The sequence below is a fragment of the Diadema antillarum genome, unplaced genomic scaffold (genome assembly GCF_040938485.1).
Source record: "Diadema antillarum isolate AM-2024a unplaced genomic scaffold, OU_Dant_1.0 scf00000014, whole genome shotgun sequence".
In the NCBI taxonomy this organism is placed as follows: Eukaryota; Metazoa; Echinodermata; class Echinoidea; order Diadematoida; family Diadematidae; genus Diadema; species Diadema antillarum.
In genome coordinates this window covers 3109759-3181847 of record NW_027270903.1, presented here as the reverse complement: position 1 = coordinate 3181847, position 72089 = coordinate 3109759, and the positions used below count along the sequence as shown (strand labels likewise).

Genomic DNA, 72089 nt, shown 5'->3' with positions numbered 1-72089 from the left:
AGAGGGTCAAATTATTGAAATCATTATACCGAAATGATTGTAATTATCCTTTCAGGCACCACACAATTATTGATACATCATAGTGTTAGTTATGTAATAGAAAGTAACACGAAATTTCAGTTTGAAAACACGTTAATGTTTTTTGTTATTACAGAATATACTTATTGCCCTCACTCATGACCCACCTCCCCCCCCCCAGAAAAGAGAGAGAGAGAGAGAGAGAGAGAGAGAAAGAAAGAAAAGAGGAAACAAAGCCACACACTTAAAGAAACTGCGAACGTGTTTCTTCCAAGTTGTGGGATGGAAATAGATTAATTTGAAAATGAACACATTTCATATTTCATACTGTTTTTGAGACCCGTGAAAATATTTCGGTATGGGGGGGGGGGGGGGTAGCGCAGAAAAAGAAAATCCCTGCGCTTTGCAAGACTAGTGATGCAGTCAAGCGAACATAGTAATGACAGTATTAGCCTGTATTGTAATCTCTTATCATTTGCACTCACAACAACATGCTTATTGTGAATGAGAGGTCCAAAAGTCTGTTGACAATCTCCTCGTGTGATGAGACAAGTGCTATCTAGGGACTGAAGGGAAATCTAGCTCTCATCATCTATCTTGTGGACGTTCGTAGCCTCGAAACAATAACGTCACACATTATTTACTCCATTCTTTATGTGGTGGTGATTTCGAGGACTTGTTAATCAATATCGATTCTGCCAGGACATGCAGGAGACCTCCCAGTACAGCTAGTCTTACGACTGGTAAATTAAAGGATCACGATGATTTCGTTTTGTCATCATCTGCGTATCAGGTAGGTCGCCTACATGGAGCGAGAGCCGCCCATCCCAGCGACGCCTAGCTACATATTACCTAATCCTTTTTTTTTGTCACTTCATCACTCACATCAGCAGACAGGAAGACAGTGACACCGATTGCAAACCACTATCGATATGACTACATTGTGAGGGAGATGTTGATCGCTGTCTGCAAGAGTTCGCGCGTGAGTAGCATGCAAACAGATACAAAGCGAGCGGAAAACAATCAGTGGTAAGCTGAAACAAAGGCTAGAGCAAATAACACAACAGATGTCGGGAATCGAAGATCGTCTTCGTCAATATGACATGCCGGGTGGTGCAGTGTACAAGATATGTCTGCTCGGTGCTATGCTCGATTCACTCTTCGCCCTCTTTGGCTTCGTAGCCATTATCACGGGGATGTTTGCCACTTGGGCGCTGAGCTATGCGGCCACGAACGGGTAAGCTTCACTACTAACATGCGATGCGGTGTCTCGTCTTTTTCGGCGTATTCTATTCATATGCCTCAGTAAATTTACCGAAGTCTCTTCCTACAAACTGCGTCCAATTATTGTCGGAGTTCCGAGGTTCCCGCGCCCTTCCCAATTCTCTCGTGCTCTTTCTCAAGTTTAACGCCGCGCCTACAAGGGAGAGTAGTCTCTGGTGAAGAGAGACTGACCTCCGTGGACTTTCAAACTCAACAGTTGTCAAAAGGGTTAAAATGAGCAGATCTGACATCGCGACATTCAAGCTCTTTCCTCCCGTATAGCTCAGATTCAAGTTGTTTTGGCACAGTTTAATTTGATTATGACTACCAACTACCTATACATCTTCTCCATGTGGCTCCTATATATCATGCTCCTTTATCATACAAGGAGGTGAATCACCTTCCTGGTGTTATCATGGAGCTATACTAATGTTTAGTAGCTCCATGGTATTATAAGGCGTGCATGTGTGGGGGTAGGGTGAGGGATAAATCTGCTTTTTAATATTGGAATTAGCGGTTTCACAGAGATAAAATCTCAATGATGTCAATACCTGTTTGTTTCAAGTCTTAATTCACATGTCTATACTAGCTAGGCCACTCATGACATAACCAGCGCCCATGTTCCGAGGAAAGAGCGTGACATAGGCCTACAGCAAACACAGCGTATAACGTATACAAATGTACTACACTTACATGCATTTATAATTAAGACAACACGGTTGCAGCAGCTGTTACAGTTTGTGAGTTGGAGACAATAAAGTTCGCCAAGGTTGGGCTGCCCTCTGATTTACCTCGAATTTCGAAAAAAGGGTGTTTGCGTTTTAGGGGTTGACATCATGTAAATGTGATGTAGTTCTATTTAAAGGATGAAACAGTTGAGCAGTTTTAGCAGGGCTATTTTTTAGCGAATGCCATGATTCTTTTTGCACTATCCCTTTTCTTCCACCGTCTGTCTGCTATGGGTGTATATTTTAGTCCCAAACTTCACGGCAGGCTGGTGAACAGACTTAAAATTGAAAGTGTTTTCTTTTTCTTTAAAGTGATCGCAATGGATATTTGCTGGGATGAATGTAAACCAGATTCGACGGAGAATGCATTTAGAGTTTGAATTTAGACCGCCCTCGTCTTTTGAAGTGATCGCCATGGATATTCGATGCGATTCAATTAATAAAAACAGAAATAGCTGAAAAACTCTCCTCGAATTTTAGCATATACATTAGATCAATCTTGTCAAATTGTATGTAGTCCTACTCTTCGCAAACCCTAATACAACCTGTATTTTGGTCACGAAATTTTTATCTGAAAGAGAAATATTCCCCACTATGTTTACATTGTTTATTATGCCTCCGCTGTGGATCCATCTTGACGTCCGATTGACCCTACAAAGTCCATTGTCAGCCTTAGAAGGTGGAATGTTTCTCCAAAGTTGCAAGACAATGACCCTTACTTGTTTTTTTAACTTTAGTGTGATAGGTACCGAGACAGTTTGTTTTAAACGTTGGTTCAAAAAGACTTTCAAGCATGCATGTTTTATTCGGTAACTGATTATGAAAACGCTTATTTTTTTCCTACTGAGGAGGTATGATCCCGAACAATGGCGTCTCACGGAAGATATTTCGACTTAATATCGCATCAATAAAATGATCAGGGGATACTTTGTTTGTCTACGGGAATGTTATATAAGGAGAAACGTCCTTTACACGAAATGTCAGAAAATTTGAACGGAGGATTACGTAATTCGCGACCATTGTACAGCTATCCATTTCATTATAATTATATGTGCTAGGACAGTGAAGCTGATTAATCTAGACTAAACAGCAGTATACGAACTGTGAGCATATTTCCTGGCCCGTGCTTTATCAGCACTTCGGAATGTAGTTTGAAGCTCATTGGTTTATGATTATTAGTACTAATGTTTTACCATAATTTCAAATGACGAGTGTAGAGTCTATGTCTCGTGCTTGTCAGTGGATTTGTTGAAAGGAGAGTTTGCAAATCTCTGTTATGCTTCCCGCAGATTTGAAGCTGTAGAGATCCTTCCCTCGCATAATGATGACGAGATTTAAGTGTTTTAGGGTGCATCTATGGCATAAGCCAGTGCTGAGTAACTCAGGAATGGCGTTGCTGAGGTAATATAGTTATTGACTCTTCCAGATAATGATCTTGTCTTTAACGGCTCGTTTCTCAAACCAGGGGTGCTTTCAGTACTGGTTAAGGCAAATTAACATTCATGACGTCATAAATAATGATCACGACGTGTTCGAACTACCTGTTTCCTGTGATGTGTAGATGGTGTTCAAACACATCAAGCAAAATAAATCTTCATGGTGGAATTATATATTATGTATGGCGTTATGTTAATTTGGTTGAACCACGTAGCTCGCCCAGTACCTCCATGGTTGAACACAAGACGATGGACTATTTATGGTTGCAATGATATTCAGTGCCTGTCAAAGCAAAATATTACCCTGGAATGTTCTCATCTCGGCATTGTTTTACTGCTTCCCGAAGTCGAGTCATGCTTGTATTTTGTTGAAATGTCGAATTCTCAGGGAGTATAAATAAATATTTGTGCGGTCAGGTCAGAGACTTGCAGCTCTAATAGATTCTCTTCGATCTCTGTTACTGGGAAGACAATTTCAATGTCACATGTCACAAAATATTTACATCTTTGGCAACACGCATGAGTCATCTGATAAAGATAACCTTCGACAGAATACATGTATCTCACCCGTTTCTTTGTGACACTTTGCGCAATGAAGCTTACAGAAGATCAATTATAGAAACCGAAGATGATTATTACTGTCGAATCTCAAAAAACGAACAATAATCACAGGGGGAACAGATATTTGAAACCACAGTGGACAAATGAAAATTCACAGCGTCGAAAGAATGAAGTATAGACTGTTTGTCTTGCCCAGGGATAATATTAATAACGAACTCGTGATGAGATAAGCGAGATGCCTTTTCATTGCGACGAATGTTGAGTGTTTATCATAAGTGGAAAATAATCAGCAAGCAAACGAGGTTGCATGGGTGAGTTTTTGAGTGGAATTGCTACTCATGACATGCTATATAAGGTGGTAAGATAAGATTCCGCAATGACATCTATGAGGTGTAAGCGTGGAGGCTTGAACAGAACCCGGACTCATGAAAACTGATCATGTGTGTGTCGGAAGCACCAACACGTCATTTGATACTGGAATATTATCATTCGCCTCAAGGGGTTGGTTGAACTTTAACCACACGTCTGAAGGGGTGGGGATTCATTCAAGATTTGACGTAAATTTTAAACTGTAAATGAAATTAAGACTTTTAGCTAGATTTGATTCTGATAGCAAACTCCACCTTCTGACAAAATTTCGCTCTGTATAATTAGAGACTTGCAAAGATGGATTCCATGCTCCAAAGACACGATTGTTGTGCAACCTATTGTTTATCTGGAAAGTGTCCTTTAAATTCCTTGGGGTTCTGTTTACTTCTGCGTAGCTGTATTGTAAAGTATGTGCCATCTTTAGTCATAAAATGCTGAACAAAAACAACACGAAGTTTAGCTTTTTGAGCTTGAGCTTGGAAGCTTGAGATGCCCCTCAAACTCTTAAGACTGCATCAATGGAAGCTGGCGTATTTAGCTCCCGATCGTGTGGCTCCTTGTCGCAACCAAATCATTCATGTCTTTTCTGTTTAATTGGATGAAAACTGCATCTCTCATGCAGCAACCGTATGAAGACGCGGAAGAGAGAAATGTAACTGATATTGACGGGAGGGCAGGGGGTCTTCTGTCTGGGACCACGCTCATATTTCATAGCGGAGGAAGGCCTTATGACCCATGATTGTAGATCGACCCTAACATATTCATTTTATTTTCTCCCCCAAATCGAAGTTGCAAACAGCTGCACACCTCAACGTCTTCTCGCATCACGAAGACTCCACAATACATTGTTTGTCGTATGTGAAGTTCAACATTCATGTATCACTTGGATACTGGAGCATTCCATCACGTCATCTTACTGGCACTGATATTCTTTCGCGTGCTGATTTGGTGAATATGCTTGCAAACCCATAGGTTTCAGTGGTCATAGCTTCGTACAGTATAGGCCTACTTCCCAACTCGTAGAGCAAGAATTTACCCCAAACTTGGACGGTGAGTCCGAAGCCATGAGGTGAATATTTTGTGATTTAGTGCTAGTGAACTTTACGAATTCCGCGATATGATTCACCGAGCACGGGGGAGTGCCTCGGGTATACTCTCCCCAACCAACAACAAACATACAATGAACACTGATTGGTGTATACAAAGAGGACTGGTATTCTTATTCTTATTTTGATGAATGAAACACTTGACTGTGCTTTGACTTGTCATGTAGGTTATAATATCATGTGATCAACTCTGAAAATGAGACTATTACAATCATAGCGATAGCCAAGGCCTCCTTTAGATTATAGGAAGAATGGCGTGGAAAAGACGGTTTACAACAAGTACCAGGGAGGTTTCTTCTCACCTCCGTGCCAGCACTAAAAGACCGCGCTTAGTATATGTTATGCTTTCGCCTTTGTTCATCTTTTCAGATCATTCACATTTTTGACAGGTTTAACAGACACGTCAACAGTGTTGATGGTTTACATTTTGCAATGCGTTATGTTGATTAATTATGACAAATCTGAGGCAGGAGTGCCCCAATTATAACCTCTGAGTTTGATATGAATGAAAATGAGCAAAGAAAATGGGACTCCAACCGGATTCGAATCAGAGACCTCCGAAATGCTAAACCGGCTGGCTCCAACTGACTGAGCTATTGAAGTCTCTACTATATAATAAGTTTACGGTGATCGTCCCTGAAACCCCTGGTTTGTATATCGCTCACGGTCAGAAGCAGTAATAAACTTAACATAAACTCGAAGGATAGAAATCAACTTGGAGATATAACTGCGAGGGATCACCAAAACGATCCAGCTTTTGTATATGAATTTTAATGTATTGCTTTCAGTCTTTATGGTTATGACAGTTAGATATGAATGTTAGTGCTGCTGTGTCATCATTTTTTAGAAAGAGATGCGTCCATTGGCGGGATTTTGAAAGTAGTGTGGGTGTGAGTTCTTGACAGATTCAAAGAGAACACTGAATTCCAGAGAAGAGAAGAGAAGAGAGGAGAAAAAAGAAAGAAGGATATTCAAGGAAGCGTCTTTTCTGGTAGGAAGTGTGAAATGAAAGTCCTCGAATTATCTTGCATAGTTAGATAAGACAAGAGGTTGGGGGTTGGTGTGGCAGAAGATATGGAAGCATTATGGGAATGATGAATGATATATCTTGTTGGTCAAAAGTCAGCAGCGTAAACCATTTGTAATGGTTTGTGGCGTACGAGGGATGTGGATCTTTCCGTCTTCCAGGGCACAGCGTGCGAGGGTCACTATAACGAACGAGTGTTGGGCCTTTTAAAGGCAAGTTTTAGTCTTGAAAAGAATATATGATCCAAGCATATTATAGGGGCTTGACGTTATCGGGGTTGTTGATTCTCCGGAGTCATAGGAGTGACGCTAAACTGGCGGAGTCTCACAGAGCATGAATACAATCACCAATCACTGATGCCATCGAACCACCATTCCTACATCGAGAAATGGATTTGAAATGCTTTTTACTTTGAGAGCAACGAACTCTTTAAATTGCTCAGTAAAGGGAGTGCGTGTACTTTGAATGCAATTCTTAACGACAAATACTCCAGATTCTGCCATCAAACTTGTTTTCATCTCCAAACAGCTGGGATCATTATCCCCCCTTGTATTTTCGGCTCCATGTTTACGTTTTTTTCTTTTATATACATTGAACGTGTAGACTGGCATTTATGTGTTATTCCGTTTTTATGAAACTAAGTTACTCCTTTCAATATCCTGTCCTTTATGTGTATTCTGGTTTAATCCCTCGCTGTGCCCCATAGTTAAAGGTCCTGTTTGCCTTCGGGAGCAGTGATTTAAAAAATGTTCAAGATATCACTTTTGATGCATACGTGTATAATAGGTCAGTTGTATCACAAAACATCCTACCATTTTTTTTTTTTGCAATAAAGCCTAAAATGTAAGGAGATATCACTATTTTTCTCATTAAACCATAACTGTAGACGGTTTAGTCTGGGAACATTTTTGTTATAACTATTGTTCAAATTTGTATATTTAACAATACTTAACATCGATTATACTTGTTCAAAATTTTAAATTGGTTGTCTTTATCCCTAACTCACATTTTAGAACTATTTTAAAGCACTATAATACTGGGCTTTTGTTTCATCTGCAAATAGATGCTGTATATAGAACGCGGGTTATGGATATATTAAGGCTGGATACCACTGTGAGAGAATGTGTTACATTGACATCGTTACATTATATTTGAATTGGGGGGGGGGGGCACTTTTATTATTATCAAAAATGCTGATATTGTTTCCTATTCATGACGGCAAGGTATTATATACTTAAAGGAGACCTCCGGATGATTTTCAGATTTTTACATTTGAACAACTATAAATTAGTTATACTGAGGGCAGAGTTTAAGAATTTGTGATAATTGGGATGAAGAATAAGAATATTTTCAAAATTTAGAACAAATTGCAATGAACAAGGATGATGACATGGCGGAGTCACTATAAGAATGCATGAGTTGGGGCTCGAGGAAACAGAACAAAAGAAGAAGGCATGCGTAGATTATTTACAGGTGAACTCGCAAGCAAGCTGTATTGTAATGGAATTACACTGCTATATTTCTGAAATATGTGAACCTCCTATGTCATCATCCTTGTTCAGTGTAATTTGTTTAAGGATTTTCAAAGTATTGTTTCTCTGCTCAAGAACCACAATAAATTCCACAAATCTATACATGGAGTTGTCGATTTATGTGCTACATGATGTGAAATTATGAAAATCGTCTGGAATGTCCCTTTAAAGGACAAGTTCACCTTCATAGACATGTGGGTTGAGTGAATGCAGCAATATTAGTAGAGCACATCATTTAGAGTTTGAGGAAAATCGGACAATCCGTACAAAAGTTATGAATTTTTGAAGTTTCTGCTCACTGAAGGCTGGATGAGAAGACTACTATAGCTTGTGATGTCACATGAGTACAACGATATAAAGAAAGAGTAAAGAAAATTCGACATATTCTCACTTTTCTCGCATAACAAAAGAACACTTGACTTCTCTCTTTCAGAAGGCAGGGGGAATAATATCACCCCTAACATTATGTCAGTAACGAGTTGATGAAATGTGCACTTAATTCAAAAAGTAAAGTTTTGTGAAATTCTCTTTTTATTTTCTTTATATGGTTGTACGCATATGACATCATACACTATAGTAGTCTTCTCATCCAGCAGTGACTACGCAGATACTTTAAAAATTCATAACTTTTGAACAGATTGTCCGATTTTCCCCAAACTTTCACTGATGTGTTCTACTAATATTGCTGCATTCACTCAATCCACATGTATATGAAGGTGGACTTGTCCTTTAAAAATGGAGGAAAGGAACAAAATGTTGTCTCTGTTAGGGATTCATATTTCTCCAGTGGAATGGAGTGTAACCTTAGCTATACCATGGTATGCTTCGTTTCGGTGTCGGATAGAATTTCGATATACAGTGACATCTTGATGCTTTACATATTTGTTTGCCGAAGGGACAATAGTCTGAATTGTGTGGACCAACAGCATATGAAAGCAAAATTCCAAAGCCTTCCCTAGAGAAAGGTTGATCTTGGAAAATACGAACTCGGAGATGGATACTATGTGGGAATAAAACTATAATATTAATAATTTCATTTTTATGGGGGTAAAAGGGGTAGATGTGAATCGCACCTCTCATTGAAGCGACAAAGTTTGGTCGTGAAGGAATACTTTACGACGATCATCTCAAGGAGTCTTGATTTATGTGCATTTTAATGACCGTGATATCCCAACACTGCTTGGGAGTAGACATTCGGATTTATGCAGAATTCGCAGCATGTTGATTGAAAATAAAATAGAACATGCCCCCCCCCTCTCTCTCTCTCTCTCTCTCTCTTTCTCTGGTTCCCGTTTTACTCAATTATAAGAACGCTGATTGTAAGGGACAGAACTTAGCATGACGTTGACGCACCAACAATGTGCATGTCGAAATTGGCAAAATCAAAATTGTCGCAGCGGTTTTCAATTATAGCTGCAAAAGGGTAGAGGGGCCTATGAAATATCAACATAATAACCACAAGTGCATGACTGCCTTTATAGAAGTTCCCATACATATTCCAAGTAACGTGGTTGTTCATATAACTTATCACATGCAAGCAAGTAAGATCAGATGTTATGCGCAATCTTTGCAAGCTCTTTCCAACTTGTTAACAAAAATTTTTGCAGATAGTCAGCGTAACTACAAAGTGGAATGCTTTGTGTGGCTTAACTAGTATGGTGGTACAGCTGTCACACTGATATTCTATATGTACCATGTTTTAAGGGGTGTTTCTTGAAGTCATCACACCACAGACCGTGTCACAACACACGCAGATCATCCATTTTTATCGCATATATCAATCACTGAAGAGTCATTTTCAATCAATATTGACCAAAATCTGTTTACTCTTAAAGTACTAGTATTATAGCCGTGCTAGAGTTTGCCTTTGATGAATCTCAATGTCTTTGAAAGATGGACGGCATTCAAGTATAAATCAATTTACTCATATTTTGTTTTTCAATTTGGACATTATTTTATAGGTTAACTCAGTTGCCACTAAATTTTAAATCCCCACAGAACTGGGACCAAACCTATCGTGTTTCCGGAGGAAATTGATTAAGTTGGAAGATAAGTCAACCTCGCCTAAAAAGTCATATCCAAAGGGACCCGTGAATATTATTCGACTTACGTGAATTTCGACTTACACGATATAACTAACATATGTTATATCCATCCGGGATTAGAATTTTTGTTCGACTTAGCCAATGTCTTGATCAAAGGCCGATTTGCGATATATCAAGTGGCTTTGAGAAGTTTATTAACATCGCCTTTGCACTCGATTTAGAAATAGGCACTCGCTTCTAAACGGGTCAATATTGAAACTCCACTCCATATTCGAGTTGACTTCACTAAATCTTCTCTTTTTGAAAGCGAATTCTCAAGAAGAATTATCTACACCCTCGTCTTCAAATCACTGTAAGTTGTAATTACTCAGCAATGAAGTACCAAAGTATGATGTCATAGCCCTTCATCACCATGGAAACTGGTTCTAAGCAACCTCGCCTGGGCCAAGTGTTTATGCTCGCACCTGGTTCCAACCCCAGCTATAACAAAAGACTTCGACATCATCACCTATTGAGGAGGAAGTAAAGAAGCAAAATCATCCCCCAAAAGATGATTTTTATATCTTGTTGCAGCCTTCTTATGGCGCCATTTTAGGGATTTTCCTGCGAATTAGCCACTTTGTGACATGGAACTCCAGACGTGTTAACAATGCAAGATTGTCAGCTGCTTGAACCAATTATTTGCCGTCATAGTGTTAATGGCATTCCTTGACGTCTGCAGACTTGATTTATCGTCGTGTATGGTCTTCTTTTAAACTTTGCTTGATTCCCGAGCGATTCCTCGTGACTGTCTCATATTTGCACGAGAAGAATGATATGTTTTTCAGCCATTTGTAATCAACAAACTTGCCCGTATACAGTTTCACACGTGAAAGGTAACCTCACGTTAAAGGGATGGTATAGTTTTAGTTGAGATGAGAAAGCCATGGAATTTTACAATAATGCAAATTACATTATAATGATGATGTCGTATTACTAGTCTTCCATGCCATGCATCCAAAATGATATCAACTCCATTTCTTTCTTGACGAAAAGCTCTCATTGTGTGTTATTCATTCTTTGTACAAACAAGTAACGTCTCCTCATTTCATGATTTTGTATGCCTTCAAAAACAAAAACACGTTATGATTGCAACAGTTAACTGATATTATCGTTTCTCAAACACAAATGTTAACCCTTTTTGTGTTATAAGTGTCGAATAAAAGGGCACAGAAAACCTTATAGCATTATACACACTGTACAAAGTACCTGGCACAGAAAGTGTTAAACATTAAAACACCATACCTTTCCTATATTATTTTGTCCCGAGTTAAAGAAAACGTTACTCTCCTTTTCGTCAGATTTCATTCTTTCCATTAGAGCCAGCTTGAATCTGAGTGGAACTTACCTTTCGAGAAACAATGTGACCTAAATAATTAACGAGTGAGCTCACGACTTGCGCCCAGCTAAGGTTTGACCGGGTGGGGTTCCCGTGTTACTAAATCTAACTTTGTAGAATGGAATGCGAAGTACGCGATTAGTAGATGTAAATATAGGTCTTATTAGGGTTTGTTAATCATTAACCCATTGCTAAGCTGCCACGGGAGGCGAGTTGACGAGTGCTGTGCTGTATTCCAACCACCTGGACGCAGTGGCCTGGACAACGATGAACTCCTAAAGTTAACCTCTCAAAGTCCATCAAAGACGTTTACTTTGAAATCAATGTATTGAATGTCAAGGCCCTTGCTTTGATTTCAAAGACACTGATCATTTCGTCAAAATGATGAGTTTGCCCACTCAATATACTAAGCCCTTGTAAACTGATTTTTTAAAGATATATTTTTAAAATTTCTGTAAATCCGTTTTCAGAGAGTTTGCATAAAACTCTAAATGGCACCCATACCGCCAAGGAGGAAAATGGATTCAGTTTGTGATAATAGGCCCAACGTGATTCAATTAATGATTTCTCAATTTGGTTTGTTTCAAAGAGGTAAAAATTTTCAACTGTGTGTCAGTAATGCGCATAGCAAGCTACAGTACTTCTACTGGTTGGAATACTTCCGAGATTTACGAGTGTCCATCCTTGGTTATTTCAAACAAAACAATACGAAAATGTCACGCCAACAAAGTATATACCCATCGAATAGGAATTACAAACCATCCATCAAGTTACCTGCCCAGCGAATTGACAAATGGGTCCTAAATGATCTGACAACTACCTCCCAGACGGTTGCTACGTAAGGCGAATCAGAAGTTAAAGAGTCGAGATGTAAACTGTCTGTACAAGTCATTTTAATACCAGCGAAGAACATTATCTAAATGTGACGAGAATTGCAGCTATGTTGAAGCCAGCATGGGCGATGAGTCGGCGACTGGGGATGCTTCGGGCTGGAAAGGCGACATCGAGTCCGATGATGGGGAAACCGAAGAAGAAGGGAGATCCACCATGGAAAACTTTGCGACTTGGTTGCTGATCGTCAGTAATTTGTTTCCCAGTCTCGTTGTCGGCGTCGTGTACGATCGACTATCAGGACTGCGTGAGATTGGCGGAGAGGAAAATGAGGAAGAGGCGGGCAAGTGGGTATAATCCTACTCTTATGGTTTACTATAATGATGATTCTAAATCCTGTACTAAAGATGAGGTGGATAATAATCTGATATGAAGTTTGTTAGATGGGATTCATATGGTATATATACATGTAAGAATATATTCTCTTCGAGGTCATGACATAGTGCTCATATATTATTATAATTTTATGTACAATAATTTGATATAAGGTAGTATGGCTATTGAATCGGCATTTTGGAAACATAATATATATCCAAACTGTACTGAAACTATATCAAAGTCAATTCTGACACTTTAAGGAGGCATGAATAAATTGAGGTAAAAGGTATGACGGATTACAGTACCATCACGCAGTAACCTGTGTGAAACCATAGAATTGTGTGACGGCCAACAATGAAATGGTATCATGATCCTTTTTGTCAACCCTCAACTCAGCTCAGATTTACATTTTAATTCGTCAGGTGGCTTTTATTATACTGCTTGATTTCACAAAATGTAGAGTTTTGTAGCCGCGTTTGACTCAAAAAGGTGTTAAGATTCTTTAAAAAGTTTGATATACATAGATATGAATTTTAATAGATAGAGTGTCCAACTAAAATTATTGCCAAGGAGCATTGTCGTGGTACCCCTTTCTGTACCAGGGACTTTTGACAGCGTGTAACAACGTCATGAGGTTTTCTATGCTAATCGGCACCAAAGCACACGAGGGGTTACTTAAAGCAGTCCCAGTGAGGTTTTGGTTAAAATTTCACCGTTATCGCTATAGGGTATGTGGACTCCTATAGTTTATCGTAATGAGCGGAACTTTACAAGTTTCCCCACATCACTCACGTTTTCTATTGTGAAGGAATGAAAAACCAATCTCACTTTAATATGAAGTAATTCTTTGTCTGCACGAGCTACTCCATTGAAACACGCAGGCTGACTCATAACAAAACGTTTCTGCGAGGACCAATCTTCCAATTCTTGCCTTGCATTACTTCGGGTCACTGCATTTTCAAAATGCTCTTATTTTCTTTGGCACATTTTTCTTTGTTGCAGCAGAAGGGGGAATTTCGCAGCACACGTATAAATGCTAGAATGGTCTATGTAATAAGTACAAGCGACACCAATAAAATTGGGTTTATTTTTCCCCGATTAGATTCAGTTCTATTCGGTTTAATTTCTAATACAAAGGATGTAAACTTTAGGACTTAATTTGCTAATTTTACTTAGTGGCAGATTGATATTCATGTTTTATAAAACCATATAAAACATTATCATTTTAGATTCGATTTTGCTGAAACCTCGACCATTCTGTTCGTTTGATTTTACTCTAATTATCAAAACCGAAATCAATGTGAATTAAAATCGCACTGGAATCCCAAGAGAACCTAAACGCCAGGCCGACATCAGGGGGCATTTCATGATGCATTTTGTCCGAAAAAATTGTCGGACCAATTTGCTCTAAGCCAATCAGATGCAAGGATTTCAGTAGCTTTTAACAGTTTGTCAGAAAAATATCCGACCAAACTGCTTCATGAAATGTCCCCCTGGTCTGCCAGTAGGCATAGATGGAAATCAGTGCACAGTAACATTCTGCTGTATTTATTATACTCAACCTCCCTCCTTACCTGTATTGATACACCACTATACCGTGGAAAACAGTATTTTGACTATAAATCACAAATTTACTTTGGAAATCGTTGATCTTATGAATGAACTGATAAAAACAATTCGGTACATATAGAGTGAAGGTATATTCGATATCGAATGAAAGTTTGTTGAATTCATTGAATATTTTACAAATGCGAATGCTATGCAGTGGTAAATGTAGTTTTCTGATGCAGCCTGTCACGATTCAATTTTAAGTAGGCACTAGGCGTCAAAAGTAGCACAGCTCTTTGTATCGCCATCGGATATAGGCCTACATCTACTTTATCCTTGGATTTGATCAACTTTTCTAACTCATAATTTCTCAAATAAAATCAGATACTCGATATAATTTATTACCCCAAAATGACAATAATTGACTAAAATAATGATGTACATGATATGAAGGGAACTCATCAAACTATGAAAAGCCCACTTTTGCTTCAGGAATCAATTTTTGTTTTGTTTTGATTTGTTTTGTTTTGTTTTGTTTTGTTTTGTTTTGTTTTGTTTAACAAACCAGGGTACGCCCGCTCTTCGTGATACATTTTAAGTCTCCCTCCGTAATTATTTACAATTTTCTGGAGCCTGAAATGAGTCTATCATCGTTGAGCAGGTTCAAGGCGATTATGAAATAATTGGCAAACATCGATCGTTTGCTACACTGTGTGCAACATTGCACTACACAGCGCTCTGTGAAGAGATCGTCTTTCTTCACAGTAGAGTGAGCCGCAGGTTTTCAGCAGCAGATTTCCTTATGTGTGTTTGCTTGGTATTGTCCAGTCTCGTGAGGTTTTTGTTGTGATTTTACGTTCAGAATGGATCGTCCAGTTAGGCCTAATCCTTTCTTTCTATTTGAGCTTTCATGCAGCAGCTCCGCAGAAGTGAATTGAAAGTGAATATTGTGAGTCGTATAGCTAAGCTTATGAGGACCTAGTATCTCGGCAGTATTGTCTGTTGCTCAAATATAACTGTGCAATTTACTGCAAGATACAAGACAGCTGCTTGATCCGGTGTTTATCTTCTTTATGCGCCATTATCAAGGAATTAATACGTCTTGAGAGCTACGATAACAATAGCTGTCTAATTGGCAGGCTACAGCATCATAAAAGTTTTGGTGAGTACCAACATGCAGCTCACAAGCTACCGTGTATCACCCAAACATACGTTATTGCATGGGGACGTGTGTTTTAATACCAAACTATAATCATCATGCTATAGCTGCTGCTCAGCTCAAACATATTTCTAGAGTCATGAGCGAAAAAGAAAGACGATCAAGTCCGTTTCAGGCGTCTTTTTCGACTGGCAAGACTTTTTCTCACTCCAACCCGTGCTCATGCTTCCGCCAACTGTCAAGATTCCCCCATTACAGCTCACGTGTTTCTATTCACGCCATCGGAACCAGGGTTCTAAAAAGAGAAAAGAGAACAACCTATAAACCGGCGGGAATACATTGCTTATTTATTATGTTCTCCATTTATTCTCATTTTAATTCTTCACTAATTCATGTGGTTCGGTCACGGGAGCCACCATTTCTGGTATTGTGATGAAGAGCCCATTGCGATTCAATTGTCTTCCTTAACCAGTACGCCAGTGTATAATTATTATAATCATAGTCACTGCATGGCTTTTACGATTTCGCATTCTGTTTTGATTTGTACCTGTAAATAGCGGAAATGCTGTTTGTAAGAAACACACCTTTATTTGACGTTCTGAGTTTGTGTTTTATAGTATATCGAAATCTGCGGTTTATCGCTTTATGAAAATGTCAATACAGGCATTTCTGGTTGCTGGATAAGAGGAAATAGATACAACTCATGTGACCCAAAGAATGCACTCTAACCCTGAACAGCAAATACCAAAGGTCTGTTAGGCAGAAAGAACGCGCCATAACTCACTGACTCCCTCTGTTATTAGCGCATAATAGGCTACACAGGGCAAACTTCTTTACCACTAACGTACTATGCTTGAGTCAGGCCAAAGGACACCTACGCCATTTTTTCTTGGTTGCAAACAAAGAGGTATATAGGCATTGCAATTGTTCTGTGCATATTAGGATATAGCACCACGATATTGTTGTCCTACATTATACAGGAGAACTCGTCATAGTTCAATGCCACAATTAAATATGCGGGAAATATTGCACTTACACACACACACACACACACACACACACACAATGTTGTAGTTATCTATTCATACATACGCATATGATAAGGTTTTCAGCCCTCAAATCCGATTTAAACAGCAAATTTCAGTTCAGAAGTATGGATCCTATGTCTATCTTGAAATGACGCACATTTTTATATGCGGTATTATAGCCTTTTAGGTGATAAAAACAATAAAGGCGCTGATACATGTCGTTTATAGAGGTGTGTGCCAAATACATGTACATGTAAAAGGCTTTTGTATAGATACCAGAAACTTCATTGTTTTCAGTCATGAAGTATATATACCAAGTATGTTTTATGCTGACATAAATGACGAAATATGAATACAATCAGAAGTATTAGCGTCAGGACGTGTTTGTTTACTTCAGTGCTTGAAACTGATGTGTATTGTTCATTTAAAAAACTTGCTTTGTCTTGTTTTGAACTGCATTATTGGTATTATGAACTGCAGCATAATGAAGAAAATACTGTGCCATTAATTCAGTATTTTCGTCTTGAATAGATTCAATTCTGACTTAATCAATGTCACTCGTTTGACTGAGGATAAACTTGATAGTACCTCAAAAAGAAAATGACACAATTCAATTCGTAAAGGTGATCAATGCAAGACGCTAAATTTAATGGTTGCCTACTTCAAAATTTCAATAACGATTTAAATGTTTTGAAGTGTTGTTAATTCAGATTATTGAGAGACACTTGATTGCGATTTATACTCAGTTGTTTCCGAATCAATGCTGCTGGTTACCTCGAACTTTGAGCAAATGTCACTTTAACGTTTTTGTTAATCGTGCGAACGTGTGCACGCTTTGAAACAGGTCTGTGTACGTGTAGAACTGTAATGTCAAAGCAGTCCAGGCTATTATGTACCTCGAACAAACAGCCCCTTATCACTCTTACTATGTGTATGATAATGAGGACAAGTCCAAAGTCCTCTACCCGTGCTGGTACAATTTGGAGGCTTGGAAATAGCGGAACGCGAGCCATATAATAGTGCTATACCATCCATCTTTTTGTACAACAAGCAGATACAACCGACGAGAAGATATAGTGGGTGTGTTGCACCATTTTGTAAGCACGAACGAATAGCCGCCACTCTATTGTTAAAGACTGCTTGCCTTGTCTAACGTTGCTGCATTATTCTTCGCTCCGCAGCGATCTGAGTATGATTTAGAATATCTACCTGAAAGTAGAGTATGTACAAAACATCGTTTTCATTATTCGTATCTTGTACAATTCAATTCATGCGCACATGCAAAAAAATACGTGAATCGCTTAATACCTATTAATTGAGTCAATCAAATAAAAGGTGCCTATCTAATGTAATGTTTTGGAAATAACACTTACAGAAAGTAAAGTCTTCATTATTTGTATCATAATAAGATATTTTTTGAGTGTTTCAGTTATTTTCATTGACTTTCAAGAATGATGACTATAAAGTATTAAAAAAAAGTTGACCTTACTTTTGTTTTGATCAACGTGATCTACATGTGCATTGTATACAATATTCTTCCGCAGTGGTAATTATTTCCTTTGGTCATTTTTGTCTTTCAAAATTCACAGAAACGGCGAGTCAGACGAGGACGAATTCGGCACCGACATCGACAATCCTGGGAAGTCGATGTCCAGAGGTCAACGATCTCTCGACACCTTACAGGAGCAACCCCATGTACCCAGCCACAAAGATCTCAGTAAGCCGGAGGATGAGAACGCAAACGAGCAGAGGGAACAACTCTTTGTGGATGCCAGCACGCCCGGTGGGAGCGAGAGTGAGGGTAGCTGTGACGAATATGCAGATGTAAGCGAAACCTTGCCACACGCGTCTGACGGAGAGTCCGCCGGTGAAAGTTGTTCTGTCAAGAATGAAAGCCGTGGTGAAGAGCGAATATATCAGGATTTGGCCCGTGAGATTGTCAACTGCGCCATCGACAGTGCCGTTGTAGATTACACGACGAAAATGTCCGACCCGCGAGAAGAAAGATCGCCGTCACCGAAGAGATTGGGCGAGGTCGACCAGGATCGCCATGACCCCTCACCAATGTCTGAAGGTGACACAGACATCAAACAAGATAATATAAAACCTTCTGCAGAGCAGAACGACGAAAGAAACGGTGTGCCTTTTGGTGACAGTATAAAGGATGATGAAGATGGTATGCAAACACAAGATTCATCACAAGAAAACGTTGATACGAATGACACTGATATGACACACGAACAAATAGTTAGTGAAATCTCAACCCCTGAAGAATCATCCGTACCATCTGCAGGAGAGAGTGAATTATTCGGTAGTGACGGCACTAGTGTAACCACCTTAAGCACATCATACGGGATTGTACAATCTGAAGACGTTCCAAATGCTCCCATGGTAAATAATGCAGTGGACGATGATATTGCCGACGTCGACGAGGAGTCAGACGGGGCTACGACGTCGAGCGAGGCCGACACCGTCAAAGATGCCGGTAAAGACATCGCAGCTAGAGAGGCATTGCTAGAGAAACCAGACTCCACAGAATCCCCGGATGACGTAGATGTAGCTGAAAATGAAAGCTTTAGGAGCCAGTACAGTGACGACGATGGCAAGGACGAAACATCTAACACCGAGCGACAACAGACTGACTTTGCTGATTCTGATGTCAGTGATATTACAGATGGCATGCAAGTAAACAAAGTAGCTATCCCAGAAATTAAGATAGATACAGTAGAAGACAGAGTTGAGTCAGATGATGAAGAGGAACTGGTCGCACCAACAGATAAACAGAGCTATGAACCAAGTGAAATAAATGCTCCAGATCCTAGTTCATCTGGTCTCGCTGACACATCCGAAAATGCTGAACATCCAGCTGATAGCCAAAGAGCTGACCCAGATATCATTGTGCCTTCCAAGGCGTCAACCATGAATCCAAGGGACCTGTCTGAAGTATTGACATCTCTGATAGGGGAAGATATACCAGTTGTTTCTGGTGAGGAGAACCATTCGTCCGTTGATGCCAAAGATGGCTTATTGGAATGCATGACTGCTTTGGAGGATCTCAATGTGGCAAGTGTTGATGAAGAGCCCGCTGTACGGGATCAAAGTGATCAGATAAGTGAGGATGTCATCACAGTCACGGTCGCAAAGGCAGATGAAAGTAGCAGAATTCCTCTTTCTTCTCTGTTCGCACCAGAAAATGAAAACACTGATGTAGATGTAAACATTTCAACGACTGACCAAGATGCAGAAGACGATTTTGCTGCCGAAATTGTTGACAGCAAAGAAGAACGCCGAGAAACAATTGCATCTGAAGACGAAGTAGATATCCTAGTCACATCAAAAGATGATGCCCATAAAACTGAGAATTCTAGCAATATTCTAAATAATGATGCAGCTGACGAGTCTTTTACACCTGCCTTTTGCCAAGAGGAGGAATCGGGATATGAAGCAGTTAGTCCAGCCCATGACGATGAAAGTGATATGGCAATAAGTCAAGGAGATACATCTCGGTTACAAGACAATCTCTCCAACACCGAGAAAGATGATCATGTAATCTGTCTTGCTGGAGGAGCTGAAGCCACGTTACCAAATGACCAGCCATTGCTTGACCATCATGCGGAAGAGGATGTACTTGAATTGAATGGTCAAGAAAAACAGACTGTGAAAGCTTGTTATGATGAATATGTTGATGATTCAAGTGAAGTTAAGGCATCTGATTTTGCTAACATTAACGAAAATACTGAGTATCCAACTGATAGCCAAACAGCTGACCCAGAAATCATCGTTCCACTCAAGGCATCAACCATGAATACAAGGGACCTCTCTGAAGTATTAACATTTCTGACTGGCGAGGATATACCAGTTGTTTCTGGTGAGGAGAACCATTCGTCCGTTGATGCCAAAGATGGCTTACTCAAATGTATGACTGCTTTGGAGGATCTCAATGTGGCAAGTGTTGATGAAGAGAACGACGTATCAAGGGATAAAAATGATCAGATAATTGAGGATGTCATCGCACCCATGGCCGTGAAAGCAGATGAAAGTAGCAGAATTTCATTTTCTTGTCTGTTGGCGCCAGAAAATAAGACCTTGTTTGATGCAGACGACGTTTGTGGAGCTGAGACTTTAGATACCGTGGAAGAATACCAAAGAAAGTTTGCATCTGAAGATGAAGTAGATGCCCCAGTTGCATCTACAGAGGATTCAAAGAAAACACCAGCTTTTGATGATACAGACCACGGAGAGGAAAGCATAGAAGTTAATAGAACTTCGCCAAATGCACCGGAAGCGCCACCTTGCGATGACAAATCCCGTAACTACCTAGAGGATGATATAGTGCGCATAGATGCTGGGAAGGGAATAAATCACCAAATCAGTGTCAGAGAACTCTTACAATCACTGGATGGCGAAACGCCACTTGAAGACGGTATCAGCAAAGTCGATGACAACAAACCTTGGCCAGGCAAGAGGGTGATCACTGATGAAATGGTGAGAGAAGCTATTGCATTCTTAATGACGAAACCGTTCTATTATTCCTACGGCATGTACGACAGTCGGGACAATATCTTCTACACCTATGTTGACTATGATGATGATTCGGCTTTCAAAGGTGAAAGAACTTTTGCTCTTGTTAGAACCCCATCTGACCGTACGAAAGAAGTAAAGTCAACAGTCTCTGCTCTTTTGCCGCCTTCTCGCTTAAAAAATTACAATTCATTAGATATTAACCATGTCGATGAGGTCGTCCAAAAAGAACACAAAAACCCCAAGGATGCCACGACCAACCTCCATGACCTGTTTGCTGTGCTGGACGACAAAGCAACAAACGCCAGTGACCCATCTCAACCTGTTACCGAAGTGCACTTTGATGTTTCGAGTGCCGCTGTTGAGGAGGCAGTACCTGAGATAATGGAGCCAGATCACATCACACACTCAGATGATGATTCTTCCACAGCATCAAGTTCACAAACCTCAGGTAGATAAAGTATCAATGTTACAACGTGTGATTGTATACTCTATAAATCCCAGAACTATCTGTGATGTCCTCCCTAAAAATTCCCTATTTTTGATGTCACCATTTTAGACTTTTACTGGTTTTGAACGAATTCTGGAATTGTCGAAATTGCAATAATCCTTTCTATCTAGCGTTCAATAATTTCTAAAAGTAGTAAAAAAAAGCCGTAAACTTGTTTCTTTCTATTGCGCAATCAATTCTGAAAGTTGTCAGAATCGTTTTAACTTGTTTCTGTATGGGGGTACTGATGATGGAGCCTTGGATCATGGCATGGATCTTTGTTACCGAAACGGACATGTATTCTGAAATTGACTCCAGCCTAAAAAGTGAACAAAATTTAACGAATCTTGAAAAATACATACAGTGCATAATCAAAAATTAGAGAGAACTTCGTATGTCCTGAATGTACGAGAAGAATATAATTTTCTCACCTGGTGATCTCACTGCCGTGATAGCAACGACCGTGCAATCATGTACATGTACAATGTTTGATGAGTCAGTCAAACAAGATGGTAATTCAAGTATATTCCACCCTACCTTAACAACGACTGATATAACCAGAAATTTTTTATGTGACATGAATGGATCAAGAAATATTTATTCATCGTCACTCGATGACCACATCATTATTAGAATGACTCTTTAACTACTCCTCTTTTTATACTAACAAAATATGTAATGTTCTCAACTCCTTTCGCACAAATGAAATGATATATTTTTATGCTAATACCGTCATCAATCGAAATTACATGGAAACATTTTATTAAAGCTTAATCACCATTGGAATAAATTATGTCACATGTTTGGTGTTGTGACAGTAACTATAATCAACGTCACAAAGACTCAAATTGAAAAGGAGGGTGGACTCTAAAGCAAATAAAATGCACTCAGAACAAAATGAAATGTGTCTGCAAACTATTAGGAGCATCATATTCTGGTAAATTTGCCGGTTTTAGAGTATCTCTTGTCTGAAATATTGATATACACGTGTACGAATACACGTAGTTAGTATTACCAAAATTAATACAGAGAAACTTGTCGAGGTACAATGTACATGTAATACTCCAGTTACGCATAAGCTTTTTACCTGCGTCGTAATCGGCAACTGTGAAAAACAAACTATGAAAATCCATGGAATGTCAAAATGTAGGAAATAGCACAAGTGGAAGTGGCGACAACGATGATATGCCGCAGCAACAGTACGGCTATCAAAAATTCCCGCTCTTTTTTTCACATGGTCGATTTTTTTTGCCAGAAAAAGGGAAGGTACGATAGCTCACCCATTCCATAATAGCCTACTTTCAGAAGAATAACAGCCACAAATGCGCTGGCCACCCCAAACAAGCCCCCTGCGCTTTATAGTGTAGTATTCAAGACTAATTCCAGTGCTAAATGATTTGTTTATTTATTTATTTATCTATTTATATATACATTTCATTTATTTATTTATTTATTTATTTATTTTTGCTCGCATAGATATAAAAGTCAATATTCAAAATCAACCAACCATGCATTTTCTTTCCTTCTTGTCAAGGTACCTACATCCTCGACAATGGCATCATCGAAGAAGAAGAGGACATTTCGCAAACCGAAGAGGTGCCCAATGCAGAAAGGCAGAATGAATTTTCAAAAACGTCTTCTGACGATCACGAACCGAGACTGACTACCAGACGTTATCGATCTCCGTCTCCAGATAAGTACGAAACTCGTCAGAGGGAGCCTGACCGGGAGCCTGACCGGGAGCCTGACCGGGAGCAACCCAAGGCCGGTCGTGTCTTCTTCATCACCAGTGCCATGCTGGCCCAGCTAAGCGAACAGCAATCTGAGCCAGAACAAGAGAACGGTTTCCACAGACCACAGAGTCGCTCGGCTTCATCTGAGTCCGGTTCTAGCGACAGTGATCGTGAGTACCCTCCAGGTTATAGGCCAATGAACGATCCAGCTTTTCCGCAAGAGCCCCGGATGGTTGAAACCACTCGACAGCAAGAGGAAGCGTCCCGTGGTGGTTACCCTCAGAACACTTTAAGTGCCGACTATGACTCAGAGGAAGGCCCAATGAGGTTCAGACCGATTCCTAACCACGACTCTTTGGTAGAGCCGAGAGAGCGATCTCCATTTTCTTCGCCACAAGGAAACCAGCAGATCGTTAATCTCCCACCGAATGACCAGGCAGTGAGTGATTACGACTCGACTCCAGAGCTACTTGAGATCGAAAATCGCAAGCACAAAGAGATGCCTCCTTCATCTTATTATAATGAGCCTAACCAGAAGACAAACAATGGCTTAGGGGACTATGACGGTAACGATAAACACTTGCGAGATAACTTCCGTCCGGGTATGAAGCCAACCGCAAACCAAAGTGCTGATGTGGCCAATAAACCTACCGCATCTCCCGTTCGACAAGCGACTGAATCGCGTTCCCACGCGGTGTTTAGCATAAGGGGAAGGATAGGTGACGCAGCACATTCTGAAGCCGAGCTTGTGCCTGGAACAAATGGTGCCTATAACCTAGATGATACCCACGACATTCATGGAGATTACATAGTGCCTGAAAATGAGTCAGAAGCATTTGCTTCACCAAGTGACATTATCAACCAGGAACCGCACCATCAAAGTGAGGACAATACTTTGTCTCACTCGGACTATCTTGGTTCGGCATCGTCCTCAGACAATGAATACGAGGTCGGTGAAGGAAACGAGTCGTTCACTTCCGGAGAGCGCGTGTTTGCTGTGGTTGGTACCCCAGGTGACACTACCGCAATGACTGTGATCGGTGCAATCGAAGTGTATCGCTCTGAGGAAGATATGGAAACGCAGAAAAGTCTGTTTTCCTACGAAATCAGCAGAGGTCGTGCCGGTCCTGATGGTAAGATCAAAAGACTCTTGGAACAGTCAATTACATTTGAACATCGGTCAGATGAACCAGGGGTCACCGAGGCAGACGGCCAAGTGCAGGAAGAACCAACTAGAGCTGGCTACTCGACAGAGGATTCCTTTGCCGCTGCTGACCTTCAGCTAGAGCTTCCTTGCGATTCCATGGGCGAAGAACTCTCCGACAGAGAAGGTCTCCAGCGCCAAGTCAACGCTCTGGACAACCTGCTGTCCGAGAAGACCCTGGAGCTACAAAGCTTCAAGGATCATTACCCGTGGCTGGACCGGTTACTGGCGAATCCGAAGGAGACGCTGCCGGGATACAGCGAAGCGGAGATCGTTGGTCTCATGCAGGTGTACAAGCAGCTGGAGGAAGAGGTCCTAGAGTACATGAACATTTACAAGGAAACCAAAACACAACTTACCGAACTGATAGCAATGCAAAGATCATGATACTTTACTCAATTTCCTGCTGTTTGCGACTTACTCTCTGACAGCGTCGTAGAGTGACGAAAGTTACACAAGAAGCCTTGCAAGTATAGAATTACATGCCTTTTCATTATTTTCATAATGTATCAGTTTGAAAAGAGTGGTCTTGCAACTTCTCGTCTTTGTACCTGAGTATGTTGGGTGCTCACCTGAACCAAAGGCTCATTCGGGCGACATATTGCGATCCGCTAGCTCAGTGCTTCGAGTGAAGAAAGTACCCGGAAGGTATTCCTCGAATCCTGCCAGGAAAGTTATTCCAAAACACAATACAACATGTACTTATTCTTCCGATTCAGTACTGATGGGACGAAGATGAACAGGATGTACCTGCATTGGTCGATGAAGAATGATGATCTTGATTCTAGCGTTTCTAGCGTTTTCTTATGTATTCCCTTTGAGGGGGTCAAAGTGAAAGTGAGAATATGCGTGTCTTCTAATTTTCCTGAAAAAGTACAAGCATAAATGATGTGTATCAAATTGTCAACCACGGATTAATAAGACCTCATGCGTGTTGTTCAAGTTTATAATGTGGCAAGAACAAAACGTTGTAAAGGGGTCCTCTTCCACAAATTCCTACGACGTTCTAATTGTTTGTTATCGTGCATTAAAAATGAAAATGATTTACGCTGTGGCCTTGGCAGTCTAACTGTGCCCATGGAATAATAACTTTTCAAATCAGTGGCAATCTGGCCCCGAGACCGAAAAGATGAGCCCGCAATCAATATTCCATTTTTTTTTCCAGATTACTTGATGGGGTCCAGATTGTGTGTTATGTGAGTTCGCTTATCGTGTGTTTCTTTGTGCTAATGATGTTGTTACTGTTCGAAAGTTATTATAATGTATTTTGTTTGGTATGCACTGTTTTGGTCATTTGAAATAGTTTCATTTCCAGAAAGTTTATTTTTAATATTTATATAGCTTTAAAAGTAGAAAAAGAAGAAGAACTTAGAATGATCATCATTTAATGTGATATATCTTTTAACTTTGTAGATATATGCCATAATTAACAGTCTTCCCTGTTAACAATTATTTATTAGTAGTACAGCTGAACGAGCCTTAGTTTATTCAGGCAACCCTCCCGTTTGCCAGAATTTTATGTCATTGTGTATGTTTAGAACAGGATGTTGCTCTTCATGGCAAACTATTGTGGGTTGTCGTAGAATACAAGAAGTGTATCAAGTAGGAGAAAAAAACAGATAACAGACCATCCTATACTGCAATACATGTGTTTGAGGCGCCACAATCATGGCACAGGACATTTCATTTTGTTCATGGAAAGCGGTTTTACGTAAATACGTGTACATAGTTTTTCAGTATCGTGGGCCCTAAGATAGTGTAAAGCTAACTGGAGAGGGCAAAATTAAGATACAGTACAAGTACCCATGAATCCTCTATCGACTAGCTTTCGGAAAGGCGATATAGACCATTATGGAGATCCGTGAATGGTGTCGGAGAATGAACGATGGGTTGTTGCCCTCGATATTTTCTCATGCTGTAAGTTATGTTTCGCGGGATTTCTCAATAATCTATGAGAGGAAGTTTTACGCTCCATTAAAATATTCTTCTTGTAGTCTACCTTCCCCTCACACCCTTATCGTGCTGTATGTGGCCGTAGACGTCTCAGATGATTGTGTCCACTGTGTGTCATTGATAACATTTAAGCCTTTGATATAAAGAACATTTTAGTATCACGTGAATCAAAAGCCCTCTTTTATTCGTAATGATTAATCTTTTGTAACAGTTATGTATATATAATATTTTTTCAATTAATGTGAAACATTTTTATCTGAGATGAGCTCTTTGTTCTTACAACGTTGATGAATAACGATGAGTTCCAGAGTACTAGTGTTACGCTAAGTGCAAAGACGTTTCAAACGACCTTGAAGCGTTGTTCTTTTGCAGTAGGAAAGCCTGCTGCAGAGGAATGGGCCTTTTGTAACTGTTGATAAAATCAGTTCCGTTATTCGTTCTCTAAACAAGTTGGCCAAATAAGATGTGTCTTGATAGATGCATTGCTGTATTCATAATACATATTGTGCTCCAGTCTCCTGATTCATTTGATTTGTATTGGATTCTACGTGTTAACAGTACTAGCCTGAAGGTTCTGTCGCCATTAACGATACATGTATTATGATAGAAATGAAATTTACCATTACCAAAGATTGCCTTATATTGGCTACGGTTGCGTCACTCTTCATGTTCAAATGGTGGAAAGTAAATATTGCGTATGCATGCAGAATATTATCAGACACCGTTTAAGACGGCCGGCCAAGGCAACCCATCAGTCATTGCTGCCATAGAAATGTGTAAAGATTATAAATAGGTAGGCCTATTATGTCACAACATACTTCAGTAAACACGTACATGTAAGTGTAAAGCGTATATATTCAGGAGCATTCTCAAGCCAGGCTGACACTTGCACGATTCTGTGGCACGCATTGGCACGACTCGAGTCGTGCCAGTGCGCAAACTAGTCGTAAACTGGCGTGAACTGTGCGTAGACCCGTCGTGACCTGCGTGCCATGTCCGGACGAGAATTTTGAATTGTTCACAATTTTGGTCACGACTTGCCACGACAAAATCGTGGCCAAAAGTCGTGCAGGTGTCAGCCTAGCTTAAAGCCAGGCTGACACTTGCACGATTCTGTGGCACGCATTGGCACGACTCGAGTCGTGCCAGTGCGCAAACTAGTCGTAAACTGGCGTGAACTGTGCGTAGACCCGTCGTGACCTGCGTGCCATGTCCGGACGAGAATTTTGAATTGTTCAAAATTTTGGTCACGACTTGCCAAGACAAAATCGTGGCCAAAAGTCGTGCAGGTGTCAGCCTAGCTTAAAGCCAGGCTGACACTTGCACGATTCTGTGGCACGCATTGGCACGACTCGAGTCGTGCCAGTGCGCAAACTAGTCGTAAACTGGCGTGAACTGTGCGTAGACCCGTCGTGACCTGCGTGCCATGTCCGGACGAGAATTTTGAATTGTTCAAAATTTTGGTCACGACTTGCCAAGACAAAATCGTGGCCAAATGTCGTGCAAGTGTCAGCCTAGCTTAAAGCCAGGCTGACACTTGCACGATTCTGTGACACGCATTGGCACGACTCGAGTCGTGCCAGTGCGCAAACTAGTCGTAAACTGGCGTGAACTGTGCGTAGACCCGTCGTGACCTGCGTGCCATGTCCGGACGAGAATTTTGAATTGTTCACAATTTTGGTCACGACTTGCCACGACAAAATCGTGGCCAAAAGTCGTGCAAGTGTCAGCCTGGCTTAAAGCCAGGCTGACACTTGCACGATTCTGTGACACGCATTGGCACGACTCGAGTCGTGCCAGTGCGCAAACTAGTCGTAAACTGGCGTGAACTGTGCGTAGACCCGTCGTGACCTGCGTGCCATGTCCGGACGAGAATTTTGAATTGTTCACAATTTTGGTCACGACTTGCCACGACAAAATCGTGGCCAAAAGTCGTGCAAGTGTCAGCCTGGCTTAAAGCCAGGCTGACACTTGCACGATTCTGTGGCACGCATTGGCACGACTCGAGTCGTGCCAGTGCGCAAACCACTCGTAAACTGGCGTGAACTGTGCGTAGACCCGTCGTGACCTGCGTGCCATGTCCGGACGAGAATTTTGAATTGTTCACAATTTTGGTCACGACTTGCCACGACAAAATCGTGGCCAAAAGTCGTGCAAGTGTCAGCCTGGCTTTAGATTCAAAGAGTCACAGCAAGACGCAAAGGTGCTGGTCATGATTATGTAAGGACATGCACATGGTTTGGATTTGACTTCTTGCATTCTATCCCAGAGTGCCGTCGCATTCACGTCAGGTTCTTTTTCAAGAGTACTGAAAGTGGAAACTACCGTAAAATCTACATGATGTTGGCTGTCATCATCCAGCATTTTGTAGAAATTTGTACAAATGTCTCTTTCTACAGCTGAAAGTAGTCATGATGTTGCAACCAAAACATGCATATTATGTGTAAGTGTTATTATAATTATCATCCAGCGCTACGCTTGCCTAATGGAGTTTTGATCAGATAAGTAACGTGACGGTGACATGTTGAGCATTTTGGCTTCCAAAGAGCTAGAATGCATCATTTATCTTGCAACAAACTAAAACAAGCACTTGACGCCCATCCCTTTCCACGCTAAGAAAAATAGGTTCAACTTGCACCCTCACGGGTGTAACTTTGTACCTTTCAGACCAGTGAGCACCTTTCTAGTATGAAAGGTAAACATTTTATTGCATCCATAAAGGTGCAAAGCTGAACCTATTATCCTTAGCGTGTAGGTTCGGAGTAACTCACATATCAAATAACACTCACGCAGTGTAATTTGCATGACACGTCTTTGCATTTGTGATGCTCAAATTGAGACAAAATGATAGGAGGAATGTCATCAAAATTCGATAATCTAATAGTTTACGTCAGATGACCATAGTAAAGCTTAGTGATAGAGTTATATCACTTTGATAGCGAATATTTAGTGAGACCTCACTGCGTTTGATATTGTATATGTCAAACCTATAGTAAAAATTAGCCTTTGATGTGCTTTGAGTGCCGCTTGGCAAATAAAATCCCTATCGACATTGTTCACACAGTCAAAAGTCCCCTGCAGACACAGGATTACCCAAAAGAGTGAAAGTTTCATTTAAACAGAGCTAAAGTAAAGATGTTATACATGTTTACATGTACGTAAAAGTTGCGCACATTTTCTCGATTATTGATATTATATAGTCACAATCATAACATATGTAAATTAGATTCTGATATAATGTCATTGTTCACTTTTTTAACATTGAAAAAAGTCACCTTGAACATTATGTAGAGTTTCCCTTTATCAAAGACATTCAGACTCCATCATGACGTCCTTCTCGTATTTATTCTTCAGTTTTGTCTAGGGACTAGGCACTCTTCTTATAATGTGCTTATTCATTGTTTTTAACTTGGCGAAATAATACTGTACTAAACTACAACGACATAATTCCGCTTTCATTAACTCTTGTGTAGTTTGAAAATTTGCTTCTGTACTTTTTTATCTCGCTTGTGCTTCATCAGTAACCTCGCTCTCGTGCAGTCTACTGCGTGTTCATTGTAATATAATAAACTTTTTCCCATGGAATTCCACACTTTTGCTATTTTTGTACAGTTCATTGAACCCAACAATATGCTACTAAATAAAGCAGGCAAGCTTTGCTCTTGATTTATACAATGATAGTTTGAAACACCCGTGAATGCTTTTTGTGTGTGTATTAAGTATTTGGTAACTGTAATGTATAACACAGAAAGCTATACACATCCATCAACCAATGTAGAAAATCAGTAGGTATTTATGCTTTGGATGTGTTGCGTGGTGCTTATAAAGCATGTAAATAGGGCGTATGTTTGTATTGTATTATGACGGAAGGAAAACTTGCAGTATAGACGTTACAGTGATGTTCAGTCTTGCCTTTATTCCCCGAGCTTTCGGCTGTTTCACCAGCCTTTTTCAAGGGCTTTTAAGGTGTGGGGATTTGCTTGTGTGTGGTGTGGTGTCAGGAGGATGAGTGTGTATATATAATGTATATATATATATATATATATATATATATATACATATATATATATATATATATATATATATATATATATATATATATATGTACATGTATGATATATGTATATATAATATATATATGTATATACATATATATGCACACACCATGGCTTACATAATTTATGTAAAGGTTTGATTGCAAAAGAAGTTGACTCCATTCTTGTCAAGGCGAGATATTTTGGATTAAAAGTACAGCTGAAATTAGAAAATAATAAGAAAACATTGGATATTGTTCATCATAGCTTCAAGAATATTTCTTCTTATGTAGCAATAAATGCATCATTGGAAAAGTCTTACTTATCTATACCTAACTGCAGACTTACTTTGAAATACATTGTAGTTGAATATGACGCTTAATCCATTTTGCGAATCTTATTCTTTTATATAGATTTACGATTGCCTGTTTCAGACACGATTATTTTAATACCCTTTTCGTTTCCACTCCCTGCCAACCGATATAAAGAGAGTGGCCTCATAGCAGGGCTGGGCATAACCTGTTTCCTTGAAGTCGGTGAAGTTTGGGCCGATTTCTGACGTGTTGTTGCCGTTATTCTTATGGCCGTTCTTTCGGTATTTTGCACACAATGCATAAGTCCCCTCCACTTTTTTTTTTGTTTAAACCAGGAAAACATATTCCATTGGAAATGAGGACTGAGAACAGAGGAAATTAGTACAATACTACGTCACCTACTTCTGTCAGTCCAAGATGGCTAAATGATAGGATGTAAGAGACGTATCATGACAATCAAATGCACCGTCATACATGTACATTTTTGAAAGTCCGGGAAATTTAATTAAGAAAAATAAATAGGCCTATATCTTTTGAAGTGAAGCAAATGCCAATTTGTTGGTTTTTGTTAGAGTTCAGTGGATTCACTTTGCGATCGATTTCAGCTGACTAACTGGCATTTGTTTTCTGCGGTTTTCTTTGTATTCGCCAACTTAGCTATTTTGTTTTGATATTATCAATACACGTAACCATATCCTCAGACACAACTACCTCTCTGGTTGTGCTGGAATGAAATGAAAAATGTATTGATCGAAATCACTGATCTCTAATTCGTAATTTCACGTGAGTTCCAGAAAGTCCATTACTTTACAATCAATAAACTTTGAGGGCAGCAGACACAGATTTCATAAGTGGACACGTACGCTTACGTACGATCCACCATACCATACAGTCCATGTGATGGCTATGGGTAATGTCATGTACGGCTGTGTGCGCAACGTAAGCGACTGCTGGACTGACGGTACTGGTACTAGTACCTGGTACATAACATCAAAGATCTTCTCATTCGTCCAGCTGAAATTTTGTGGAGATGCCGACCAAAGAAACCAAAGACTCACTAAAGGACAAGGTTGAGGGGAACGAACTCGACCTCAGTCTGAGCAATCTGTCGAAAGTCCCCGTCAAAGAAATTGTGAGTAGAACCCTAGGAAGAAGTAATTTAGCACACTTTAAACACGATGAGTAATTCTGCAAGAGATGCACTAACGTCAATTTGTAGGCGTGGGATCAAGTAATTGATACTGGCGCCCCCTCCCTCCTCCCAATCCTAGCTTGCCACGTAGCCGTAGATTTACAGCGATTGTAGTAGCTCGTGGGCCTACGAGGCTAGTATTCTGCTAATACTTAGGCCTTCTATTCTCGTAAAGTTACTGTTATTTGAGTTCAAATGGATAGTAATAGTAGTAATGTTCTAGAGGACAAACTGCCGGCTGCCGGCTGCGGCTGCCATCAAAGAAAAGCAGAATGGAAGTAACTTTTCGTCTTTGCTTGTCGACGGCAACGTCACTGTCTATGAATACCTGATTATGAATATGTTTATGGACAATATCGTTGGCATCCAAAATAAGAAGACAGCTTGCAATTGTCACTGGAAACAAATGAAATGTTTTCTCTCTCAATGTTTTCTCCCTCCCCCAGCCCAGCTTAGTCTACAATAGTACAACAAGATTTTAAAATTGGCAGAACCTCAAATATACTTAATTTTCATACTGAATGGTCACATATTGTTTCACTGTTTGTTTACAAATACACATTTACCATGTTTACAGATATAATTTCTACTCTGTATTTGTAAAGTTAATGATAAAGAATTAAAAGAGTAACTAGTCCCTTTGGCTTTGTTTAGACAAATGTTTGATACATTGCATTCCACTCTAGTCTGAATCAAATTTTATCACTACCTGATTTCAAGTAAATCTTGATACATGTAACGGTACATGTAGAAGTTGAACGTGGTTAAATCGAAAAAAAAAATGATATTGATGGTTGATTTGTAAGACTTACTGTCACAATGATGAATCCTTTCAAAATGTGCATATTTTTCATAGAAGTTCAAACTTTAATTTCAGGCTGCCCTCACAAAGGTGAAACGAGTGGATTTGTCATGCAACCAACTCGTCACCTTACCCGTAAGTACATTGTTAAACTTGTATTTTACATATAGATGATTGAAACATTAACAATCTTATTTGGATCTACAGGATGTAGGCCCCTATACGATGCAGGGCCCTTGTGGGCATAAACGCATCGGTGGAGAGAGGGCGCAGGGTGTTCTGAAAAGAACTGTTTTATTTATTTATTTTTTTTTCATTGCACGTTGGGTGAGAGGGAAAGAAAATCATCCCTATAGTTGTGTGTATATTGAGCAACTGTCTGACATGATCACCATGTGCTAATATTCTTATCATAATAATCATTTATTTTACTTTGTTGTATAAAAGTGTCCTGTGGTTTACAACTTTTTGTTGTAGTTGGTTTGAAATCATGTTAGGTGTGTACTGTTTTTTTTTTTTTTTACCACATTCTGGATAATTGTTGATTCTGTGGGAAATAGATTTGCTAGCAAACAACAAACAAACAAGAACATTCCAAAATCTATTTGTTTGCTGAGCATCCCATAATCTTGAAGCTCAGGGACCAAATTTTGAAGAGGACAGCATTGGTGTCAGTTTTTGAAGCGACACAATTCTTTCCCTGTCTTTATCAGGATAGCTTCTGTGCCCAGCTCTCTCGCCTGACTCACCTCGACTTGAGCAAGAACCTCCTGGATGCCCTCCCTGAGAACTTTGGCCTGCTGGTGATGCTGCAGCGTCTGGACCTGCTGGGCAACAGACTGACCACCCTGCCGGTCAGCCTCGGTGATATGCGGGCTCTGCGATGGATGGACGTGAAGGAGAATCAGTTGGAGCCGCAGCTCGCCAAGATCGTGGGTGACTGCCTTGATGACACGCAGTGCAAACGTTGTGCACAGAGAGTAAGAGTTCACCCTGGCTATGATTTGTGTTTTTTGTTTTCAAAGTTGCACCCTACCCCTTCCCCAACCCCCAACCCCTGTCCCAGTGTAAGAACTGTACAGTGAAAGCAATTTGAATATCAATAAGGTAGACAACCATTGAGTTTACAAATGCACAAAGGTAATGTCCAGTTTATCTGCAAAGAGTTTGTGTCTTATACAACCATGATGGCATGGAACAACACCATGTATTCCCCCCCCCCCCCCCCTTACCAGAGCTTAGAGGTCCCAAGTACTATATATTTACAATTTTGTTTATGTAGTATGTTTTTCCTTCAGAAATGTTAAAGGGACTGTGCAGTGCTGGTTGAGGTGGGGATTCATGTTTTGAACATTCCTAAGTGAGGTAAAGAGAAATCTCTTATGAAATATGAAAGAGCATAGGTAGTTTTAAGAAGGATTCAATGTTTATATGATGAAAATTGGTTTTCAAATGGCTCAGATATCCCAAAAAGTGATGATAATAATAAAAGGCGACAGGCCGCGCCTTTTATTAGGATCTCTTTGTTTCACCTTGTTTTTGGATATCTCAGCCATTTCAAAACCAATTTTCATCAAACTTTTGATTCCCCTTAGAATTGCATGCTCTTTGACATCTCATAGAGTGGTTTCTGAATATCTCGCAAAACATTAAAAGCTAAATCCTCACCTCGACCAGAAGTGTGCACACCATTTAAGACAATGTGTTTTTAGAGAATAAAAGTTTCTTTTTTTTTTTTTTTTTTAAAGAAATCTGATTTAGTTTGCTGAGAATATTACCCTGGAGTTAAAACTATATACTTTTAGTGTGCATTAGTGTGTGTTCTTCTTTTTTTAATCTGCAAAGGTTTGTGCCTCAGTCTGTGAATATCCTGCATTATCCCATTTATGTTCCCTTTTATTCTAAAAATTAGGCAATGTGATTGAACATTTCTTGCTACAGTTCATTAGTGTATCAGCATTGTTTTTCAACTTATCTTGATGAGCTTTGTTTTCCTTCAATCTAAACCTGGGATAAAAAACAAAAAGCTGCACTGCTTGTATGAATAACATAGAGTGGTATTCATTCAGTCTAAAGCATGCAGATTCAACAAATTCCACACAACCTTTATTGTTACAATGCTGTAAATTCACTTGGGTCCATTCTATTTGACAAACTTCAGGCTATGCCCAGGTTTTGCCTGCAAGTACTTTCAATAGCACCAAAATTTGTGAAGCCCCAAGTATCTCTGTACTTTTTGTGTTGAAATAGCTGACAGAGTTTTAATACAACTGCTATCTCCCACTGAGTGTTGTTGTACGCAAAATTTATGGTTCTAATGTTGTTTTCAATTCTATCCAGGTTGTAGAACACATGCAGTCAATTCAGTCTATCCTGGAGAAGAAAAGACTGAAGTGGGAAGAGAAAGAAAGAGGTATGAGTGGTTTATACAAAATTTATGTAATTACACCATACTTAAAGCATGAATATATTATTGCACAACTTCATTAATTCTCAGTGGTATCCTGTGCCATCAATCAAAGTGTCAAACAGGAAATAAAATTCAAAAAAATCAAACTCTTTGACAGTGAATGAACAGAAATCACTTTTACGTTGCATGCTGCAGTGTCTCACATCTATATGAATCAATATTTCTGTAATTTTCAGCATATATCATGACAGTGATTGTTTTATGCCACTTTGCAGGATCATACCGCCATTTGAAATGTTGGCAGTCAAGACACAATCGATGATGATAGTAAAAATTGCCTTTCTTTAAATTTGGTGTGCTGACTTCAAGTCTTCCTCCTGATACGTATATCATGACAGTGATTGTTTTGTGTCTCTTGCTGGATTATACGTGTACTTCCGTTATAACGAACACGATTTTTAACCAAATTCAGCTTATGATGAATTAAAAATTCAGTTCTAAACATTATCCACTTTACGTTTTTTTATTGTTTGTTTGTTTGGTTATAACAAAATTTTGATATAACGAAAGAAAACTGCCAGTCCCAAGTCATCATAACAGGAGTCGACTGTACGCTCATTTTAAGTGCAGGTAATCAAGATAAAATTTATTATGATAGTCAAAATTACCGTTCTTTAAAGGGAGAGTATAGTATTGGTGGACATGAGGATTGGGCTTTTAACTTTTCATGAGATACCAAGAAACCACTTATGAAATAGTACAGAGCATACCAGAGGAATCCAAAGTTTATTGGATGACAATCGGCTTTGGAATACTGTATACGCTGTTATTTTCGCGAGGGTTTAATTTTCGCGGATTTCGCGAATCACAGTTGGATCGCAAATTTAACAACACGCGAATAGGTCTCCATGCGCTTTGTAAATAGAGCATTAACGTAAGCGTTGGCGTTGATTCGCGAAAACAACATCTCGCGAAAATGTCTATGACCTCGTCATTCGTGAAAATATCTGTACGCGAAAGTAACAGCGTATACAGTAGATGAGGCTTCAAAAAACAAAGTAAAACAAAGCAATCAAAATAAAAGGTGGGTCCCACCTTTTATTAGGATTGCTCTGTTTTGGATATCTCAGCCATTTCAAAACCAATTTTCATCAAATAAACATTGAATCCCTCTTGGAATTACATGCTCTTTCATATTTCATAGGAAGTTTCTCATCTGATCAAAAAATGTTGGGAAACCTGAAGTTAGGTCTCAACCAAAACTATACGATCCCTTTAAATTTGGCTTCCTGACTTGGATTCCTCCTCCTCCTTTTATCCCTCCTAGCCAAAGAGGCAGCGAGAGAAGCTGAGAGGAAAGAGATGGAGGCCAAGGAGAGAGAACTGAGAAAGAGGCAGAAGATGGCGGACAAAGAGAGGAGGAGAAAGGAGTACCAGGAGGCACAGGAGGCTAAGAAAAAGGTGGAGCTGGCCGAAGGGCTCCAGGAAAGTGAAGAACAAGGTAGGATGGTGCCTTTCCCCAATTTGATTTTTGGAAGAAGGACGTAAGTTAGTGCAGCTCGGATGAATGGAAAATTAGGGCCCTATTGCATCAAAGTTGAGATCAAATATAAGTCTCTGAATATTCAATTCTGATTGGCTGATACCTGACTAGTGTTTGATTTTCTGACTTATGGTTGATTGCATCTTTTTATGCAACAGGGCCCAGAGTAGTTAAGTGATCTTTCTTGATGGTTGTAAGTACTGGTAGCAGAAAAATCTGTACTGGTATGTATCCACAGAAGTTAGGCATGAAGATCAATGTTGTTAACCTGTTGAGGACGAGTCCTGAGTATACTCGGGCAGGTGTCTATGGGAAATGTGTGTTATACCAAAATCAGCCCGTCCTCAAGGGGTTAAGGACGCATACCTAGCAATGAATGGAAGATCACTAATAGTCGTATCTTTCATGAATAACATCACAGCTGTAAGACTTGGTGAAATATTGGAGTGATCGGTGAATTACGCTGTGGGCCAAGTATAATCATGCAGTTCAGGATTTGTTTTTGCACAAATATGCGTGGCAAATTTGCAAAATCTGAGAGCATCCAAAGGATCCCATGGCTATCCATGCATACATGAGAGGCTAGTGTGTGAGAGAGTCACAACTCAGGCACAAAAGAGGTACTGCTCGACTTCTTGCAAAGTAGAGGGTGCTAAGTAACCAAATGAAGTGATTCATCCCCCACACCCACACAAATACAAACACTGAAAAATGGCAACGTGATATTAAAGGGGCATCCCAGACGATTTTCATAACTTCACATCATGTACATGTAGTACATAAATCAACAGCTCCATGTATATATTTGTGGAATTTATTGTGGTCTATAAGCAGAGAAACATACTTTGAAAAACTTTAAACAAATCACACTGAACAATGATGATGACATAGGAGCCTCACATATTTCAGAAATGCAGCTGTGTAATTCCCATTACAATACTGCTAGCTTGCAGGTTCACCTGTGTATAAACTATGAATGCCTTGTTCTTTTGTTCTGCTTCCTTGAGCCCCAACTTGTGCATTCTTATGGTGAGGCTGCCATGTCATCATCCTTGTTCATTGCAATTTGTTATAAATTTTTTAAACACTCTTATTCCTCATCCTAATCATATTAAAATCCTGAAATTCGGTACTCAGTATAACTAATTTATAGTTGTTCAAATGTGAAAATCTGAAAATCATCCAGAGGTCTCCTTTAATCCCTAGCCATTTGCCCAAGATGATCAGCAAAAGCCAGCAAATAATATCAACCCATTACTGTGTGCAAGAAGTCCAAGCACAAATATGTTTATGATATGCTTTAATTTCTCACATTTTATATTTATCCCTATTCAATGCTTTCTTGTCTGATTTATGTGACTGGTACTGAACATAAATAAAATTTAATGCCCAAATATTATTTTCAAATAATGCAGCAATCTGTTTCTGAACATTGCAGATAGGTAAAACCCATATGTGGTAGCATAGATGAAATGAAAAGTGAATTGAAGGGAATCATGTTGCCTTGTTATCATGCTTTTCACTCTCTTTTTCTTCTCATGTTTAGATCATGCTCATTCAAATGGAGATGCCAGCAGAACTTGCAAGGATGGAAAGACATCTGGTATGTTTGTTTGCTTAATACTAGTAAGAGAATAATTGAACTTTGGTCACAAAAAGAAAGAATCTATTCTTCAAGGATGTCCCCGCCCCCCCAAAAAAAAAGATAGATTTGTCATTTTGTTTTTGTCTCACACACAACTAGCAGTAATACTCGTCCAAGAAAAAATACAAAAAAATATGAAAGGAGAACTCAGAGATTGATACTATATTATCAGCCTCCAGAAATGAAATAATATAACTAGGAGAAACACCTGACAAAATTTGTGTAGATTAAAGCCAATATGAGCCTTACAGCATGAATGGTGCAGCTTTGCAATGTATTGACAGGTTGCAAATGTAGAGGAGATATGTGACCCGCTACAACAAAAAGGTCCTAAAGTTGCGCACGGTCGAAGCCGTGAAAATCGAGTTTGAAGTCAGAGCATTAAAATTGGTCAAAACTTACGATTTTCTGATTTTGATATATTATTGGAGTCTAACATGTCTTCTATCATCTGTCGAAATTTTGAAGCAAAATGATCAAAGGAAAGATTAAAAAATAGCGTTTTTCTGAGCCATGTTTTTTGGCGTTTCAACGAAGCAGAAACTGGTTCGAAAATTTGGATTGAGCACCACAGATAGGTTCTGCCCCTAACAACGACCAGAGTGATCTCATTGGTCAGTTTGCTGCTTGCTGCTAACCGAAGCGTGAAGCTCGCACACTGCCTAGGCGACTGGTGTGTGCGGGCGGGGTGCGCTATGCTCAGCCGCTTCTAACATCCTGGTCACTGATTGGTTGTTGAGGAGACCGCCGACGCTGATGTGCTTGAATGAACTCTTCGGGGGTTGCTAGGGCTTACCTTCTATTGTCCAGAGGTGAAAACTGACTTGCGTGTCCCTTGATCGCGATTGCGTCGAAAGGAAGACTTTTAGGGCGCTTTTCTCGAAACAGTGATTTTCCAGACGTCTCGACATGCATCGATATCTCCGCAGCCGATTATTTTTATAAAATGTGTTATACAGTCAAACCTGCCTTAGCGGCCACCTGTCTATAGCGGCCACCTGTCTATAGCGGCCACGGCAAAATCCCCCCGAGAGAAAAGCCCTGTTGAAGACCCTGTGTATAGCGGCCACCTCTCTAACGCGGCCAGCGGCCACAAATTTTGTTTCCCGCGGGAGATATTAACCTGTCTATAGCGGCCAAAAACCCAATGGAGCCGTAGCCAAGCCGATAATTCAGCGTATTTTTCTGTTTGGTAGCCGTGCGAGCAACGTTCAGTGATCGCCACCGCTGCATTCATCCCTCATTCAGTCATAATAATGCACGATTCTTCACGACAATAAACATGCTACTGTGCAACAATTTCATATACACCGGCATGATTAAATGCATGAAACACACGGTTATGCATACGTACACACATACACTGTATATGTACATGTAAGGATACAACGATGATACATGTACATGTAAGCAATGCACTCAAAGTTGGAGTACCTGTCTATAGCGGCCACCTGTCTATAACGGCCACTTTTTCCGTCTCCCTTGGGTGGCCGCTATAGACAGGTTTGACTGTATATCAATTAAAAGCAGAAAGATTAGGGGATTATATCATGCAATTTTCAAATAATCAACCTCGCCTGACTTTACGATCATTTTGTTGTAGTGGGTCACATGTGAGTGATGAATACATCTGCTTCTGTCACCAATATTCATTGTCCTTTCATAATTATGCCTCCGCCACGAAGTGGTGCCGGAGGCATTATGTTTTCGGGTTGTCCGTCCGTCCGTCCGTACGTCCGTACGCCTGTACGTACGTCCGTCCGCTTTCGTTTACGCGATAACTTGAGTAATATTTACTGGAATTTTACCAAACTTGGTCCAAGTATGAAGTATGATGGGGCAATTATTTGATTAGATTTGGGGTGAAATCGGCTGAGGTCAAAGGTCAAAGGTCAAGGTCAACTCGTGAAATTGTATCCGTTTACGCGATAACTCAAGACTGGATGGAGCAAATTTCACCAAACTTTGTTGGAGGATGATGTATGATAGGACAATTACTTGATTAGTTTTTCAGTGAAATCAGACAGAGGTCAAAGGTCAAAGGTCAAGGTCAAATCCTAAAATTTATCTGTTTATGTGATAACTCGAAACTGGATGAAGCAGCTTTCACCAAACTTGGTCCAAGGATGATGTATGATGGGACAATTAGTTGAGTAGATTTTAGTGACATTGGCAAGAGGTCAAAGGTCAAAAGGTCAAGGTCAAATGCTACAAATGTTGCAATTTCACCCATATCTATGCAATGCCCAAAGGTATTTTCTTGAAAATTGGTGTGGACATATACTACTGCATAAAGATTCTCCAGAGAGAGTTTCATGTCATAAGGTCAAAGGTCAAAAGGTCAAAGGTTAGATGAAAATGTTGCAATATCACTTTTCTCGCAAATGGTTCAATGTATCTTCGTGGAACTTGGTACATACGCATGTACTGACTGGCAGGGATTATCTAGGGAATTTAGGGGTCATGGGTCAAAAGTCAGGGGGTCAAAGGTCAAGGTCAACTCCTCAAAATGTTACTATTTCCCTCATATACTAGTATCATATGCAATGCTTGCATTATTAGTTTCAAAACTTGATACATGCATTACCTAATGGAGATTCTCCGGGAAATTTCGAGCCAGAAGATCAAAGGTTAAGAGTCAAAGGCCAGGTTTCAATGCCCCTCCCCCCCCCCAAAAAAAAAAAAAAAAAAAAAAAAAATCTATTTTGTACTGTCATTTACACTCTTTCTTCATACCTTGGAAATTACCCAATGCATAAACTTATAAAAAGGTCTGTCAGAATGCAAGTAAAAATTCTCAATTCCCCAAATATGTGTGCCTGCACTCTTAGAAAATTATAACAAACCCACAAGACATTTCTGATAAACCTGTCATTTCAATATTTTGCCAGTTATGTGAAACTGTCATGGATCAATCATTGTGAAGACATTGTACTATACGCCTATTGGAAGAATCATGCATTATGGCGGAGGCATCAGTCGCCATAGCGACATTTCTAGTTTTCTATTGCAAATTGATATCACAAATGGGATGTTTCTTTTATCACTGTCAATCATTTTTTTCTTTCCCATCTCCCAGGTGGGTCACCGTGCTTCATGATGTTCATCTCTCTGCTGGTGCTTCTACTTGCTGTCGCCGTGGCAACGTATTTCTTCTGCGACAGCAATCCTGCGTCGCCCGCTTGCACGGCCATACATAAAGCATGGCACCAGGCGAGGGAGGAGGTGGAGAGAAGATTGCAGTGAAGCAATGTCTTTGTGTATTTTAGTGAAGATGTAAACAGGCCTTGTAGATTCTGATTTCAAAAGGAAAATGGAAAAGAAAATAAAGATTGTTTAAGATTGATCGTCACTTTTCACCATGAAGTATCACAAATGAGACTGGACTGTATTGTCTCATCTTTGCTTTAATATGCTCACAAAGATTTTCATTAGTGGTACACTATTGCCATCTCTGTCATGATTTATTTGAATAGTATGCGTAGCCCACTCTTTTCTCTTATTCTTTCTCTTTTTTTGGCTACTAGTCAGAGATGTCTTGCCTGCTTGCCAATCCTTGTTATGGTCGCTCTACTGGGGACCTGCATTATACAGTGGACTCCCATTATAACAAAGTCCTCGGGACTGGCAGTTTTCTTTCGTTATATCGAAATTTCGTTCTAACAGAACAAATAAACAGTAAAAAAATGTAAAGCCGATAATGCTATGGCCTGAATTTTTATTTCGTTGTAACCGGATTTTGTTATAACCGTGTTCTTTATAATGGGAGTGCACTGTACTGGGCATGACTTCCTACATGTGGATGCCTGCCGTGACACAAATGATGTGTCATTAATGTGTCAGTAATAGACTTCAGAGAAGTTCGTTCTGTTTGCATGATTATTATTTCCATTTATTGACACTGCCGCCGAGGAGTTGATTTATTTCTTGCAAGAGCTATCCACGTGAACGCAGAAAATGGCTGGAGGATATATTATTTGTCATATACACAGAAATGAAATGTGTCTTCAGAGAGAAAAAAGAATTCATGAAATGTGTATAGCAGTTGGGGGGGGGGATGGATGGAAGAAGGGTTTTGTCCCCCCCCCCCCCCCCCCCTCCATCCCAAGATAGAGAGTGTTATAGCCTTTTTGTTGTTCGAATTATGTGAGCTGATGCTCACTAAATTATATGTTTGTTTTTTTCCCCCAACAAGCAACATTAACTGTCGCAATGGATTTCTATTAGATACTCTAAAAGCTGTTATTTTTGCAAGAGTGTAATTCTCATGAATTTCATGAATCGCCGTCGGGCCATGAATCTAACAACTTGCAAAAATATAATGGACGGACAGGCATTAGTGCACTTACGATAGCCTTGGTATCAAATCATGAAAACGACATTTCACAAAATGTCTGTGAACTCATTCGCAAAAATAAAAGGTTATACAGTGTAGCAGTATAAGATTTGGTAAGCATTTGGCTATTTCAGTTACATTCCTTTCCTTTACACGCACCTGCTGTTTCGAGTCAGGGTCTATGTTAACATTGTTTGTGTGAGTACAAGAGAAATTATTTCTTCAAGGAATTTCAGATCTTTGTACAAAATGGCAAATTGTATAAAGACATTTGGCCGAATAATACTGTATGTTATATATGTTGAGAAATCATGAGTTTTGCTGATTGGACTTTACTTTCTGGATTGTTTGTTTGTTTGTTTGTGTGGATGTGTGTTGATGTCAGACACTTTTCCGTTACATAATTCAGTCTCTAGACTTTAAATGTAGCTACTTCTGTTTACTCAATAGATTTCCTCTCGTACATTTTCTGCATCTTTTTTTTTTAGTTGTCAAACATATCTTCTCTTTGTCCAGATTTTGCTTTTGCCATCACAACTCTGTATGCAGAGCTTGTGCAGGGCATGAACCAGCCATGGGTGCTGTCATTATTCCATGTGTCCTCTGAAGTTTTCCTTAGGTTTGTTTTGCTTTTGTCCATTGTTTTTTTCCTTTTTTAGCTGCTATTCTGTTGCCACTGTGCTGTATTTGATTTTGATCTTGTTTTCCTGTATGTAAGTATCTATGCATTTAGTTTCTGACTTTAAATCAACAATTTTCCCTTAGTGATCATGTTTGAAGTCATATGCTTGAAGGTGTTCTGTGGCTGTTTTTCCAACTGACCTCATATGGTATCTGACCTGGACCATTGCAAGTGGCTATAGGTTCAGCAGATCGAGTATCAGTTGTTTGGTTCTTGGATGAAGCTACCAGAGATCCACAATTGCCATTGACAAAATATCTTTTTCGTGTCTGTATTAACATCTCAGTTTTTCTTCTGAATGCTGCTCTGTTTCACCAAAGCTTTAAAAAAAAAGATAGAAAAATGCCACTTGCTATAAGCCAGTCACAAGTGTTGGTAGAGATAGACTGTCAGCTTTCACCTCCGAGATGCAACGCGTCAGTAGAATGGTAGCTTTATGCATTTTAATTTTATGCAGTTCTGACAGCAACATAAGCATTTTTCTCCTACAATGATATATATGATATTTGTACATTTTTGAGATGTGCTCTTTGTTGCTTATGATTCATCTTGAAACAAATGTTGGAGTTTATTGGAAAGAATGATCGCATCTGCACTTCGTAGTAAGGTCTAGAAAAAAATGGCAGTGATGTTGCTGTTCACCCTCTGTGTCATACAGGTGACTAAACTGGAAGCATATTTCCTGATTCTGTCAGTGTTATCCATGCTTGAGAGCATTGCAATTTAGATTTATTTTTGAGAGAGGAAAAATGTTTGCAAATGATCTGAAAGGCATTTTGTGACTCAAGATCATATACATGAACCAATTAGTGTAGTATATAATGGGGGAGACAAACACACATTGGTTTTAGTTGTTGTGAAATAAGAGTAAAGGAATTAATTCTCCCTCTCATGGATCATGACACAAATCAAGTCAAAGTTCTGAAAAAAAATCATGTTTATGATGAAACATAAGTTGTGAATAGGCATTCCCAGAAAGTATTGTTGTGTTTATCATATATGTAAAGAAAGTGGCTTTTTTAGTTGCTCAGAGATTGACGTTCAGATTGTCAATAAACTTCGTTTATGATTTATAATTGTCCAATTCTGCTCATTTCTGGTTTAAGATATGTTTCTTTTGTTTTACCACGTCTGCTCTATCTTAGATTTCTATGTGAATGTTTAATTGGGATGGACATGATTGTCACCATCACCACTTCACACGGTTTTCATTTACGACAAAACTTCCATTGGTGTAGGAGTGTTTGTGGAAACACTTCATAGACAGAGTACCTGTGAAAATATTGTGTATGGCTCTACTGGACATTATTCTTTACCGACAGTATATGCACTCTAAATATTATAAACACTCGTACACTTCTAGTTCACCTCAGCCTTTAGCACAGTTATAATAAGACTGCATTTGGATTCAGTATGAATTTGTTGCACCTGTAAAGTAGTGTAGATCATGTTAGATTTTATTTATATTTTATATATACCATACATGTATATCTTTGGATGTCATCTAGGATACACTACATGGTTGATATTATTGTACTGCATTAAGGAGACAAATATATATATATATATATATATATATATATATATATATATATATATATATATATATATATATATATTATATATATATTAAATTATATCAAAATATGAAAGTTCTGCGTCGGTGTGTAATGAATTGATATCAAGAGTAGAAACAGTCGTATAAACACTGCAGGAGCCAAAAAATTAGACTGACGTTTCGGTCAAAGACCTTTATCAAAGTAAGTCTGAACATAAACAATTTGATGCAAGAAACTAAGAAGATGCATAAGTTGCCAAGATACAAATAATAATAACAAAAAGCCAGCAAGCAAAAACAAAAAGCCAGCCTTTTGTTTTTAGTATTTGTATCTTGGCAACTTAGGCGTCTTCTTAGTTTCTTGCATCAAATTGTTTATGTTCAGATTTACTTTGATAAAGGTCTTTGACTGAAACGTCAGTCCAATTTTTTGGCTCCTGCGGTGTTTATAAGACTGTTTCTACTCTTGATATATATATATATATATATATATATACATATATATACATATACACACACATAACACTAAATGGCACACAGATATCAAACAACACTCACCCTGATAAATGTTTTGACACACAAACTGAATTAACAAGGTTTACCACTTGAGTCAAATATATATTTGAATTGGCAGACAACATGACTTTGTACTTTCTAACTCCTTTGCACCATTGAATTGGATTTTGATGAGATCTAACAAAAATAACAGTTGCACTTGGAACATATAATCTTCAAACCACAATCTTGAAAGGAAGTCACTCACTACATCTTTGTGTATTTGCACATCTGATGTACAAAAAGTGGAACACAAAAGGCCAAATTCACAAAAGTAGTTCAAATTTAGTCTATGGATTCTGCAAAATTTTGACTGCGTATATGAGAATGACATATCATGTATGACCAAGAGACATCCAATAATGAATGTGCCCTGACATGCGCATGTGAAAAGTATACATAATTAACGTTTTAGTCCACAGGCTATTTTTAAAACATGGATATGATATAAACTACCTTTGTGAGTTTGGGCCAAAGTATCTACCATTCACAATGAGTACCATGTAGTCATCTACTTTGGTGTTAATAAATATAAAAATGCAATATGAAGCATCACAGTGACTTACATAGAATACAAACTTTTCACTGTGATCTTTAAAGAAAATCTCTCATGGACTCTTGGTATTTTTGAACATCCAATTAAGAAAAAAAAAACAAACACCCAACCAAACAACAAATTGCAGCACAAAAGTGTCTACAATTCACACAGAGTAGTCATCTATATATTCTGGTGTTGATAAATGCCAACATGTAATTTGATGCATCACAGCGACTTACATAGATGCAATGACCAGGTTTTAACATTTATTACTACCAATTCAGCTGACGCTCTAGTAATTCGGAGGGCTGTGACAATCATTTTAGGAACAATGATCTTTAATTCAAACAATTCATACAAACACACACACACACACGTACACACAAACTGTCTCCAAAGGTGTGACACAATATCCCCCTAAGCTTGTAAATTGCACAAGGTAATATTCTATTGATGCCTACAAATCTTACATATCCAACATGAATAAAATGGCCAACAAAAGTCTGAAGAACAAAATTACCAACTATCATATCCTCAGCAAAGAAAAAAAAAATCACAGGTTCCCAGGCAACCTAATTGAAAGGCTAAGGATGAGCCATGGCAGAACTGCAAATGGGGCAATTACTGTATGTATTGTCTATGATGCAAACTTACTCTTGATGTTTGCAAGTAGCCAAAAGAAAACTTGATGGGTACACATGCACTTTCAGGCATTCCTGATGACAAAATACAATCAACCTTGCCTACTAAAGTCAAATCTATTTGGGCTGAAGAAATAGCTTCTACTTTAGTAGAGAAAATTCGGCTTTAATATGAGGGATTAAAATTGAAAGATTATAAAGAGAAGAGGACATGAAAAGACCTTCGACTTGGGCGATTATGCGACTTATGTGAGGCCGACTTCAGCAAGGTTGACTGTAAGTCTATGTGTGAATGAGCACTGAAGAATGTATGTGAGCCAAAAACATACTAATATTAAGAATAGTGGTAATAAATGCCTTTATACTTTCCCTCTATAAAATTGGTACTTGCTCCATCTGCACCCTTTACACTCTGAAAATACAAAGAAGGTGGGATGTTATGCTCAATTACAAACATTGTCAATTATGAATGCATATATGTAAAGGGAGCACCAATTTCCTGTATAGATACCTAATAATAATCATGTTTACCTACATAGGCAACAATACTGTCAACATAGGTGATCATTATTATCACACTGCATTATTATTATCATTATTTTCATTATTATTATTATTATCATTATTATTATTATTATTATTATTATTTTCATTATTATTATTATTATTATTATTATTATTATTATTATTATTATTATTATTATTATTATCATTATTATTATCATTATCATTATTATCATTATCATTATCATTATCATTATCATTATTATTATTATTATTATTATTATTATTATCATTATTATTATCATTATCATTATTATCATTATCATTATCATTATCATTATTATTATTATTATTATTATTATTATTATTATTATTATTATTATTATTATTATTATTATTATTATTATCATTATTATTTATTTATTTATCTATTTTTATTTTTTTCATTTTTTGTAGGATCTAAGCCGCAACAGAGGTGGAAGGAATACTACTAGACAGGTACAATGTACATGATGCAATTACTGTAATGCTAAAATGATAGTACAATTTTGTGAGTTAAAAGATTGAAGTCTTTTCAATCACTTTAGGCTTGGCCTCTAGCACAAAGAATGCAAGTGAATTTCCCACACATTCCTGCAATATGAGTGTAAATGAATTGCAGCCAACTTTGGTATTCTCCATCACCTTTGAAGATATAATACATTTCTTCACATATTCACTACTCACTGTAAAGTGTGTATTTGAGGAGTCTGCACAGCAGATACAACTCATTTCTATTTCATGACACATTTATGTTGTGTCTTGTGCAGATAACACATTCCTCCTGAATCCAGGAAAGACCAGATAAAATGGCTTTATCACGGCCACTTCTACAAAAGCTGACAATACTGTTGCATGGCCTAAATCTTGCGATGCATAATGGCCGGCCTGTGACTACTCGAAGGCAGAGATCAGAGCTCCTATCTCTTGTGACATACTGCTTTAATACTCTCAGAAACCCATTTCTACAGCGTACAATATACTGTAAAACCAGCAATTTTCGTGTGCACGAAACTTTTGTGAATTTCCTGAGGAACCACGATTCGCAAATGAAAGTATAATGTACACGAAAGTTTTTGTCTACACAATGAATTGAATGAGAGTCACTGATTTGTGAAAGTTTAATGCAAAAGAAAAGCTGTTGGCTCCGATTCGTGATAGTTTAAAGGCGCAAATGTTTCTGGTTTTACAATATAACATTTTACATCAGTGCAGCATGACAGGCTTAGATTAAAATGTGAATACATTATGCCACCCTTTTACCATTGTAAGTAGAAAGAATGAAGGGACTTGCAGCACTGGTAAAAAAGACATAGAGCAAATTGCAAATCACAGAGATATGTGATAAATGGGGGGATATTCCAGTAGACTTGTAATAATAGTGAACAATGGACATATAATGCCCCACAATTTGACATGGGTAAAGTACAAGTACACACATTGACAGAAAACCTGAAACTGACATGACATGACATTACATTATTCCCTTGCTCTTCTACTTTAATTTCATATATAGCACAACTCCTAGTACAAGTACACACATTGACAGAAAACCTGAAACCTCTAGTGGGAGCGTTTTTGCCACTCTTCCATGTTGGAACTTTTGGTTTCAAACGGTGTCCTGTCCCCTATTCTTCTTCCACTGAAAAACGTACGGTAAGAAAAGCACTGCTTCTATACATATCCATTATAATTAACTGCACATTGAGGTTAAGAATTTGAAAATGACATGACATTATTCCCTTGCTCTTCTACTTTAATTTCATATATAGCACAACTGCTAGTACAAGTACACACATTGACAGAAAACCTGAAACCTCTAGTGGGAGCGTTTTTGCCACTCTTCCATGTTGGAACTTTTGGTTTCAAACGGTGTCCTGTCCCCTATTCTTCTTCCACTGAAAAACGTACGGTAAGAAAAGCACTGCTTCTATACATATCCATTATAATTAACTGCACATTGAGGTTAAGAATTTGATGCAAACTACAAAGGATAGACAGAAGTTTTTTTTTTCTGTCATTAAATATGTTAATTGGCTTGCTCATCCGTATTCAGCCTGTGCTGCCTACAGTAGCTGCCTGCATTGCTAGCACTGACACGTCATCATGAGCATCCAATTGCGGTCTGATTAATGAATATATGTGACCCGCTACAACAAAAGGATCCGAAAGTCGGGGGGAGGACAATTTTCTGAAAATGACATGACATTATTCCCTTGCTCTTCTACTTTAATTTCATATATAGCACAACTCCTAGTACAAGTACACACATTGACAGAAAACCTGAAACCTCTAGTGGGAGCGTTTTTGCCACTCTTCCATGTTGGAACTTTTGGTTTCAAACGGTGTCCTGTCCCCTATTCTTCTTCCACTGAAAAACGTACGGTAAGAAAAGCACTGCTTCTATACATATCCATTATAATTAACTGCACATTGAGGTTAAGAATTTGATGCAAACTACAAAGGATAGACAGAAGTTTTTTTTTTTCTGTCATTAAATATGTTAATTAACACACAGATGAAAGATTTGAACAAGAGTTTTACATTTTATACATCCACCCATGCATTGATCATAACACGCATAGCACTGTTGTCCAATATTGAGATACTTCCTGCATTCTCTTGCCAAGGCAAGACACATACAAATATGAGTTGATATCTATGAGTCTGAAAAATAGGACCATGAGGCAGAAGGGAAGGTAGGCAACATAAAACACACTGCTAAAAGGGAACAGACCCAAGATTCATAAGGGCGCTGTTGCATGGGCCCAAGCTTTACACATCTGCCATGTTCTGAACAGATGAACAAAATACATCTAGATTCGAACAGTGGGTACATTGAAAATGGTCGAAATACTAACAATCTCAGTTCATCATTTGATGCAGCCTTCTACATAAGGATCCTTTGAAGAGCAGGTTTGTTTGCTTGCTATTCAAGGACACCTTCATGTAAATACATGAAATATTTTGATCAATATTACAACAAACTACTAGCTTTACATCGACGATGGCGGTGATTATCATCATGCCAACCAACAGTGCCCTCATGATATTCCCTTATAACCTTAGCCCATTGCCCACAAAAACCTGGTGGAGCCAGTGTAAAATCTATTAAGATTTGAGAACATCACAGGGAATGGGTTAATGGCGAAGAGTGGAGCCCCATCAACAGCAAAGGGACAATGTGATCCACAGTGAGTATATTACACATACATGATCTTCATGAAATGTTTGGCTAACAAATACTTATGTGTAAGATATCTACAGTGTCTGGTTCAAGCGCTCTGCACCTGTATATGAGATGAGTTAAAGAGTTCTATGTTAGAATTAATAGTACTGCATTGAAAGTGAATTGTAACTACAGTTAATAAACAAAGTCATTTTGAATGATAAAACCTAAACAACCATGCAATAAATAAGACAGAAATATCATTCCCTATTCTATTTCATCAGCAATATTGCAATGGTAGTACATGGTACAACATTAAAATTCATCAATATAATAAAAGGATAATAAATCAGAGACTGCATAGAAGCCAACAGTGCATGACAGAAGGAGCGTACAAGTATACAAATGTTGCACAGGTCCAGTGCATCAGCAAGAATTATGTGCATAAGTTGAATATGGAACAGTTTAACCCAGGAGGTGCAGCCGCGTGGCTTTACACTAGATTCCATTGTTAATGCATGTGCAATATTTCTACTGACTCACGAAAAGACATGTGCGTCATCTGTTTTATAGAACAGTGGTCAACTTTTTGCCAGAAATCCATTGTTTTAATCATATTCCCTACAGTTAACAATGCTTGGCAAATTTACGACATGCATTTCCTTTTGGCTTGCCATAGATGCAAATCATGAGTCAGGAATTACTGGATGCATGGCTGGCAACCTCTTGCTGAGTGTGCAAACTCTTGCTACTTGTTATTACTTGATGCACGGCTAGCCATCAATTGCTCAGCGCATGAATGCTTGCCAAGTGCACAAACTCTTTTGCTGCGAGTGCGCGATGGCATGTTTACTGTGTCTATCGCCAGTGATCGCAATGACTATTTGATATCAAACGTGCGAACAGAAAAAATTGATGCACAGCTCTGTAACAATGAGATATATTGCAGGATTTTCTCGGTCTGTTCTATAATAGAATACATGATGCTGCGATGAGCAACTACAGCACTAGCTTTTTGACAGGCCTTGTGGCTGAAAAAGAGACTAACTGCGAGTGAATGCGAGGCCAAGTGACGCAGAGGAGACCTGACATGAATTTCTTATCTTAAACGTTGTTTCTCGCCGATTCTGCACCAAAAAGGTAGCGGCCAATCAGCGACCTCAGTGCTCGCAATGACGTCGCATCTCATGAATATGCACAAGTATGCATATCAACGGCTTGCTCATCCGTATTCAGCCTGTGCTGCCTACAGTAGCTGCCTGCATTGCCAGCACTGACACGTCATCATGAGCATCCAATTGCGGTCTGATTAATGAATATATGTGACCCGCTACAACAAAAGGATCCGAAAGTCGGGGGGAGGACAATTTTCTGAAAATGACATGACATTATTCCCTTGCTCTTCTACTTTAATTTCATATATAGCACAACTCCTAGAAATACTCGCTTGTGGAGATATCGATGATTTTATTAGCGCATGTCAAGTGGTAGAGGAAATCATAGTTTCGAGAAAAGCACCTTCAAAGTTTTCCTTCCGACGCTATAATGTTCACAGGGAGGCGAGACAGTTTTCATCACTTGACAATAGAAGGCATGCTCCTAGCAACCTCCACGATGTTCATTCAAGCTTAGCGCCAGCAGTCTACGCACGACCAATCAGTAATCAGGATGTCATGCACTGACCAATAAGATCACTCCCTCGTTGCTAGGGGTGGAGTCTAGCTGCGGCGCTAAATCCAACTCTTCCGACACGTTTCTGTTCTGTTGAAAGTCGGAAAATCATGGCCAAGAAAAACGCTGATTTCTTGCCTTTCCTTTGATCATATAGCTATGAAATTTCGGCAGATGATAGACACAACATTAGACTACAAAATTATGCCAAAAACAGAAATCTGATTGTTTTGACCAATTTTGATGACTTGACTTCAAACTTGATTTTCTCGGCTCAGCCGTCAGCGACTTTAGGATCCTTTTGTTGTAGCGGGTCACATATGAATCAGTGGCGGATCCAGAGGGGGGCGCAACCGGCGCATGCCCCCCTTTATTTCTCATTAAAAACAAAAGAAATAAAAGGAAAAAAAAATGAAATAAAACCCGGAAGTGACACCAGAAATATTAGTTGCGCCCCCCCCCCCCCCCCCCCCCCCCCCCGCCTTTACAGAATTCCTGGATCCACCCCTGTGAATAATTCATACTTGCATACATCCTGAAGCAGCAGGGAAAAAAATAACCCAGGTTTGAAAGGGCCTCCTGACTGTGCCATTCGGTCTCGGGTTCACCCGTTTCTTGCAATGCTCAATGTGGTGAGTTAGTCTCATTCCTCAGCTACGAGGCCTTGCCAAAAGGCTACTGGAACACTGGAGTGATTCCCAGCGAGTGAAAGAACGCTAATTGACAGTATTCAAGACAGTATTCAAGACAGCACACTACACCACCTCATCATAGAGGTCTCGGAGTGTGCAGTCCCACAATGTTCTCTGTCAACGGAGGTACATTGAGGAGACCAGCCGGTGCCCAAGGCTGGAGGTTGGTGTGGGGAGAGAGACGATGGGTGATGTGGTGACTGATGGTGTAGCTGGTGTCCACCACCTGGCTGAGCACTGTTAGTACTTGCCTGTAAAACGAGGGCAGCAGACAGAATAAGACCAAACTCAGCAATGGGAGCATGTTGACGTCCACGGTGAACCACTGACATTTATCACTAAATTCTTTATGCAACCTTGTTATAGGAATTTATGAAAGGAAATTTGATCTTCCTTTCTAACAGCCTGAATTTCATCGAAAGAGGAAATTGGTATTTTTTTCTCCAGTATTCTGCATGGGCTGATGCTTTGTTGTAGAAGACGTTAGGGAATGACTAGGACTCTAATTGCAATTGAATGCGTAATTCTAAATGTATAAATTTCCTCACTTTCATTACATTATTCTAGAACTATTTAATTGGAAATATGTATATTTTCAAAAACAATTTGTTACCATGGTGATGGAAAAAGACATCAGAGAATAACTTGGACTTAAATTGCAATTGAATGAGTAATTCAAAATCTCAAAATCTTTAGTCATTATTCTTACAATTTTCATCATACAATTGGAAAATATAAAAAATGTTCCCAAAAGAAATGTTATTTTGGCACTAGGGGAAGATGTCAGAAGGCTCATTACCTAAATCTGCTTGACATATGTCAGTCTACATGTGTGCTGAATTTGGTGCATTTAGACAAAGTTGAACAATTGGTCTGATATATTGGACTACTAGTACGCCACTGGACTAAAAGTCCTTCTGCCAATACGGATCAAGACTCTTTGTGTACCTGAAAGTCTCCCGCATACTCACCGATGCTGTTTGGGCACACAGTCGACAGTAACAAGGTCTCCCCGCGTGGACGTCACGTTGAAGCTACCGTTGCAGTCACATTTGATGTGGAGATTGGCATCTCTCCTCCCGTTCTCAATGACAATGATGATCCCCGCCCAGCCATGGTCCAGGTAGTAGCAAGTCACCCCCTCTCTTCCCTAGAGTAGCAAAAGTAGTATGAAGTGTTAATCATACAAACAATAGAAATCATAAGACTGATGGGTAAGGATTGTGATCAGAACATTATCAGGATGATTATATCATCAGTATCATTATAACTACTGCAACTATTGCCACTACTATGACTACTACCACCACCACTACTTCTACTACTACCACTACTACTACTACTACTACTGCTGCTACTGCTGTTGCTCCAACTGCTACTTCTACTACTACTATTACTGCTTCAAACCTTCCATACTTGAGTTTAAAAAATTGAATAAATGGAAAAAATATTTCGAAATAGTAATATGTAACGATCTTCCATATGTTGAATACAGCTTCTTTCCTGAAGGATCTCTCATCTAGACCATGGCACCATTTCAAGAAAGTTGTCAGCCCAAACAAGTTGTCAGTCTCTGGCAATCACCATAGTAACAGTCAGTGACCAGGGCTTCTCAGCCAGTCAAAACCAAGAATTTTACCAAAATTGTCAGACACTGACAACTTGTCAGGGCTGACAACTTTCATGAAACTGTGCCCAGGTCACCTCCCATGACGGTCTGCAAAGAGGAAAGTTAGAACATGAGTCAGAAAGAGGGAAAAAAGGAAAAATGCTCACTTCGTGTCGCTTCCCTTTCTGGACAGCCAGCTGGATGATGGCGTCTGCGATGCAAGTCTTTGAGGCGATCATTTGTCTCACTTCCACAGCCTTGGCACTGTGCACTGCTAGTGTGTAGTCATTGTGGGTTACTAGGGGAGGGCTGGATGGACCTGGTAAGTAGATCATGTGACCATGAAAGACTTGTACATTACTTCCATATCTATTATCATTACTTTTATTACAAAATTGTGATTTCACCATCATTACTTATATGACTCTCATCATCATTTCTATTATCATCATTACAACTATTACAACAACAACTACTACTACTACTATTACTACTACTAAATATTTATTTATTCATTTATCCATATTTGCTTTACCTGAGCCAAAGGTAAGTGTACATAGGCATAATTCTTTTCGTACTTCCATTTTACCATAATCACTTTTATCACCATCTATCATCATCTACCATTATAATTAACATTTATGAGTGCCCTAGGATGGGCAACCCTGGAGTAGATAGAGCTAGTTCAATGACTTTAGTACTCATGCAGGTCGTCATCTCAGACCAATCAGATAGAAGAATATGTAATGATCATTACACACATGAATGACAACGTAAAGATAATTATACTATATTCAAAAGACTTATATAATCTATTTCATCAAAACTTGTGACAGAAATGCATTACACAGTATGACACTTCATATTTTTTTTGGTTTTTTTTGTTTTTTGTTCAGCAAGCAACTCAAACTTTTTGTATAACTTTTTTGAATTACTGCTCCACTATCACTTGTACTCCCAGGATGTACAGTATCGCCTGAATCTCACTACTTAGTACAAATACCTTTACTCACAAGAGAGGTTTGCCCACTAAACTAACCCCCCCCCCCTTACCCCCTTTTCCCCCTTCTCCCCTTCAACTTACCACTCCTGGGCTGACCAATCTGCCAGTGGTTAAATGCGAGGCAAACGATGACGTACATGCCTTTGTCCAAGATGGCGCTGCAGCCCACGAATGCTCTCAGCTGACGCTTGCTGAAGCTGACGACCTGCGACATGTTCCTGGTTGTCATGCCGATGGCCTTCAGCACCACGATGGTCAGGTCCAAGGGGTTACGAGACGCCCGCTCCAGTCTCCTACAATGGGGTGGCACATACACGCAGTGTGAGGTGTGAGAATACTTCAAAAGTTTTATGGTTCATGTTCATAACATGCCGACTTTGCAAAACTATGGAATAATTTGCCAGACTATACGAATGCAGATTCATAAGAAAGCTGTCAAACTTTTCTGTTCAAAAAAGTTTGGGCTGTTAAAATTGAGAAGTCAATACAAATTCAACCCCTTGTTATTTCTTTATTGAGACATAGAGACTTAAACGATGTGCACTATACAAACGAGGTGGTAATATCATTATCATATCTGCATGGTTCTAACCAACAAATATTGGTTTCAACTTATGTGAAATAACTCATTGATCATCTGGTATCACAACATATTCATAAGCACAGTTGTCATTGGGTTGTTTGTTTGTTTGTTTGTTTGTTTATTTCATTTCCACAGCACTCTACTAACATACCATTTATCATTTATTCAGGATGAACATTCAACAGAAATCATGAACACGGTACACATTTCATTCCCTTGAAGAATTAAATAAAATGAACAATGAAATTAAATGATGACAATACCTCCATGTCTGGTACAGAGTGAAATCCACCTCTGTAGGTTCGGTGACCTTCAAGACAGTGACCTTGAGAGGCACAGTAGCCTGTACGCCAGCAGGAATACTACCCTGTAGTCTATTTTCAGTCCACTCTGGTCGCAGTTTGCAAATGTCGACACAGTCAAAGTATCTAAGTTTTGATAGAAGTCACAACCAAAGAAATACTTACAAAGAAAAAAAAATGCTTCAAATGCATGACAAATATGAATTAATTTTGTCTTCCAAGACTCTTTTCTGTTGAGTTCATTCCATTTCATGTTTCACTCAACTCATGTTTTCATTTAATGACACTGAGGCATCTTTGAGGAATGTGATTTTCTTTTCTCATCAATAGCTTAAATGATTTTTCTTCATCAATCAGACAGAGCATCATATCTCTCCCATGGGCTGAATACTGAATTATTGGCTGATATCTATTTTTTATAATTCTGTGTGGTATATCCCATGCACTAGTAGTTTACATTAGCTGGTATTTATGGGTCATTACCTTGGATTGATGAGAAAAGAAACAAAATGACATTTAGTTTGAGAAATGAAAACATTTTCCATTTCATACTAGTTCATCTCTCACAACACAGAGCATCTGCTTAAAGGACAAGTTCACCTTCATAGACATGTGGGTTGAGTGAATGCAGCAATATTAGTAGAACACATCAGTGAGAGTTTGAGCAAAATCGGACAATCCGTTCAAAAGTTATGAATTTTTGAAGTTTCTGCTCAGTCACGGCTGGATGAGAAGACTACTATAGCTTGTGATGTCACATGAGTACAATGATATAAAGAAAGAATAAAGAAAATTCAACATATTTCCATATTTCTCACATAACAAAAGAACACTCGACTTCTCTCTTTTAGAAGGCAGGGGGAATAATATTACCCTTAATATACATCAGTAGCAAGTCGAAGAAATGTGTACTTTATTCAAAAAGTAAAGTTTTGTGAAATTCTCTTTTTATTTTCCTTATATAGTTGTACGCATGTGACATCATACACTGTAGTAGTCTTCTCTTCCAGCAGTGACTGCGCAGATACTTAAAATATTCGTAACTTTTGAACGGATTGTCCAATTTTCCTCAAACTTTCGCTGATGTGTTCTACTAATATTGCTGCATTCTCTCAATCCTTATATACATGAAGGTGGACTCGTCCTTTAAGATATAAAAGTCTATTGTTGAATTTTCCAAGGCCAGTTGTATATGGGGCATTGGGTGTGCCAATTGAACATTTCTCTATCTTAGAGTACCAGATATTAGCACAAGCAAAAACTCTCTGGATAAGGAAGTTGTTTTCCTCTTAGATAAATGCACAAAAGAAAAAAAAACACACACAAAGAAAAGTAGAAAATGACATGAGTCACAGCTAATGGTGGATTATTGCCAAGCACATAAATAAACACTCTACAAGTGCTTAGTTTCATTTGTCATTGGCTCAACAAGGCAACACCCAGATCATTTATTCTAACCTTGTTGTAAGTATTTATACAGTTGTGCATATCAACATTAAAATTTGCTCACACACTAACAATGCCAAAGTGGGACTTGGCGCTACACCAATCATGACAAGGATTTGTAGCACTATACGTATTAAAGCTAGATTATTAGCATACAGAGAACTGGATTTCCTTTTAGCATCATATCCCCTGTGTGGTTAACACACTGCCAGATGGTATCATAGGCACTGTCAATGTCCAGTTTCTTAACTTGACACATCATCTGATATTTTATGCTCTTCTGATTAATCAGGGTCCTCCTCAGAAAAGGTATAGGTTTCTCTGCCACTGCCAATGCTGCTATTTAACCCTTCACCTCCTTTGAGTGTCTATTGACACAGAAAACCCCGTAGCATTGTACACACTGTCCAAAGTCCCTGGCAGTGAAAGGGTTAGAGAGCCAGTCACGATTCAATATTGCCTCAAGTGCACAAACTTACATGTAGAAACTGCTGGTGATGATCACATGCAATGTGTATGACAGTGAACAGGTTGAGATGTTCCATATTGCCTCAAGTGCACAAACTTACATGTAAAAAGTGCTGGTGATGATCACATGCAATGTGTATGACAGTGAACAGGTTGAGATGTGCTGTGTAGTGAATGCCCCTGTTCTACCCTGAGCTGTAGTTTGCCTCACGTGAAAATACATGAAGGAGAGCCAGGCGGCCATTTTGGGACATTCCTGGGCATGAATTTGTATTCTGATTTACAAGTCATAAGGTCAGAATCATCCCAAAAATTCAAAATCCTACTTCAGGCAATATTTCATTTCCCTAGGATAGGAGATAATTTTGTTTGGATGTCACAGCTCATCTACATGGCTGTCACAACTCCTGTTCCAGATGCACCATGAAATTAGGGCTTGCTCCCTACCTATCCACACTTACACTATCTGACCACAAGTGACTATGCATCGACTGGGTATTATCATTTTCAGCTTATGAGCAACACTTGACTGATAATATTATGTACAAGAAATTTCATGACTGACAACCAGTCATCTTCCAGTATTCCCAAATTCATTCTCCTTGATATTCAGCAAATTAAAACTTGGATATTACAATGCATTGCATCTCTCATAAACTTTCAAAGACTTGTCTATACTTCCTCCTTGTAACCCATTGAGGATGAGTCCCAAGTATACTCGGGCAGGTGTCTATGGGAAATGCGTGTTGTAGCAAAATCAGCCTGCCAACAGGTTAAAAAAATGTAATCTTACTTGATCATGTCCTTGAGAGACATCCAAAAAATCCCCTCGTCAGCGCCATGCGGCAAGAGGGTCTCCTTCATATCACTTGTCCATAGCGGAGAGCCGTCGGACCAGTCACCGTTCCAGGAAAAGTGACCCCACGGGTTACGCAGCTGAATCAACCTGAAAGGTACGCAAACACACATGTACAGACAGAACCCTTCTCCGCAAGACATACAAAACTGAGAAGTAACAAATAAAATAGATTTTTGCCAGACTGAGTGAAGATTCATGTGTGCTTACAATTGTGTGAACTTTTGCAGGCCACAAATCAAGGGCAAGATTTTGTACACAGTCTGGAAAAAAAAAAGTTTTATGATTGTTCTAATGAAGAACTAAAGAAGCACTCTGAGAGCGCAGACCTCCACCAAGCAGCTCATTTCCACCAAGGATCGTGTTCTTCCATAGAGATCAGTGATTTCCACCCATATGCATGCTGAAAATCGCCCGATTTCCCAATATAGGAAGCCTTTTGTTACGTCATCAACTTCAAGCTGTGCAGTGCACCTCGCCCTAGCAGAAACTAGAGCACACACTTTAGTGCGCGTATGAAAACCTCAAAAATGCGCAGCTTAAACTCCCAAGTTCATTGACCCTACATGCCAAAATATTGAAAATCCTTCATAAAATCCACAAAAATTTCTGGATCGCTACCACAATTTAATCACCTGTTCCTTGTGTCATTCTCAGCCTTTTCTGCAAGTTTCATCCAAATACATTCACAACTTTTAGAGTTATTTTGCACATGGACAAAGAAACCAACCAACAAACAAACTACCAGTAATGTAAACATAACCTCCTACTTTGGCGGAGGTAATAACGATGAATACATAGTCCTGTAGCTGAAAACAGTGTTGAGATCTCACTGACAAACCAGTCAGAGACATATAGTATTTATAGAGAGCTGCATGGCAAGCGTTCCACTTCATTGCACACTGTGAGCTCTGTACCAAAATGCCTGTAAAATTAAGACTGGAAGGTGTTCCAAAACATTTGAAAGCTTGTGCAGTTTGTAATCACATTCCAAGATTGATTAAAGGGATAGTACAGTTTTGGTGGAGATGAGAATTGGGTTTTTAATTTTGTGCGAGATACCAAGAAAACACTTATGATATAGTACAGAACATACCATTTTAAGAGGAATTCAAAGTTTATTTGACAAAAATCGGGTTTGGAATGACTGAAACATCAAAAAACAAAGTAAAACAAAGCGATCGTAATAAAGTGTGGGTCCCATACTTAATTAGAATCGCTCTTTTTTGATATCTCAGCCATTTCAAAATAAATTTTCATCAAATAAACGTTGAATTCCTCATAGAATTACATGCTCTTTCACATTTTATAATAGGTTTCTCATTATCTCACCAAAAAATGTTAGAAACCTGAAATTAGGTCTCAACCATAACTGTACAATCCCTTTAATCTGTAAGTTTTCATATTTTGACATGGATCATATGACAAACATGATGAGTCATCCTAGTGTACACACATAATAATAAATTACAGAGCCCATCTTTAATACACTGGTCTACATAACCATGAGGCAATACACAGGTCATGGAGAGAAGTATTATTGAGATTCACCTTATGAACGTCAAAATTACTGTACTGTATGGAAATGGATGTCTTTTTCACATGATATGATTTTGTGGGTAATTCATATGCACCTTTTTGAACAGGATTTTGCATCTACAGTGGACTCCCATTATAACAAATTCCTTGGGACTGGCAGTTTTCTTTCGATATATCGAAATTTCGTTATAACAGAGCAAATAAACAAATGAAATAACATAGAGAGGATACTGTTGTGGCCTAAAATTGTATTTTGTTATAACCAAAATTTTGTTACAACTGTATATGATCTGTGTTTTTATAGCGGGAGTGCACTGTACTGCAGCGCATTTAAAGCCCTTGATTGCATGTACGGTACCATGTTCTGTGACACTCACCTTTCTCCAAATATGTCCTGAATGTTTAGTACTGAATAGGAATGTCTTGGTCTTAGTCCCACCTCTTCATAATGACGTGGGTTTACTTTCATATTTCCGCTGCCACATGATGCACCCATAAGATACCTATCATGGTGAAATGCAATGTAAACACACAAGAAAAATGTAATTTGCGATTCCTTTACAGTATGTGAAGGTCAAAGAAATTTCACTGATAAATCCACATACAATGTACTTTTTAACATCAAAGGACAATAAAATGTACATACGTACAAATTCTACCATCATGATGTTATAAAACAGAGACTTGAACAGTGGTAATGCCGACTGTTGTGTAAAATCATGTATAATTGCAGTGCCAAAAACAGAAAAAAATGTAATACCTCATCATTTACCATTAAGCTATTTAAACCATTTTCACCATAGATAAATACATGAAATGCAATATCATAGCTCATCAATGTCTACAGCTTATCAATTGCATGATTTTTTGGAATAATTGATTGAAATGTGAACTTTCGGCTACAGAGAATGATAGGGTAGTGTGTGATCTCACATATGCAAAGATAGATTAAGTAATATAAATTTGGTCTAGATTTATCGTGGTAATAAGAAATAAATGTTTTGCACAAGGACAGATAAATGTAACAACTGACAGACATATACATGACTACTAAATTATATATAAAGAAGAACAAAAGAAACATAACACAAACCCTAAATAGTCATGTAAATTAACTTGTAATGACCACTCACTCACCCTGCTTCTTTGGCACTGATCAGCTTTGCCCAAATAAGGTCTGGATCTACAGAACTTTGATTTTTGCCTGCATACGGAAAGAATGGTGTGGCACAAATGAATATGAATTAAATGGCTACTGAATCTTATGGATTATTCCATGCACCTCATCACAACATACCAAACAAAAATCTTTATCTGTCTTCAGATGGGCATTGATAACTTCACTAAACTAGAAAAGCACTCTGAGAGCGCAGACCTCCGCCAAGCAGATACTTTCCACCGATGATCTTGCTCTTCCATAGAAATCAGTGATTTCCACCCATACGTATGCATGCTGAAAAATCGCCCGATTTCCCAATACATATATAGAAGCCTTTGTCAAACCCTCAGCTGCGCGGCGCGCCTCACTCTAGCAGAAACTACAAATTGTAGAGCACGCACTTTAGTGCGCGTATGAAAACCTCAAAAATGCGCAGCTTGAACTTCCACGTTCATTGACCCTATCTGCCAAAATATCAAAAATCCTTCCAAAAATTCATAAACATTTCTGGATCACTACCAAAATTTAATCATCTGTTCCTTGTGTCATTCTCAACCTTCTCTGCAAGTTTCATCCAAATCCGTGCACAACTTTTGGAGTTACTTTGCACACAAACAAACAAACAAACTATTAAACAAACAAACCAACAGTAATGAAAACATAACCTCCTCCCTTGGCGGAGGTTATAATGAGCATTAGTATTTAGTCAGTCTGAACACTGCAATTATATCATCATGTAAATAGAAATCTCATCATGAAATTTCATCGATTTCATCACAATCATCATCAAAAGCTTTCTTACCAGTATCTTCATCTCAATAGAATCATATTATCATGATGGCAAATTGATTTAAATTGTATTCAGTATCTTTATATGACATATCATTATCATCAAAATAAGATTATTGATATGACACTGTTACCATTATGAAAGAAAGTGTATCATGTCAAATTTCATTTTGTTTTCATCATCATCATTTCTACACTGTACCTACAATCAATGCAACATACTGTGATCATTTTACAAGAATAAGGTCCTACAGTATATCTACCAAGGGGCGCCTATCAAGTGCTTCTACTGCTCTTGCATTGAGGCCTGTCATCAACAATATCAGGCTCCGATTTATATACTACACTGTATGTTGAGAAGGACTGCTCAAGGACGCACGCACCAGGTAGGACTCAAAACAACAATCTTCATGAGGTAAGAGCCCTATTCATTGTATTACAACATCCCTGCTCATTTCATGTTTTTTTCAACTACGTACAACACTGTGGTCATCATCATTATCATCACCATTATCATTAACATTATCATCATCATCATGGATTCACTACAACCACCACCACCACCATCATCATCACCATCATTCTCATCATCATCATCATCATTACTACTACACCACCATCATAATCATTATCATTATCATTATCATTATCATCATCATTATTATCATTATCATTACTCCCACACCACCATCATAATCATAACCATAATTATTATCATCATTAATATTGAAGATAATACAATGCTTTTATTGCAAATATCACTGCCATTGCACATATCTATGCGCTTGGAGGAAAAAATACACTGTAAGACAGAAAGATGCTATCATATACAAACATAAATCATTCAAAATGCTGTATCACCTCAGTTATCCTAAATCATCAATATTTCTCTGCACACATCAAATCACACGCTGCAGCCAACACTACTGGTCCTCATGGCTCACCGGGGGGATGAAGCGGGAGACTTTCACACGGGGCTCCAGTGAGCGTTGCCAGGCCCTCAATACACCGACCAGCAGTCAGAGCTTCATAGCAACCACTCATCTTGGCCAACGCTTTCTCAATCAGGGGAACCCATAACTGCTTCCTCTTCGCCTGAGAAGTGTATAAATATATATGGGGGAGTGATTTGCATTGTCTACATGCATAGTGTGCCTGTCATAATACTGTGTTGATTGTCGATATCACCACTCTACATAGTCTGTAACCTAAACTAGATATATCGCTACGGCGACTGATATGCCTCCGCCATAATGCATGGTTCTCCTAATAGGTGTATAGTACAATGTCTTGACAATGTGTAATGACAGTTTCACACAATTGGCAAAATATCAAAATGACAGGTTTGACACAAATGTGCTGAATGTTCACTTTCCTAGAACTAGGTTCAATTGGATGAATGATTAAAATGTCAGAGTGCAGGTATTTGGGGAACTGATGATTTTTACTTGACTTTTGACCCTTTTATAAGTTTATGCATTGAGTAATTTGCAAGGTATTGAGAAAAAGTATAATTTCAGTATCAAATGGGAAAATAGCATTATCTAAACCCTTCGTTTGACCTTTGACCTCACAGTTCCACAGAGAATCACTGTTAGTTAGAACATGCATAAATATGTAAGTTTCATGATGATACCTTGAGTTACTATCGAGATATGGAGGAAAAAGTGCAATTTAGCACTTTCACTTGACCTTTTACCTTTTGACCTTTGACCTTTTGGCAAGAAACTTCCCCAAAAATATATATTGGGTAATACATGCCATACATCAAGTTTTAAAAAAAACCTTCAGGCATATTGCATTTTAAGGAAAGTAGTGATATTTTGAGGAGTTGACCTTGACCTTTGACACCCCTGACCTTTGACCCATGACCCCCAACTTCCCTAGATAATCACTGCCCATCGGTACAAGCATATATACTAAGTTCCATGAAGATACCTTGAACCATTTGCGAGATATGGAGAAAAACATGAAATTTCAAATTTTTTTTCACAAAATAACCTGTGACCTTTGACCTTTGACCCTGTGACCCTAAAATCCACACAAAGTATTATCCCCCGAGGATATACCCTCATACCAAGTTTGATGTAAAACCACCACACGGTTCTTGAGATATCGATAAAAACAAAACGGGACGTACGGACGGACGGACGGACGGACGACCCGAAAACATAATGCCTCCGGCCACTTCGTCGCGGAGGCATAAAAAAAAAAAGACCTTTATATTCTTCATTATTTATCTACACGACAATTGCACAGCACTCTGTGTTAAACCTTCTTTTGAATCCACATAATTTTTATTGAAAAATAATGTAGAACTTTCAAACTGGATGGCCTTCATTTATTCAATCAGAAAACATAACTGCAAATTGGATCATATCTGCACTAAATGCAAAGACAGCCGTTTGTCACGAAGCAAAGACTGTTGAAATTATTGATCTTTTCCACGCAAGCAATGTGGCTGCAAAAAGTGGGTCTGACATCTTCTATCATACATTCTAAAGCTGTTCCTTATTAAGCACAAACCTTGGAGTAAATGAGGTAGCCTTTGTCTTGACAAGGAAGTAAGTCATCAATGAGCACAGTCTCCCAGATTCCGTCGCGACACAACCTTACTTGATAGGCGCCCTCTGTGTTCACCTCCTGGGTGATCATGATGCGCTCCAGCAGTTCAGCTTTCTCCGCCAAAACCGACAAGGCACTCAAAAACCTGTATTTGACATTATAAGAAATGCATTATTGATGTCAAATAAATGGACAATCAGTTTATTATACTCATATGTTATTTGACACAAGTTTGATATCAACCCTTATATTGGAATGGGCCCAGTAGTTCCCATAACTTCCCATTTTACCTTTTTCCTATTTTTTCCTCTCCTTTTTACAATGCTTCTCTCTTTTTTCCACAAAAATCTGCATTACCTGACATGTGCAAAACCAACCAACTGAACATAATTGAGGAATTGGGCAGTAAGCCAAGCTAACAAAGTTGTGCCAGCAGCAAAAGGAAACAGGATATCTATCTGTAGTTAAAGTCATCGTTTGTACAGGGTACTATCTGTTTGTTTTGTGAACATTAGGGAAAGGGCAAGCTGCAATGGTGAAAATTGGAATTCTTAATGTTGTGACCCAGCTTGATGCACATATACTGAATGGTATAGTTGGGCATCCAACACATCGACACCCTAATGTTTTTCTATGAATAGATACTTAAAATGTCTCACAATTTGCCTGAAATTTTACTCACATGTAAAGAAAATACTCTGAATTCACAAGCGCGCATGGAAAATGCGATTTGCGGTACACGCTCCAAGATAACTGCTTCGAACGCGTGGGTTGTTATTTTGACGCGCTCAGTTGGCATCTTGTGCTGTTGTGCAGACTTAGCGGTACATTACCAGCAGTTTCCCAGCACACCCTGAGAGATGTCACTGGGGCGTGGGTTCCTGAAGATCACCCAGGGGAGAGGGGAGTCGTCACAGGGTTTGAGTTGGACCTTGGATGGGCGCAGCCATCGACATTCAAAACCTTCAGGGTAGGCGTGGGCAGACTTTGAGTTGGGAAAGAACAATGAGCTGGGGATCGGTGGAAAGGTGTCATCGATGAATTCCGTCTTCAGCTACAGAGAAGAAAGTTAAATAGATTTGAGACAATATTTGAGATAAAAATAAAACAAAACATTGCCAGAGACTTTCTCATATGCTTTTCCCCCCTATATGCCATGATAAATATCTTCCTGGCAGATTCCCACTTAAAGTGCACTGTGACAGATGTAAACAAACCCAATACATTGTCAGTCATGCATAATTCCTTTGTACTTTGGAATAAAAAGTCTACTTGGATCTGTCAATAATCTCATTTTACAGATAATACCGCTCACAACACATATGCTCACCCTTTCAATGTGATAATAAATGCTGCATTTGAAAAAAGCATTAGGATGACAGATTAAAGGAAACCAAAACCCAAAGAGAAATGTGGATTGAGTGAAGTCAGCAACATTAGTAGAACACATCAGTGAAAGCTTGAGGAAAATCAGACAGGCGATGCAAAAGTTATGAGTTTTTAAAGTTTTGGTGTTGGAACTGCTGGATGAGGCGACTACTAGAGGTTATGATGTCATGTGTGGACAACAATATAAAGAAAACGTAAAGGGAATTCCACAAAAATTCGTTTTTCATGAAAATTACACATTCCATCAATTTGATACTGACACATGTTAAGGGTAGCAATTATTCCCCCTGCTTTCTGAAAGCCGTTAGTCAAGTGCTCTATCATTATGCTACAAAAGTGAATTTTTGTGGAATTCCCTTTATATTTTCTTAATATTGTTGTCCACACAGACGTCATAACCTCTAGTACCGTAGTAGTCTCCTCATCAAGCGGTTCCAATACCAAAATCGTAAAAATTCATAACTTTTGCATCGATTGTCCAATTTTCCTCAAACTTTCACTGATGTGTTCTACTAATGTTGCTGCTTTCACGCAATCCACATTTCCCTTTGGGTTTTGGTTTCCTTTAACCCTTTTCAGTGCCAGGACTTTGGACAGTGTGTGAAATGCTGTGGAGTTTTTCAGTGCCAATTGGTACTCAAAGCACATAGGATTAAGGATGGTTTCTTTTTTCTCTATAAGCTTACTGCAAGATAAATCGTTTCCTTTTGAACCATGTACTTTTTAGAGTGTACATTCTAATAGAGGAATATAGTATGCATGCTACAGTTTCACGACGACTCTTTGCCACAATGACCAATCAGAAATGTCCTTTAATGATCATAGTTTCTATTCCAATGAATGACATAGACTTGGTTCTTTGTGGTCTTTTCCCATAATGAAGGATATACACTGTACAGCACCTAGTGATACCAAATTCAAGTTTTCTTTGACAGTGCAAATTCCAAAAGTAAATAGTTAGTAAGGAAGCAGGCACACCAGAGATATCAAGACAAATGTTTATAACTGTACGGTTTCACTTCCACTTCCATCCAAACCCATCAGATCACAAACTTTTAGAGTTTTAGAGTAATTCTCACCATTTTGCAGGACTGTCTGATTTTGTTGAACTGCTTTCCAGCTTCAAGCACATCATGCTTGCGCTTCGACTCCGTCATGATACTTTTCTGCCGCTTGCATGCTGGCCTCTCCGGTGTGGATGCGCCATCCCGAATTGGTATATTCCCGCAAAAAGCGCAGCTCGTAGACGCATTTGGATTCATACGCTTGCATTCCGCACAACTCCACTGACCACTGTGATTGGCGCCATGGGTTCTGTCCGACAGTCTCGGGGTTTCACACATGCAGCACGCCGTCATCTCGTCGAGATTGATGTACGTACATTCGCGACACGACCATTCGTTCTCCTTGGGCTGGAAGAGGCTGGCACCTTGCGAGAATGGTTTACTATGGCCGCAAGCTATGCACTCCTTGCTGTCCTCCCTGTTTTCAAGGGTGCACTGCTGGCATGCCCAATCTTTCCGGCGGACAGCAGTTCGATGTTGATTTATTCCAGCCTCCAATGCCAAGTTGACGCCAAGAGACAAAGATTCTATATCGTCTTCCCCTAGATCTATAATTTCCTCGTCTGCCCCTTCCGGTGTACTGTCAGGGGATGATGACGATGGTGCATAGAAAGGAGACTCAGGAGAAACGTCTCTGATCGCATCTTTATCTGCCTTTGATGGAGACACAGACAAGCCACTGACGTGGTTACTTATCTGTTCTTCTGGCATCAAGCTTATACTTGTAGGAGGGTTCACTGATGTCGGTGAGACCATGAGATGCTCTGGTATGTCGGTGGGAACAAATCTTTCTTTCCTACCCCCACACATAACACAAAATTTTGCCTGTCTGATGTTTGTGTATGTACAGCGCCAACAACTCCACTCCTCTGGCAGGATGCCATTCCTCTCCTTCAGCTCCTCATTTATCCCTTCTGCTCCAGGGGATGCAGGTGTCACGGATTCCTCAGCCTCAGCTTTCGAATCCTTACTTCTTGGACTTGAAGGTGGACTCCATGTGTTCACGATGGCTGGCACAATTTGGTCAGCGATGTAGTTTTTGGCGGCTCGGAACATGGAGGGCATATCTCTCAGTGAGGGGCTGTGTGGAGGGGGTGGAGATGGCACGGCTGGGGTGGATTCTGCCCCCCTGGTGCTAGTGAGGTCCACAACAAGTGGCTGATTGGCAGGGCGTTCGGTGTTGCACACCTGGCATGCCAATGTCTCACCATAATTTATCAGAGTGCATGTCTTACAAGTCCAACTGTGACTAGTGTTGGATGGCACAGTTTTGGTGTCTTCCGCCATTGTTGTTTGACTGTGTTAAGATGACTTCAAAGAGTGTCAAGACTTAAACTCTTGTATTTGATGAACATCTGAAGCCGTAGACATACCCACAAACTTCACAGAGACATCATCCAGTGACCACAGGCTTAAGAGATCTGAAAGGAATTTTCAAATTGAGAGAAGAATATGGAATAATTGGCAAAAAGAAGAAATTGGGGCAAAATGATATTACAGCAAAAAGTTCTTACTGACAATCAAAATCATAGAAAAACTGACAATTTGAGGCATTCTCAATTGCTGAAAATGCAAACACAAATGCTCACCACACAAAAAAAAACACACACACACATAAAGAAACTACACTACTCTTCAAGCAATTATTTGTTAGTAATTTGCCATCTTGGTGCTTTTTACGGATGTTAATACACTGTACTGTACATCAGTTTCCAATTCTGCTTGACAAGATCAAATTGTGGACTCAACTATCAACAGCACACTTGACAGTTTTTTGTTTCTTGCCATGATGGCTCCACAGGTCTGTCATGTAATTGTGGCATGTAAGCATGTAGTTTCAAAGTCCAACTTAAAGCCTATTCCTGGCCCAAGTATTTAGACAAGCTGTATACTTCCGCCAGCAGTAAGTAATTCCCTTGTGCTTTTAACCGAAATTAAGCACTGAGTATCATAGCAAACCCAAGATTATATGTATAATTTTAATATTTTTTTATTTCTTTTTTTTTGAAATTTGCAATGGTAGGTATTAGATGATTAGATATTAATGACTCCGTAGGTTTATATTTTCTAAGATCATTTCAACATGTCACATATTTTGGATTATCAATGGAGTCAGGAAGATTAAAAATTATTACTGAAGAACCTTTCTGAGTAGGGACAAGAATGTGATATTGGGTGGGGATTATACGTTTACATAAAGTTTTGCTGGCTTCTTTTTAAAACTGCAAGTATAAAGACTTTGACAGTACATACACGGCTGTTATCCAGTCAGCTGTCTGAAATAATAAATGGGAAAATTTCATAATGGGAATGATTGTTTTAAAAAGCAATACAGAAAATAAACTACTGCTATTATCAAAATCCTCGCCATCATTATTACTATCAGTATCATACAAGATATGTTATCTAGAATTAAAAGGGAATTGCTATGTGTACACTTGAGTCTAGTTATTTTGAGAAATCTGATAAGAACCTGTGAATTTTCTGTGTCACTGCCCCAGATGAATCATGGAGCTAGGTTTGTACTTTGCATTTATTACAGTGCAATGGATGACTGAAACGGACCTACCAGTACTCACATACAGGCTTATGATTAGCTACTTTTTTGTACCATCATAAACAGCATGCACAAGACTGTTTTTTTTTAAACCTTGATGTTGGGCATAAAGTATACAGTATACATCTTGCCCCTATGTACCCTCTTTTGTCTTGCTGCAAATATTTTCTTTTGCACTACTATTAATTTTGCATGTGTAGGGCAAGAGCATTATGGGAATATAGTAATAGTGTCTGGGTCATATTAAACAGCTCAATTCATGTTCCTTGCCTTCTCTAAATATGACTTGAAGGAGTTTACACTGTTGCGATTGATGGCTTCCAGCAGTAGGCTGTTCCAAAGGTTGACTATATGATGAGAAAAATCCCTCATTTTTCTTCCTCTTTTTTTTTGCGAGCAAGACAGGGCTGCAGCCTCACTGACATTGCAATATATTTTTTTGAATTGCAGCAAATCCAAATGAAACATTTGAATGCCTAGCTCAGTGAAAACAAGACTATGAGCAAACGTGTCGTAAGAAACAATTACCGTACTACACTTGAACATCAGTCAGCTAACATGGTATCAAATGTCACATTAATTAAAGTGCATCAAAATAGTAGCTTTGGGCATAGATCTACAGTACAATGCACCATATCATTGTGATGTGTCAAAGTGTGGGCATAATTATCACATATCCCCTTGCTTTAACTCTTTATGTGCCACGTTCGCACGTCTGACTCAGTCGACGGCGTGCCAACTTCGCATATTCTGCTCAACGCACAAAGCCGCTTAAACCGACTGATAAATCGCTAATCCCGCAGTACAATGAAAGCGTTTCTCGCGCTTTTGTTCCTCTAACATACGGCTTGCATTCTATGTGGTGATTGACTATCAAGCGGTGTTCCCAACTAGATTTGCGTGTACATTCTAAGTTTCTGTTACGCTTTTATGTGCAAAAGTCATGCCTTTACAGTAATGTAGTAACTGATCATTCAAAAGAAAAATTGAAAATAGATTTGTCATACAATTTATATCAAAGCAAAGTTTGGCATTCCTCTCTAACTTTGCTCACTATTGTGTCCAGCTTAACAGAAAGTTGTAGAAGCTATACAAATTGGAAAAACCGAACTCATTCTCAAAGCATGACTACCTTCTTGTCTCAGAATAACGTGGCACACAGGGGGTTTCCACAATGGCACATAAAGAGTTAAAAAGAAACATTTCTTCCTTGGCTTTGATTCAAACAACTTTGCATGGAAAAAAACTACAACAACCCAACTAAAACCTTGGTCTTATGCTGTTTGTTATGTATATCAATGAGCTCCCCGAGCAGGTTACTTCCAGTTTTTCAGTGTTTATTTATTTCCTGATGAAACAAAAATCTTCAAGCATGTTACTTCCAATAATGATGCTGCTTCTTTGCTGAAAAATCTTACATGTCTCATTTCCTGCTCAAATAAGTGGCTTCTCAGGTTCCATCCAGAAAAGTGCTGTGTCCTTAACAGTTGGTAATCAAGACAAGCAGCATGATTGTACTATGAATATTGGAAGTGTTGTACATAATCTATCACATGTAGATTCATGTAGGAATTTGGGAGTGGTGGTTGATTCTAAACTTGATTATGATCAGCATTTTCAGGCACAAATTTAGCCAATAGCTTGATGAATTTTCTAAGAATTAAACAAGGACAATTTCTTACTAAGTTCTGGTAAGACCTCACTTAGAATACGCCCATGCAGTATGGAGTCCTTGATTTGAAAAAAAAAAAAAACAACAACAACAACAACAACACAACACCAGAGAGCCACACAGCTGGGAAATGAGATAAGAGCGCTGTATTATGAACAGTAGGTTGATTCATCTTGGACTCCCAACTTTGGCTTACCGCCGGGCGAGAGGTGATATGACTGAAGCACCTAAATTATTTCATATTCATAAATATGATCAAAAGATAGCACACGCCTGATTTAGGTCTGATGACAAAACGAACATGAGAACATGGCAAAAAGACCAGTGCATATTTTTAGATCACGTACCACTGCAAGAAACAAATGTCGTTCCAATGTTACATGCAAATTAGGAAGCCCTGGAATAATAGCAAAAAACTTAATAGATGCACCCAGTGTCTATACAGCTTTGAAATT

At 39.0% G+C, this 72089-nt stretch overlaps 3 protein-coding genes across 3 annotated transcripts; 2 read left to right on the top strand and 1 right to left on the bottom strand.

Annotated features, from left to right (window-relative positions):
* Window positions 1–1085: 1085 nt before the first annotated feature.
* On the top strand, window positions 1086–24848 carry LOC139721914 (uncharacterized). The gene is made up of 3 exons (XM_071633243.1): window positions 1086–1255; window positions 17997–21379; window positions 22953–24848. The coding sequence occupies exons 1-3, from the start codon at window positions 1086–1088 to the stop codon at window positions 24740–24742; spliced, it is 5343 nt and encodes a 1780-aa protein (XP_071489344.1). The 3' UTR covers window positions 24743–24848.
* A 6789-nt stretch (window positions 24849–31637) lies between these two features.
* On the top strand, window positions 31638–41650 carry LOC139722884 (leucine-rich repeat-containing protein 59-like). Its single transcript, XM_071634168.1, has 7 exons — window positions 31638–31788; window positions 32726–32785; window positions 33364–33630; window positions 34991–35063; window positions 36388–36561; window positions 38150–38206; window positions 41328–41650. Exons 1-7 carry the CDS (start codon window positions 31687–31689, stop codon window positions 41492–41494), a joined length of 900 nt encoding a protein of 299 aa, XP_071490269.1. The 5' UTR covers window positions 31638–31686; the 3' UTR covers window positions 41495–41650.
* A 10791-nt stretch (window positions 41651–52441) lies between these two features.
* LOC139721903 (calpain-15-like) lies at window positions 52442–68692 on the bottom strand. The gene is made up of 12 exons (XM_071633232.1): window positions 67421–68692; window positions 65786–66006; window positions 64914–65097; window positions 63332–63482; window positions 61577–61643; window positions 60817–60942; window positions 58838–58990; window positions 56092–56256; window positions 55327–55538; window positions 54410–54561; window positions 53605–53783; window positions 52442–52884 (listed from the first exon to the last, which is right to left on the bottom strand). The coding sequence occupies exons 1-12, from the start codon at window positions 68690–68692 to the stop codon at window positions 52710–52712; spliced, it is 3057 nt and encodes a 1018-aa protein (XP_071489333.1). The 3' UTR covers window positions 52442–52709.
* Between the last annotated feature and the right edge of the window lie 3397 nt (window positions 68693–72089).

Coding starts and splice junctions, on each gene's coding strand:
- LOC139721914 (XM_071633243.1), top strand. CDS start 1,086: ATGTCGGGAATCGAAGATCGTCTTCGTCAATATGACATGCCGGGTGGT. Junction 1,256..17,996: donor AGCTATGCGGCCACGAACGG/GTAAGCTTCACT, acceptor CAAAATTCACAG/AAACGGCGAGTCAGACGAGG. Junction 21,380..22,952: donor ATCAAGTTCACAAACCTCAG/GTAGATAAAGTA, acceptor CTTCTTGTCAAG/GTACCTACATCCTCGACAAT.
- LOC139722884 (XM_071634168.1), top strand. CDS start 31,687: ATGCCGACCAAAGAAACCAAAGACTCACTAAAGGACAAGGTTGAGGGG. Junction 35,064..36,387: donor GTGGGAAGAGAAAGAAAGAG/GTATGAGTGGTT, acceptor TATCCCTCCTAG/CCAAAGAGGCAGCGAGAGAA. Junction 38,207..41,327: donor CAAGGATGGAAAGACATCTG/GTATGTTTGTTT, acceptor CCCATCTCCCAG/GTGGGTCACCGTGCTTCATG.
- LOC139721903 (XM_071633232.1), bottom strand. CDS start 68,692: ATGGCGGAAGACACCAAAACTGTGCCATCCAACACTAGTCACAGTTGG. Junction 55,539..56,091: donor ACTCTGTACCAGACATGGAG/GTATTGTCATCA, acceptor ACCCCATTGTAG/GAGACTGGAGCGGGCGTCTC. Junction 54,562..55,326: donor GATTGGTCAGCCCAGGAGTG/GTAAGTTGAAGG, acceptor TCTACTTACCAG/GTCCATCCAGCCCTCCCCTA.